A 72089-nucleotide genomic window follows, 5' to 3' on the forward strand; every position below is an offset into this window, starting at 1 on the left:
TATTCATCTTATTATTATATAAATATTAATAATCAAATTTATAGCATTTGTTGGGAAACATCCACCAAAGTGAGAAGGATTACTTTAAGTATAAAAAAAACATGCCATTCTAATAAGTAATTAAGGTTGGCATAACAGTTAATTAATTATGTTATAAGCAAATGACTTGGGTTCAAAACTTGTTACCTTTGGTTTGTGATTTTTAACAAGTCGTTTCACTTAAATAACATTTAATGACATATTAAATGTTGTAATCAAAGGTAACTTAAATGAGCATTTAATTAAATTATATTAGCATTTAGTGACGTCTCAAACTTTAAGACTTAATTAAAATTGATATTAATGAAAGAGAGGAGAGATAAATTAAACTTAAATAAAAAAAAGAGAGAAATTAAATTTGACTAATACATAATGCGTATTGACGCGTTTTGGGTTATATCGGTCGATACATACCCGAAATGGTCTGATACAAAGCCGATACGGACGAAAAAATACAAAACTATGTAATTATACATGTTCCATGTATCGAAACTCTTCCGAAACGATACGTATTGGCCTGTATCCCGATACATTGCGAAACTTAAAACCTTGATTGAGAGGCCTTGTATTCTTCAAGGAACACCTTGTTGTTGCTAAAGAGTTTGTATCTCTTGGCCACAACACATTGTTAACCACATGAGCATAACTCTTAAAAATGCTGTGAGGATAAATTTGATAACTGAGTCCAGTCTCGTCAACTTTGGGATCCAAGAGTCAAGGGGCTGCTTAAACCAAACCGTTGGAGCAAAATTATTTATGATGAGAAACAAAGCTTTTATTTTTCGGAAAAGTATAGATACATCCGATGCAGAATTCTGAATCCCAGCCCCCTTATTATTAGCCCTCTCCCCCCTATAAACCACATCGTGTCCGTGAATTTCACGGTCAGATGCATTCCACTGTACTATGGGGCTATAAAATTTTCATCTGGGCTGATCGGTCATTTTCCCTTTTTATTTTAATTTTATCTAAGAAATTTTTGAAATTTTTGTGTACCACGCATCTGGAATATTATGTCAAATTCAAAGGAGTGTATTACATTGCACGTGGGTCCCGCACCACATTCCATTCCAGTTTCCAGATGTGCGGTGTTCACATCTAACCGTAACCGTAGCAACGCAATCTCATTTTCTGTAACTTATTTTATGAAACCTTGGCATTGCAACAAAATTATTTGCCACGTGTCCATACCTCAGCTCCAACACTACGTGATTTGACCTCACCAAGGAAAATGGTAACCGATAATGCTACTATTATCTTTTATTTTGAGTGTTGAGTGTTGACAGTCGAGAGCAACTTCTGCGATTGAGAAATTGTCTTGGGCCGCATGGCGCAGACTCAGAGTAATAAGATCTTCAATTTACACCTCCCGGTTGAACTTCCAACAAACCCACTTCTAGTATCGTATATTTACTTCAATAACCCGCTTTGTTTTCCCGATATTTCTTCCAGTTTCATGGGTTCCCTTGGTATTTTACCTTTACAATATATATTTTCCCGCTTTTGAAACAAAAGGCCTTGATTATCCTCCTCCTCCTCCTCCTCCTCCTCTCTCTCTCTCTCTCTTTCTCTCTCTCCAAACTTCAGCAGTGTCTTGGTTTTTTACTCAGACGCACACACGAGTGAGAGAGCCAGAGCGTTTAGACAACCTCTATTAGACAACAAAATTTTCTGGCTTTCTGCCAGTATTTTGAATGGTGAATTCGTCTCTGAAATGATCGAATAGCTTCAGTGTGATTCTTTAACAGTTGGTGTCGTAATTGCAGGAGCAATGGAAATTAGTGCCATGATTTCGAGCCGAAATTTTGGTTCTTTTATTGGTTCAGGTAATCCATCAACACCGTTGTCATAGTTCTGTTTTTCAGTTTATTTGGAATTGTGTGATCTGGATTTGTTTCTGCAGTTTTGCTGTGGTTTTCTTTGTTTGCTTCGTTCTTGCATTATTGGTATTTATGCTGGTGGAGCAATTTAGATTGCTTTCTTCTTGAACTAATTCTCGTTTTACTGTTGCAAATGTTTTGAGAGGTGGGGTTGGGTCGAAAGAAAGAAGCGTGAATTGTGGGAAATGCCGTTTATATTAGTCTTGAGCTGAGATTTCGTTGCCCGGTTTTTATTAACCAGTAAGACAAAAATAAAGGGATGCATGAGGCATAAAATCAGTTTTAATTTTGGTAAGATGCATAAAATTCTCTGCTGATTGCTAGATTGACCCCTTTCAAGTAAACATCTCAATAAAGGAACTGCAGGCACCCAAGCAAGCTTCTCAGCAACTGTGTTTTCTCCTAAATAGATGCTTGTGCACTTTAGAAGGTTAATTTAATAGGATGCTCCATTGGATTGTGGTACTGACGGGATTTTTGGTTGGAAGTTGTCCGTGTGCTATATTAAAAGTTCCTCAGGTTTGCTAAAATATCCAATTGCATCTTCTATTTTGATTGCTCCAAAACTGGGTTGGTAGGATACCTCCTTGTATTTGGTAATGGCTGTCAGAAATGAAAAAAGAGAACTCAATGGACACAAAGAGTGCTGGCAGTACAAATATCTGCACTTTAGGGGCCATTACTTGATACAATGGTAAATCCAAAGGTTAAATCCATATGCACTGTAGACTCTATCCCTCCCAAGGTCCCAGATAGTCAGATCCAACATTTGGTAAAGGCCCTTTAGTAAAATTCGCTGCATTTTCCATAAAGCTGACTAAAATGGCTTTGTGGAGTTTATACTCCTGTCTTTTTCTTGGGCTGGACATTTCTAGGGAAAAATTATCCACAATTTCTTCAAGATTATAGCGTGAATACATTATTTAATATCCTTCCCTCCTTTTTCTTGTTATTTTACCAAAATGCCTTATTTACTGACATTCATATAGCATTCATTCATGCATTAGAAATCCTCTAAAATGTATCATAACCATGTAAACCACATGGTTCTGCTATCTGTAAGTTGATTCATTTCAGTTTAGTGTTTGTGGACTTAAGGATGCGGGAGGTGTTCTAACTTCTAAGTCTAATGTGTTTTATTATTTATTTTGTATTTGCCTGCTAGAATTCATTTCAAGTGCATAAACAGAAGTTTTCTGAAGATTTCTTAGTCAAAAAGTACATATTGAGGCATGCAACCGTTATTCTTATGGATGTGATAATTGCATACACCATCTAAGCATATGGATCTGAATTTGTCTGACTTATGGCGTCTATAATTCTGTTTGTGAATGTGTGGAACATATGGAGGCATATCCCAATACTTATCTGTTAAGTATTACTTTTTGCTACTTGTGGTTAAGAAAGAAGCAATAGAGGTTTTGTTTCAGTATTTCTTTTTTACTTGTGAGATGAGTCTCTTCTAATCTTTGCAGGAAAAGTATGGCAAACAGAGCAAGCTATTAAACATCAGAGAGGAGAGCAACTGGGAATTTATGGTTCAAGATATATGAAGGAAAATATTTTTAATAGAAGACTAACCATTTTAAGAGAATGCTGTTCTTATACATCTAAGCACTCTTATCACCTGGATTGTCATCTTATTGGTTCTTCCGAGAAGAGAACTATAAAGCAGAGAGTCAGAGTCCTTGGTGAAGTAGTCCATTCTCTTTCAAAACATATACAGTTTAATGAGAAGTTTCATATCATTAATCTCAAGAAAAGAAATCAAGGAAGATGTGAATGTTTTCTTTCCTCAGATTTCTCTCATAGAAGCTGGCCTCGGCCACTAAAGTTGGATAAGCTTGGTACATCTGATGGGCAATTACAGCAGTTTGAGTATCGCAAGGCAACCACTACACGTGCTGACTATAAACCAGAACATTTTGACATAACAGAACCAAATCTGGACCCACTGAATTCTTCCGAGATGTCAGATGAGGTTGTTTTAGTTGAAGGGAATATGCCAAAAATAACTTACTGGTGGGAGCGATTTCCAAAGCGTTGGGTGATTGTATTACTATGTTTTTCAGCATTTCTCCTTTGTAACATGGACCGTGTAAGCTATTTCCTGTTTTTCCATCTTCAATATCTAGATGCTAGTGATGCCCGGGCTCATTTTATTTACTCACAAAGTTCCTCTAGTACATAGCTTTGCTGTAGTGGATATCACTTATCAGAGCTTCTCTTGTCCCATTTAATGCTTATTGACCCATGCTATTCTAAGCAACTCAACATAACAATTTACTTTTTCTTAATCATATATCAACTCATCTTCTGCAGGTAAATATGAGCATTGCGATACTACCAATGTCACAGGAATTCAACTGGAACTCTGCCACTGTTGGTCTAATTCAGTCTTCTTTTTTCTGGGGTTACCTACTCACTCAGGTTTGTTGCAATAGTTTGTTTTTGACCTATATAATATGAATGGTTCAGCACAGAAATATGGTGAGGTGGGAAACATGGGACCCAATAAGCACTTGATATCTGTTGGTGGTCGTAAGATCATTTAAATCCTACAATAAAATTTGTCATCATAGTTACTATATGGTCTAGCATATAAATTTGTAAGTTAGATCTAGAGCCTTAAAATACCTAAATCTGATTGTATCTCTCATCATGTCAATCAACAACAAAATCGATAGTTACTAATTAGTGAAAGGGATCTAGGATAATAGTATGACGAAAGTTAGTTACTGCTTAAAGTTTCTGAATGCTTAATTTAGAATTAGATCTGCGTACCATGAATTACTCATGAATTATGATAGATTCCCAGGAAGCTGGGACCAACATTGGGTGATGACATTTTTTCCTCAGGAAATTAAGCATCTCTTTTAGTTATGTCTACCTGCATAACTAATTACTGGATACTGTACAGCAAGCTGAGTATTGGATCTGATGGGACCCAATTCCTAGCTAAATGCTAATGTATAGACCTGAGTTGCACCCAATAATTGATCAGGTCCAATCTTTTGGACCCATATCCCTAGCATTCAGGTTGGTCACAACACACATAAATATGGGATCTGAGGATTGGCTTGCTAGTGGCAATGCATGGTGATGACTGCATCAAGTGGTGACGTGCTTTAATGCACCACCTTAGACCCAAAACACTTATTGTAAATAGAAGAGTTCTCTCATTTTCTTTCATGTTAATACGTCAACCATTAGTGGATCTTTATGTATTTATTTCATAAAAGTGAGAGTTTTGCTTGAAATGGAAATGTATATGGTTCAGTTTAACATAGTGGCTCACAAGGAAGCAAAAGTGGCAGATTACTTGCAGATTCATGAAGGGAACATTGCCTGGGCCCCACAGTTGAGGAGGAACATAAATGATTGGGAAGTGATTACATGGATGGAAATGATGCAAAGATTGTGCGTGTTCAGGTGGATCAGAATTGAGCAGATAGGGTCAAGGGAGATATCTGGTCAATTTTCTGTTTGCTCATTCTATAACTTCCTGACCAGTTCAGAGGAACCTGATTTCCCAGCCAACAAAGTATGGTGCAAAACATCCCATTCAAAGTAGCTTTTTTGGTCTGGAGTGCTTGTCTGAATGGGATTCTCATAAGATATGATTTACTGAAGAGAGGTGTCAATGTTCCGGATGATGCCTGTGTGCTGTGTGAATCTTGCCTAGAGACAATTGACCATCTGCTATTACATTGCAAACTTTCACTCAGTTTGGGTCAGGGTACTTGGCCTTTTTGCTGTTAAAGGTTGCTGCCCGGGCTTGGTTCTGAATTTCCTGAGGGGTGGAAACTTCAGGTCTAAGCAAACATGGAAAATTTGCTTGGAGGATGGTTCCGGTGGCTGTGTTCTGGGTTATGTGGCAAGAGAGGAATGACAGATCATCAGATTTAGTAGCCCAAAAGATTGTGTGCAAGTTACATTCTTAGTTAGCAGCTCACAGGCTATTAGAGGAAGAATACTCAGCTTTTTTTTTTGCTTTTGATAATCTTTTTCTAAACAGTCAGGGGATATCTCTATAGAGCTGATGGTATAGTGGTTTTATGTATCCTATCATTATCTTTATATGCTTGAAAAGGTCAAACTTGATTTCTTATATTTCTAACTGCCTTTTACTTTCCATTATAGATTGTTGGAGGAATATGGGCAGATAAGATTGGTGGTAAGTTTGTACTGGGTTTTGGGGTGGTCTGGTGGTCAGTTGCAACTGTTCTGACACCTGTGGCTGCAAGAATTGGACTTCCTTTCTTACTTATAATGCGTGCACTTATGGGGATTGGTGAGGTTAGCTTCTTCCTGCATTCCTGTTTTTTGGCTCTGAGAAGCATACTTTGATTTGCATGAAAATCATTTGCCTATTTAATGGTTGGTTTTGGTCTTATAGGTTAACATTAAAAATTTCCCATTTATCAAGATGCATTCCTGGAAGGCATTACATTAAGCTTTTGATACTTGGTTCTGTTACAAAATGGTCTTTACATTAAGCTTTGGTCTTATAGTGGTCTTCTTGTTATATGATGTTGACTTCCAAATGGTCTTTAAATTTACATATTAAGATATTTATATAGTAATATAATCTATTAGAGCAGAATCTGATTTTGATAGGATACTTAAACAGGTTGATACATGGATAAACTGACTAATTTAAGCTCGGGTTATGTGCGACCTACTGTTACAAAATTATCCTTTAGATCTTTACCTTTAATTAACATTAGCTGACTATTGTCGTCCTTTCCTTTATACAACATTTGCAGTCAACAATCTTCTCTGTTTTGCATCTTTTCACTATCTAGAAGTTTGAATAGAAGACAAAGTACCCTATAATAGGTTGTTTCTGGTCAAATGCTTGTCTGAATAGTGAATTTGAAAGAAATAAGAGTACAAGTACAAATACGTAAAATGCAAATACAAGGTTTAGAAATACAACATACAAGGTTTTGCATTGTACATATTTGTATTTGTACTCTTACCAAACTGAGCATGAATGTCTTTGATACCATGTGAGAGTTGAAAAGAGAGGAAAACAGGAAAAATAAAAACACTTACTTGCACTCTGTCTTACATAAACTGTAACTGTTCATTTTAAAACAAGAATAGAAAAGAAAGGAAATTCAGCCTAGAATATTCTTTTTCATTTGTACTGTAGGCCCCCTTGTAATTACTATTTTATAAATGAATAACTCCTATGATATAGTGATTTATGAGGAAATGTACTTGCTTCCATGGTTTATAACTATATTATCTAATATATACTGGATAATAAAATTTTAAATAATTTTAGGTTTATCATTTGATTTTTGGGAATCTAGGAGTAGGCTCAATAAATGAGGGAAAGTAGGCTAACATGGTTTGGCATGTGCATTGAAGATTACCTAAAAGTTTCAAGAAAATATTTTTTCAGGTGTTTCTTAATAACTAATAAAATTTCTTTCCATCATGATTCTTAGTTGTTAGAGGGTTTATTTTTATGTATTTTTCTGCACCAATGGTTTGAGATATTTTTTTATTTATTTATTTTTTTACCTTGGTTAATGATTTAAGGAGTTTATCTTATGACTTATGGGATATCTAGCTGCTGCATTTTGCTAATTTTGGACCTGATTGCATCTAAATTTCCTGCTTGATATATTTGTCTTCAGGGTGTTGCCATGCCAGCAATGAATAATATACTATCGAAGTGGATTCCTGTATCTGAGAGAAGCAGAGCACTTGCACTAGTGTACAGTGGCATGTACCTTGGCTCTGTCACTGGCCTGGCTCTTTCTCCTGTTCTAATCCATAAGTTTGGATGGCCTTCTGTATTTTACTCTTTTGGCTCCCTTGGAAGCATCTGGTTTACATTATGGCTGAACAAGGCAGGCATTTTATCCTTTTAACCATGCTTTAGACTTTACTCAGAAAGTAAATTTACATATCTCCTCCTCCTTTGTCACCTATCGAATTTACATTTCTGGTTTGCATTATGGCTGAACAAGGCAGGCATTTTATCCTTTTAACCATGCTTTAGACTTTACTCAGAAATTGAATTTATATCTCCTCCTCCTTTGTCACTTATGGAAATAAGTGCATTCAGTTGTAGGCTACAACTGTATGGCACTCTGTAGGCTACAATCACAAAGCAAATTGCATTTGATGCTGTCTTCTATTTCCAATGGTCAAATGTCTTGAGCTCAAAGACCAGTTTTTTAATATGTATAAATCTATAGTAGATTTTTCTGTCCAAGGGTATGAGTTAACCATCATGCATTGCCATTAGTTTTCAACATTGCAGTTTATGTTTGTGCTCATATTATATGTTGTTTTAGGATGGATCTCCTCTCTCTATAACAACTAAATGCCTAATCAGGTGATTTTGTTTACTTTTTTCTAGTACAATACTACAATGTTTTAGAAGACATCTCATGGAAATCTTCTCAACCTTTTCTTTTCTACTTTTCTCTGGGCTTTTTCACTAGGCACACAGCTCACCGCAAGAAGATCTAGAGCTTCGTGTAGAGGAAAAAAAGCTTATCCTGGGGGGCAGTGAATTAAAGAAACCAGTTTCTGTCATTCCATGGAAATTGATTTTGTCAAAGGCACCCGTTTGGGCTCTGATAATCTCCCATTTCTGCCATAACTGGGGGACATTTATCCTTCTTACGTGGATGCCTACATACTATAATCAGGTAATTGAAATTGTTTGGAATTGCTTTATGTCAAAATGTACCACAGATCTATTTAGTAATTAAACATTAAAATGTTACATGAAATACAGAATGACATGATACAGCAAGTCAAAGCATGCAAATTTCATACATAGAAAAGAAGTGTATACTACATGGGAATCTTACACATGGTAGGTTTAGGGCCCATGTGTTGCCATCTTCTACTCATGGGGCAAATTTCATTGTCAAAATATTGCCACTTCCCCAGAATAAACCTTCTTTTGTTGACAATTGTTAACTGAAAATTCAAACTCCGGATATCAGTGTCATTTGGGGGAAAATACTAAAATATGGGTGGGGTATTGAAATGACATGGGCAAGAGATTGAGCATGTGGATGGTCCAGAGCATCTTCTATTCTATCTTAATGAGAGTTTAATAGATCACATATCCCTCTAATGGCAGAAATGGACCTACTTGACCCCATGAGAAAACATTTTCCCAGTATATATTTATGTGTTAGTACAACTTAGTGCAATGGTAGAATCCTGGGCTGACAAACATGAACAGGTTTGACTTGCAGAATGACCACTTTGTGCAAAAAATGCTAAAGGTTAGGTCTGTGTCTACTGTCTAGTCCACCCCTCCCAAGACCTTGGATAGCAGGGACCAAAATTTGGTAATGGCATTTTTATTTTTTTTTCCCATTATGTATATAAGGCTGTGTTTGGTTGCAGTGCAAATTCATTTGCACCGAGCAAAACAATGGTAGTGCAAATGATTAGGGTGCAAGTTTTGATTTATTTTTGTTTCAAATTTTACCTTACTTTGTTTGGTTGCAATAGAAATGAAGTAAAATAAGACCAAAAGTAGAATAAAGTAAAATCCAAAACAAAATTAAACCAAATTTGCATTTTTTCATTTGCACTCCCATACATTTGTACTAGTGCAAATAAAACTGCACTGAAACCAAACACAGCCTTAAAGAAAAAAAGGATTTTAATATTTGAAACAAATGTAATTTCATCCACTTGAAAGATCTTCCCATCTTTTTCCATCTTCTATTATCTACATGTTGATTACATGAAAGGAGCCAGGACTTGGAACCAGAAAATGCCATCTTCCTTGTTGGCTAATGCATATTAATCAGGTTGATGTCCTGTACATTACAAATTGCATGATAAATGATGATGAGATCTAACTTCATCTTCTGGTTAAAACTTAAAACAATACTAGCTTGGTTTAGCTACAGGACAATTATCTGGTCTTCCTATCTTTCCACTTACTAAAAAATTTTCTTTAAAATGACCTGAACCTAAAACCCCTTATTTTAAATCATACATTTCTTATCATCTTTGCAAATGAATCCATATGAAATTTGGAAAGTTTTGAAGTGTTTCTTGCTTGCACTGAATCTTGTTAGTCATACCTTGTTTCTTTTATTTTTTTGGTTGTTTGTCTTGGGATAGTGTCAATTTACTTTGCTATCGGAGAAATGGTCTGGTTGTTGGGAAAAAAATTGTCTACACAATTCAGCTAAGTTGATGAGTGAGTTTTCTTTTATTTTCTTTGATCTGTTCCTTTTTATATATTTAAATTTTTTACTAAATATTTCAAATAATAAGAAAATACTTGACTATCCTTGGTTTAGTGAGTTTAGTACATTATCAAAGGATCTGGTGTATTAAATCTTGTCCCAGACTAATCACATAATTTCGAGGGCAATTCTCTTATAACTAGTTGCATATTACTTAATAGTTTTGTGTTTTTGTTCTCTTTGTCTTTATTATCTAAAACTTTGATTTTTTTTTTTTTTTTTAGATTCTTCTTGAAAAGAGTCCATTTTTTATAAGAAGTGCTTGAACATCTGACAGTGAAAATTCAAAAAATTATCATCCACAGCATGTCTCATTATTCCATTAAAAATCTTATTATTTACTTGGCTAACTACCTTTGGATGCAAATTTCATTTTTTTTTTCTTTTTGGGATACAGATTTCAATCTAAGTTGCAGTTGGACTGTTGCAGTTAGGTTTAAGTGTTCTTTTCACTGTATTTCTAAATATGTTAAGGCTTAAACAAATACATGTTTTTTCTTTTAATGAACTGTGTATTATGTAATTGCAACTGTAAATCTCTATCTGAAAGTAATTGAACACGACCTCATGGTTGATATGGAGAGAACCAAAAGCAGTTTGTGTCAATTATATAAAAAAAAGCAGTTCATGTCAATTAACATGGCCATTGGGCTGAATATATCTTATTCTTGATTGTTTCTTTTTCCAGGTCTTGAAATTTAACCTTACTGAGTCTGGACTGTTCTGTGTCTTGCCATGGTTAACAATGGCAGTGTTTGCAAATATAGGAGGATGGATTGCAGACACCCTTGTGAGCAGAGGTCTTTCAATAACTTCAGTTCGTAAGGTAAGTGCTACTAGTGAACCCAGTATTTTGGAGCATGGAAAAGCATAAGGGAGTTATATATCATTTTCTGTGGTGGGAAATTGGATCTCCCATTGCTTGACTTTCTACATCTCAATTCATTATTGCAACATTGTGAAGGGAAAAGGAATTAGTGGCTACCTAGAATCAGTACAATTAAGTATATTCCCTTTACTTATTTATTTATGAGTTGTATGGGTTAATTGGCATAAAGAATATTTTTATGCTGTACAATTAAGTATATTCCCTTTACTTATTTAATCTGTACTATATCCCTTCCTAGAACTTAACTCTCCTCTAAAACCTTCTGATTCTGCAGATCATGCAAACAATTGGGTTTCTAGGCCCAGCCTTCTTTCTCACACAGCTGAGCCATGTCCGTTCTCCAGCTCTGGCTGTGCTATGCATGGCATGCAGTCAGGTTTGATCATTTTCAAAGTAATTTGATGCTTGCTTTTATTAAATCTTCCTGAAATTATTTGTAAATAATTTGCTATAACAAGGTACCATGATTTGCCCTTGATTAGAGATGTAAATCAGTCTTCTAATATCAAGATTAAACTTAGTGATTAGCAGAATAGAACAGATCTGAATAACTGTATAAGAGAGAGGAAGATGGTGAAGAGAAGAGGTAAGAGAAGAAGTCAAATTAATCACCCTTCTCCTCTAACCCTATTTTATTAATCTCTAAAAAATTGATGATGACAAGTATACCCTTATGTGGGCAGCCAGCTTGGCAGTTACATAAAGAAAATAAAATAAGAACAAATAACAGGCCCAGTAAGTGAGGCCCATCAACATAAAATAAAAGATAAAATAAAGGATATCACACGAAAGGCTGTTAGGGCCCATTCGGCCCAGTCTCTTTACACTCCCCCTCAAACTGAGCATAGATGTCAATCATGCCCAGCTTGCTTATATAGTGTGTCAATTTCCCCCTGGGATCCCTTGGTCAAGATATCAGCCAGTTGCTCTTTTGATGTGATAAATGGTAAACAAACTTCTCCTGAAGAGACTCTTTCCCTTATGAAATGCCTATCAACCTCAATGTGCTTAGTTCTGTCATGTTGAACAGGATTTTGTGCAATGTTGATAGCAGCTTGGTTGTCACAATAGAGCATCATTGGTTTCTCGTAGTCCACCCCCAATTCCTCTAGAAGGGATCATAGCCATAGTAATTCTGACACACCATGAGCCATTGCCATGTATTCTGCTTCGGCTGAGGATCTAGCAACTACTGATTGTTTCTTACTCCTCCAAGACACAATATTCCTAGCAACCAGAGCACAATAACCAGAGGTAGACCTTCTATCATCAATACATCCTACCCAATCTGCACCAGTAAAGGCTTCTAGCTTCATGTGACCATGCTTAGCAAATAGAATACCTTTCCCTGGAGTACCTTTCAAGTAGCACATAACCCTTTCTATAGCAGCTAGATGAGTATCTTTGGGAGAATGCATAAACTGACTGATAACACTGACTGCATAGGAAATATCTGGCCGAGTCATGCAAAGGTATAACTGCTTCCCAAGTAGTCTCTGAAACACTCCCTTATCAGACAAAAGTTCACCGTCTGTGGCAGAAAGCTTATGATTAGGATCAATGGGAGTGGAGATGGGTTTAACTCCAAGTTTACCAGTTTCAGCAAGAAGATCAAGGACATATTTGCGCTGAGATATGAATATACCATCCTTAGAGCGAGCAACTTCAATGCCCAGGAAATGCTAAAGATCTCCCAAATCTTTGATTTCAAATTCAGAGTTGAGAAGTGCTTTTAGTTTACTGGCCTCTTCAATGTCATTACCCGTGACCACAATATCATCAACATAAACAATCAAGGTCACCAGAGAGTCATTTCTCTTCAAGAACAGTGTATGATCAGATTGTGTTTGAATGTAGCCAAAAGAGACAAGAGCAGCCCGAAATCGCTCAAACCAAGCCCGAGGAGATTGTTTGAGACCATAAATAGATTTGTGTAGTTTACACACCTTACCTTTCATTTCTTTCCCATACACTCCTAGAGGTAGAGACATGTAGACCTCTTCATGCAGTTCTCCATTCAAGAAGGCATTTTTAACATTGAACTGGTGTAGGGGCCAGTCAAAAGTAGCTGCTAGAGAAAGTAAAACCCTGACTGAAGTCATCTTAGCTACAGGAGCAAATGTCTCAAGATAGTCAATGCCATACATTTGGGTGTAACCCTTAGCAACCACCGAGCCTTAAACCTCTCAACAGAGCCATCAGAGTGATATTTAATAGTAAACACCCATTTACAACCCACTGGTTCCTTTCCTTCTAGCAATTCCACAATATCCCAGGTATGATTCTTATGCAATGCATCAAGTTCGGTCATCATAGCTTCCCTCCATTCAGCTTGAGATAAAGCTTCCGGTACAGACCTGGGTATCACATGGGAAGAAATAGAGGCAAGAAAAGAGTAGTAGGAAGGGGAGAGAAGGCTGTAAGATAAGTGTTTGGAGATACAATGGGCTGTACACTTCCGCTTGCCCTTGCGAAGAGCAATAGGAAGGTCAAGGTCTGGAACAGTCTGAGATGGGTTAGTAGAGGGCTGACTTGTTTCCTCAGGAATGATGGGAGTGGCAAGATGCTCTTCTGAAGGAGTGGAAACATCCTGCACATGTCTGAATCTCTGCCTTTGGTACCACCTTTGGAGAGCAGGAGCAGAAGCAGGAGGGGGAGCAGGGACATCAGGGGTAGGTCCAGTGGAAGAGGTGGACACCCCATAATCGGACTCACAAGGGATGGGAAGAGGAACAACTGGAGACATAGCAAAGTACTCATCAGATTTCTCCCCCTCAGGAGGGATACTAAAGAAGGGAGTTAACTCTGCAAAGGTGACATCCCGAGATACAAAGCGGGTGCCACGAACTGGATCAAAACAGCAATAACCCTTCTGTGTGGAAGCATATCCCAGAAACACACACTTATGAGCCTTAGGTTCAAACTTGTGCCTTTGGTGACTATGAATATGCACATAGCAAGTACACCCAAACACACGGAGAGGAAGAGAAAAGAGATCCTCATCCGGGAAGAGAAGACTAAAAGGGGTTTTAAAGCCAAGGACCAGGAGGGCATACGGTTGATCAGAAAGGTAGCAGTAAGAACAACATCTCCCCAAAACTTCATAGGAACATGGGATGCAAATAAGAGGGATCTGGCAACCTCGACCACATGCCTGTTCTTTCTTTCCGCCACCCCGTTTTGTCGTGGAGTGTAGGAACAAGAACTTTGATGAATAACCCCAAAAGTTTCAAGATAGGTGGAGAGGGTTCTCTCAAAATACTCCTTAGCATTGTCAGAGCGGAATATTTTGATACGGGTATTAAATTGGGTGAGGATGAGTTCATGAAAATTTTTCACAATAGCTGGTACTTCATCCCTGAATTTCATGAGATAAATCCAAGTGTAACGTGAATAATCATCAATAAAAAGGATAAAGTACATGTAACCCCCCATGGTTGGCATGTGATATGGCCCCCACACATCAGAGTGAACAATATGGAAAGGAGAAAATGATCTTTTATTGCTAATTGAATAGGAATGTCTACAATGCTTTGCCAGCTCACATGATTCACAATGAAGACTTGATAAAGGCACTCCTTTAAACATATCTGGGAACAGATGACTCAAAGCAGAAAAGCAAGTGACCAAACCGCAAATGACATAATAAAATTTTGTTAACAGACTCTGACACGATTGTCTCTAAGGCAACTCCATGAGGTGGTCCCAAAGCTTGATCTGGTGTGTCTAGCAAGTATATTCCGTTCGCCTCATGGCCACTCCTAATCATCCTCCGAGACTGCAGGTCCTGAAAAACACAATGAGTGGGAAAGAAAGTTATGTTGCAATTCATTGACTTTGTTAAGCTACTAATAGATAAGAGGTTTGTGTTAAGCTTAGGGACATGAAGAACAAAAGATAAGAACAGGGTGTCAGAGGTCTTTATATCACCTTTACCAGAGATGGGGGCAAGGGACCCATCGGCAAGGGATATTTTCTCTTTCCCAGAGAGGAGGTGATATGAGCAAAACAGGTTAGATAGGCTGGTCATATGGTCTGATGCACCAGAATCCAAGGGATTTTATGATTACCTAAAGCTGAAGCATGATTCGCAGAAGCATGAGTACTTGAGTGAGCCAAAGCCGATGAAGATGATGTACTGTTGGAAGGGTGAGTTGAAGAAATTGTAGCTTCCAGGTGATTTAGGAGCCTCCCATACTTCTCAAAATCCAGCTTCATTGCAGCCAACTGCTCAATAGTTGATTTTTCTTCGCTTTCCTTACTTCCCCCTTTAGGCATTGTAGAAACATTAGCAGTCTTGGATTTTCCCACCTGACTGCCCTTCTTAGGGTTATTATTGTTCTTAAACCTATTAGGAAGAAGTTCAGGATGAAGCTTCCAGCAGGTGTCCTTTGTATGCCGTGGTTTCTTGCAATATTCACACATCTGCTCTTTTTTCTCAGTAGGGCCCTTCGGTTTCATTCCCGCATGTGCAAAATGTTCTGTAGATGGACTCTGCAACTGCACCTGCCGCCTACTCTCCTCACTACTTATCATAGCATATGCCTGTGAAAGAGTAACCTCATCCCTGGCCAAAATGTTCTGTCTAATAATATCAAACTCAGGGTTGAGTCCAGTGAGAAACTCAAACACCCTATTTCTCTCCACTAGCTTTCTATACATTTCAGCATCCTTTTTACTCTCCCACACCATTGTCTCCATAACATCAATTTCCTGCCATAAGGATTTTAGTATAGAGTAGTAGATTGCCACACTCTTCTCCCCCTGTCTTAGGTTCTTCACATCACTTTTCAATTTGTATGCTCTGGCTACATTCAGTTTCTGTGAATAGGTCTCAGTTACACTGTCCCATATCTCCTTAGCCGAAGACATCCAGAGATAGTGCTGGCTTATATGGGGTTGCATAGAGTTGACTAACCATCCTATAACAGTATAGTTCTCTTGCATCCATCTTTCAAATTCAGGGTCTGTCTCTTCGAGTTTCACCTTGCTGCCTGTGAGATACCCGAGTTTTCCTCTATTACAAATATAGATTTTTATAGATTGTGCCCAAGCAAGATAGTTCGTCCCATCTAGCTTAATTGTGGTCACACCAGTCAAAACGGAATCTACTGAAGTAGGTCCAGAAACTGGCACCTGCTTGAACTCACTTCCGTATGCCTCCATTAATCAAACGGAAATCAAAGAACAAAAAATTTTGACTATGTAAACTTACTTGAAGTCAAACCAGAACTTGGGTGCTTGAAAAACTAGGGTTTTGCTCCATCCAGCAGATGAGAGGAAGAGAGAAGACACTTCCGCACCCACCAGACTAACCCAAACTCTTCCAAACCTGAACCGCCCTCCTTTAGCAGTCACAAGACACCTTCCAAGCACAGAGCGCCACACCCAAGCTTCACCTTTCCTGGTAACCTCGAAAATCTCTAGTCGGCTAGGGTTTTGGGCAGCAACAAAATAGCATCACTTCTTGGCAAAATCTGGCCAGAACTAAACTCTCCAAACCCTTCTACCAACTAGGCAAGTGATTCTCTATACTATAGAGAACCTATCTCTCCATACACTCTCTTGATTTTAGAGTGTACAGGAACAAAGAAAAAAGAAGAAAGAGGAACTGAACCTGCTCTGATACCAAGATGTAAATCAGTCTTCTAATATCAAGATTAAACTTAGTGATTAGCAGAATAGAACAGATCTGAATAACTGTATAAGAGAGGAAGATGGCGAAGAGAAGAGGTAAGAGAAGAAGAAGTCGAATTAATCACCCTTCTCCTCTAACCCTATTTTATTAATCTCTAAAAAATTGATGATGACAAGTATACCCTTAAGTGGGCGGCCAACTTGGGAGTTACATAAAGAAAATAAAATAAGAACAAATAACAGGCCCAGTAAGTGAGGCCCATCAACATAAAATAAAAGATAAAATAAAGGATATCACACGAAAGGCTATTAGGGCCCATTTGGCCCAGTCTCTTTACAATTAGTATTCATCTGCTATGCATTGGCAACCATTTGCACTAACCAACTCTCCAGTTTGTTTGAATAATCATTTACACATATTCTGCCAACCAATTATGTAGGACCACTAACCAAATCTTTTAGAGAAAGCTCTTAAGAAACATATATTGCTAGAAAAGAACAATGATCTGGTAATTAGTAGGACACAACCAGTTTCTGTAAAAACCACAAATAACAACTTCCAACCAGGAAAAGAAAAAAAGGGATGAAAAGTTCAACTGAAAGAATCTGAGAATTGTGATCAAGGAAAAAGTCACAATGTGTATTAAATAAGTCTTAAAGATCACCCCAGTTTCAATTTAAGTCTTTTTTTGATAAGTAATAGAAGATTATTAAAGATCAAAAAAAGACTTGCAGACACAGTGAAGGCTTCCCACAAAGAAGCATGAGATGCAGCCTCAAAAACAAAACAAAATAAGATTGCAATTGAGCCTAATATAATTGATTCTTATGCACCCCTTGCTTAGCTAGAAAATCTGCAAACCCATTTTCTGATCAGCCACTGTTTCCGGTCCTTTCAGCCACCCAATTACCATTTTAGAGTCACCTTCAATTAGCAAATGTCCATAGTTCAACACTTTAGCAATCTCTGCTCCTCATACTGCTTGGACTTATATATTTACAGAATCCCTCACTCCAATAGGACCAGAGAATAATGCAACAATTTGACCCTCGGGATTTCTGAAAACTCCCCCAATACTGGAAGGCTGGCAAGGCCCTGGGTTGCCTAGACTACTACCCTCAAAATTTAGCTTGATAACACCTTCTTTAGGGGGTCTCCACTCCGCCACAAGCTTCTCTTTTGCAGCAGAACTTTTTGCGGCCAATTCCCAATTCTTCCATATATCATCAAAGAAGTGTGAGAAGAGGTCCAGGGATTTAGTCTAGTTTATATCCTTGTTAATTATACAATCCCAAACAATAGCCTCATCCCTCTCCTTATCATTGAAAATTCTAGCATTTCTTTCCTCCCAAACTATCCACACCAACGCAGTCCTAGCACATCTCTACAAGACTTCATCTCTTCTCTTTGGCTGCTTGAAGGTTGTAGGGTCATAGATTACTAATATGCAAATGGCACGACCATCTGCAACCAAAAAGCTTCTCCCAAACACCTACAATGAAAGAGCAAGAGATTGGTAGCAACTTTCTCCATTGGATCCGAATCTGATCCGAAATCCGATCGGATTTAAAGACCTCGGGTTTGAATTAGAATCCTAACGGACTTGGATTGGATTCGGATTTAATCCGACTTTGCTTTAATTTTTTTAAAATACAAAAATTAAAAAGTTAATTACTTTTCAACTTTTATATATAATAAATTAATGTAAATATGCATATTGAATTTATTATATATAAATTCATATATATTAATATATAAAAATATATATTTTTATAATTTTAAATATAATTATATAAAATTTATATATTAAAAATTTAATATCAATAAATATTATAATATAATCAAATTCGGATTTTAGTTGGATCGGATGGAGTCAAATCCGGATCCCGCTCCGATTATTAATCGGATGTAGATTACAAAATCTGAATCTGATCTAATGAGGGGTAAAATGACCCTCTAATTATGAGCTGCCATGTGGTGACCAAAACTGTCTTACGACACCTTGGCATCACATGTGGCACGACCTCGGATGAACGCACCTTGACAGATTTACGCCGCCCAAAGTAACTCTGACCTTGCTTAAGAGAAGATCGGCTGATTGGCTTAAAGGGCCTTTACGATGCATGCCCATTGTCTGCTTCGATCACCAGCCTACCTCTTTGACCTGGGCAACACACGACTTGAGTTGTCACACCGACCTCAGGATGGCTCCGACCTACGTGGCATGTCTCTCCTTATTCGTTCACACCACTCAGTGCCCCCGAAATGTGCATGGACACAATGCCCACATGGCAATGGTAAACTTGGTTCCTTCCACTTCTCGAGGAACCAATTAAGGGCCATCGCGACGGTGTGCGGGCATACTCCGTAAGCAATGGACGGATAAGGCCTATCATCCGAACGTGCTGAACATGCCTTAACTGAGCTTCGAAGTCTATATAAGGGTGGCCCTTCACCCTCAAACATTATGCTCACTCTTTTACGCACTTGCTCTGCTCTCACTCTCTGCCCACTAGCTCTCATTCATTTCGGAAACTCGGTACTAACTTGATTGTCGGAGTTCCCTTGCCCAGGTTATCCACCCGGGCTCTCTGATGTGTTCCATCTTGCAGATACGACCTGCTGATCTCACCTAGCGATCTCTGAGCTGTCACTGCCAGCAGGGATTCAGCGCGGATTCACCCTCAACACAATCCAATTACATAAACACATCATCCAAATCCTAGATAATTGGATCAGGCCTCGGATTTTCAGGTATCATTGACAGGCTTATCTCCAAAGAGATTGTGGTGTAGGCCATTCAATAATAGCCTTCACCTTTTCAGGATCCAATTGTAGCCCCTCAGCTGAAACAATATACCCCACCGCTACTACTTTGTCACATAAGAATGAGCATTTCTTAAGATTAATAAAGAGCCTTTCTTTGTGAAGAGTCTCCAAGACTTGATGTAAGTGATCTAAGTGCTCTTTCTTATTGTGACTGTAAATCAGAATGCCATTGAGATAAACTACAACAAATGAATTCAAAAAGGGTTGTAGTACCTTTGTCATGGCACACATAAATGTGGTAGGAGCATTGGACAGCTTGAATGACATCACCAAGACACCAACTATTCATAATGACCATTTGGTGTTTTGAATGCTGTCTTCTATTCATCTCCACTCATACAGATTTGGTGGTAGCTAGATTTTAAGTCCAACTTGTAGAAAATCCTTGACCCCAACATCTGATCCAACATATCATGTAATCTGGGAATGGGAAATTGGTATTTCACAGTGATTTTATTGATTATGTGGTTGTCCAAACACATCCTCCATGAACTGTCTTTCTTTGGTGTAAGCAATGTTGGGCCTGCAAATTGGATTTTTCTTTTGCGAACCAACCCCTTTGCAACCAGGTCTTCCACTTGTCTCTTCACTTCAGCCCTATGAGTAGGTGGCAAATGGTAGGCAGGAAGATTTGGCACGGTTGCATCCAGTACCAAATTTTTAGCATGTTGCACATTGCATAATGGAGACAGACCTCTTGGTAATTCCCCATTAACAAGTTCATCAAATTGTTATAGTAATGGTTGCACTTCCTTAGGGATTTTTACCAACTCTTCCAACTGGTTAGCCATTAAACTCCTACCAACCAGCATATACATCACACCTGACTTGTTGCATTCTTCCTCAAATTTATGAGATAAAAGGTAACCTGCAACCTTGTTGTCCTTAGAAGGAATTGTATCTTCCTCCTTCATAGGATGCAAAGTGATTTTCTTCCCATCCTTTCGGTAGGTGTAAGTATTGGCATCTGTAAGATGCATCATTTTGTGATCATATAACCAAGGTCTTCCAAAAAGTATTTGGCCAACATCCATAAGAGCCACATCACACCATGCTTCATCATCATATTTATCACCAAAAGTAAATCTTACAAGGCAACGTAAAGTAATGGGAAACTCCATACCTTTCTGAAACCAAGAAACCTTGTAAGGTTGTGGATGTTTCTCCATAGGTAGCTTTAGCTTTTCTACAACATCCTTGGAAATGATACTTTCACTGCTCCCTCCATCCAAAATCAGATTGCACACCTTTCCGCCACAAGTGACATGTGTACGGAATATGCTTCGACGACACCAATCCTCTTCTTCACTCTTAGGGGATGTTAGCACCCTTCTCACCACCAAATTCTCATTTTGGGAAGGAAATACATCCACTTCTTCCTCTTCATCTTCACGGTTATCATACATAGGCTCCACAAGTTCTTCATTGTTTCTTTCAACAAGATTAACTCTTTGTTGTGGACATGCATAAGAGATGTCTCCCCCTTTCCCACCTGTAAAACAACGTATTGAGGGCATGCTAACATCCTTGGAAGGTCCAGCACCTGTGCGACTAGTTGCTGGTTCGGCAACTTCTTTTCCTTTCTCAGTTCTATCCATCCTCCAAAACCCTTGAACCCTGTCCGAATGCCACCAGCAGCACCTCTATCATAATGAGAAGCATTAAGCTCAGTCCTTGTGTTCCTAGCAGCCCCATAAGACCTTTGGTTTGAATATACAGCTGTGCATACAGCCGAAACTCTCCTTGGTCCTAACCTTCTGACTCTAGCTTCAACCCAAAGGGCATGCTGTTTGGCATCCTCCAGATTTGTGAGCCACACCACCCCAATCTCATCTTGAATCGAGAGATTCAAGCTTGATAAATAACAGGCAGTAAGTTGATGATTAGTTTCTTGGAGGCTGACATGCACCAACACGTTAATTGAACTCATTAGAATAGTCCTCCACACTACTATCCCTTGTTCCAACTCATGGAAGTAGGTGGTACATGTCCCTTAAATAGTCAGTAGGCAGGACTTGTATTGTTCTTCTTGCCCCTGCACCAGCTTTAAGCTACCCAAATAATAAAAAGACACTCATTGAAAACAGAAATAAAAAATGACCCCCTTGGCTGCAATTTGCTACAGTAACCCGCGAATAGTGTTGCTATATTGCTATGGGCTGTATTGTTCTTCATGCCCCCTGCACTTTCCAGCGATTCCTAGTCTCACAAAATATAATTGTATCATCAGCAAACTGCCAGTGTTTTACAACAGTACCCTCTTTACCAACCCTCCAACCTCTAATTAAGTCAAACCTATCAGCTCTCGAAATAAGTCTACCGAATAGCTATCAAGGTAAAGAAATGGAGAAAGAGGATCCTCTAGTAGCTGACAAGAAATCTCTAACCACTCCATTAACTGATACTGAATGGTGACAAATGTTAGAATCGACAGTCCAGTGGTACTTAAGTCATTTCATAGTGTTTTATTTAAAGGTGTTTTGTCTATTATATCTAAAGTTAAGTACTCTGGTGTCCCATACATAAAGAGGGGCAGAAAGGTCTTTGTACTGAATGTTACAAACCTATATATAATTCTGGTTGGCTGAGAGAGTATGATCTTTCTCTCTCAAAGACCATTCGATCCATCCCTTCTTCTCTTCTCTTTCTCTTCTTCTTCTTCTTCTTATTTTATTCCAGGACAGAAATCAGATCTAATCGAACTGAGAACATGGTATCAGAGCTCTGATTTCCTGCCCAGTTTTTCTCTCTTTTAGTGCCTTCCAGCACACCTATAATGAGATTTCTTGGTGATTACTTGGAGGATCGAAGAGAGGCCACAAAGGAGTGGTCGTTTTCTCTCTAGGGAGGTATTCATGCCTCTAGTTTCCCCAGTAGGTGTTGTTTCAGTGGAGTTTTAGAGAAACCCTCTAATCGATGTATCAAAGAGGGACTGTCAGTGACCAGTTCATGTGCAACAGTTTGTGTGGGGTGTTTCAGTGATATGAAAGGGTACAATTGTGGATCTCAGAGCCTATTGTGGACTGCCTATTAGCAGGTATGCATAAGAAGTGAGTTTCTGTGTGTTTCTTGTTGCTAGAAGTGGGTGATAGGTGTGAGAATAGTGCTGAAATTTGTTACATCACATGTTTCCGCTGTAGTTGATTGGTAGTGGTGTAGTGTGGTACTGTGGAGTGAAGTTTTCCTTGTTTTTAATACCCATGGCAACCATTGGAGAGAATAGTGATAAAAAATCTAGCGTTATGATCCCCCTTGATTTTCTGAATTTACAAATGGCATCTATCAAGTTGAATGGTGAGAATTATGTGCCATGGGCCAAGTTGGTGGAGGTTTTTCTTAGGGCCAAGAAGAAGGTGAAACATATGAAAGAAGAAAAACCCTTCGCTGATTCCCAAGGATATAGTGATTGGGAACTAGAAGATGCACCGATTATGATGTGGTTGTGGAATAGTATAGAACCCAAAATTAGTGTGAATTTTATGTTTCTTTGATACAACTAAGGAGATATAGGACCATGACAAGAAGCTTTATTCTGGACAAGATAACATAACAAGAGTATATCAGCCCTATCAAGAATATTTTAATCTACATAGGGAATCAAACACTTAAGGAGTATTATGCTAGTATGAGGAACCTTCGGAATGAGTTCAATATATATCATCCTTTGATAGCGGATGTTAAAATTCAACAACAACAAAGGGAGCAATTTGATGTGACCAGGTTTTTAGTGGGCTTGAAGGTTGAGTATGAACCACTCAGAGCTCGGATTCTAGGAGGCTCTGTCCTTCCCTCTTTTGAAGAGGTGTTTGCTTGACTCTGTAGGATTACTATTGGGTCTTCAGAGAGTTCCACCATTTTAAATAGATCAGCCTTTGCAATGACGAGAGGGGGAGGCTGTGAAAATAGAGGAGGTTGTGGAGTTCAAGGAGGTCGTGGTGGACTTATGTTGAACCATGGTGGTAGACGTAGTGGAGGTCGTGATAATGGGCCTAGGAAGTGTACATAATGTGGCATGGAAGGACATACTGTTAACTTTTGCTATAATCTACATTGGCCAATCATGCAATGATAGGAAGTGGTGGTGAAGCAGTTGATGCTTAGTAGACCGACCAAGCACCCTCTACATCTACTAGTGCCTATGGGAAGAAGATGATGAGTATTCCACATGATGAGTATGAAAGGTTTCTTTAGCTACCTCCTAGCAGAATACTGCCACTCTTGCCCACTCAGGTATGGCTTGTTTGGCTTCCAAACCTTTGCCCTGGATTATCGATTCTAGAGCTTCCGATCATATGACTGGGATTGAAGGTTTGTTTTCATCCCTTTCTCCATCCTTTACATCACAAATAATTACATTAGCTAATGGTTCTACCTCTTCCATTTGTGGTGTTGGTAATGTTGATATTGCATCATTTCCTTTACCTTCAGTTCTATATGTGCCCTAATTTCCTTTTAACCTTATGCCTGTTAGCAAATTGACCAAACCTCTCAATTGTTCTATAACTTTCTTCCCTAGCTCGTGTTTTTTAGGATCTCAAGACATGGATGAAGATTGATGGAGGGCATGAAGTTGGTGGATTTTATTATCTTGATGGTGGTGGTTCAATAGTAGCTCTCCATTCTTCTCTTACACCTCTTAAGTGGCATTGCAGGCATAGTTTTCAAGGTGTCTAGGCGATTCTGGGTGACACTAGGGCGCCTAGTCGCTTAGTTGCCTAGGCGATAAAAATTTTATAATATAAAAAACTGACTTTGGCTAGTTTCCTAGTTTTATACCATTCAGCATGTATGTTAATTGAAAAACAGCAATTCTCATTATTATGAACATTAAATTTCCTCTAAAAATGTGGCAAATCATCACATCTAATAAATAAAAATCTTTTACTGTTTTGCATATATTAATTTCATTATTTTCAAAAATAATACTACTATAATAAGTATTTAATAGAGCAAATTCATATTAATTAGTAGCTAAAGAAGGTTATTAACTTTATATGATAAATATTCAAGATGGAAAGTAAAATAGAAAAAAAAACAAGGATGGAGTTTCTGCTTTATTTAATTCGAGAGAGAGAATAGAAAAAAATAACTTTATTATTCTATTCTTTCTTTCCTCTTTCTTTTCTTTCTTTCTTTCTTTCTTTCTTTTTCTCTTCTCAAAACCCTTTGATCTTTTAAATTTCAATACTAAAACATTAAAACAAAGTATAATTGATATATATATATATATACATATAATAAAATGTATTAACACGTATATTAATAAGATACAACAATATAAATGATATTATAAAAGGCGCCCACCTTGTCATTTTTGTCGCCTAGGCGGGCGCCTAGTTGCTAAAAGTCAAGGCGTTTGGGCGAAGCGCCCAACCAAGGGTGCCTAGTCACCTAGGCAGCGTTGCCTAGGCGACGCGTTGACAACTATGATTGCAGGCTTACTCATCCATTTCTCAAGACACTTAAGTTACTTATTTCGTTATTGCGTTGTCTTTCTTCATTGGAATGTAAGTCGTGTTAGTATTGAAAACACCATCAGGTTTACTTCAGTCCTCGCACAGTCTGAGTCCTTTTGCTTTAGTCATTCTAATATTTGGGGTCCAAACAAAGTTGTGTCGTACAATGGTTATAAGTCTTCTGAATTTTTATTGATGATTATTCAAGGATGATATGGCTTTATCTTATGAAAGAAAAGAGTGAATTGTTCTCCATTTTTCAAAAATTTCATGCTGAAGTTCGCACTCAATTTGATGTTCACATAAAGATTCTTTGTTCTGATAATGAGAAAGAATATTTCTATACGCCATTTCAAGAATACTCAGAACAACACGGGATCATTCATGAAACCTCTTGCACTTATACCCCGCAATAAAATGGGATGGACGAATGCAAGAACCACCACCTACTTGAGACTGCTCAGTCTCTTTTGCATCATATGAGTGTTCCTAAATGTTTTTGGAGTTATGTTGTTCTCACAACTTATTTTCTTATTAACCGGATGCTAATGTCTATCCTTGAAGGTCAATCTCCCTTAGTAGTTTTGTTTCCTATGCTGTCTCCCTTTCCTCTTATTCTCAGTGTTTTTGGGTGCGTATGCTTTGTTCATAATCGTCTTGGGATGGACAAGTTAATGCACATTCTACAAAGTGTATCTCTCTTGGCTACTCTCGGACACAGAAGGGCTACAAGTGTTATAATCTTAGTTCTCAACATTCCTTTGTGTGTCCTGATTTCACCTTCTTTGTCCTTGAGTTTGTTCCATTCTTCACAAGTAATGATGTTTCTTCTTCATTTCATGTACTCCTACTTCCAATTCTTCTTGATGACCCCATTCCTCTTATTCTTGTTGTTCCCAAGTCTTCACCTCCCCCATTGTAGGTTTCTATTGAGTGACCACCGATTAGGCAAGTGTATACATACGACAGGTACCAGCTCCTCCAAATTCTTCTTTGTCAACATATCTAACAGTTGTTCCTAACCTTGTGTTGCCTTCTCATTATGACCTTGATCTCCTTATTTCTTTACGCAAAGATAAACGTAGTTGTACTTTTCATCATATTTCTAACTATGTTTCTGTTTCTCATATTTTTGATTCCCATCGTCCGTTTGTTTCTCTTTTGTCTTCTGTTTCTATCCCTAAGAATGTCCAGGAAGTTATTACCTCCCTAGAGTGGCACCACACAATGTAAGAACTCTCTGCACTTGCTCATAATCACACGTGGGAGCTCACCACTCTTCCTCCTAGCAAGCATGCTGTAGGTTGTGAGTGGGTGTATACCATCAAATACTTACCAGTTGGAAGGATAGAATGCTAGAAGGCTAGGTTGGTTGCCAAGGGGTATTCACAATTGTATGGAGTGGATTATATAGAGACATTCTCTCTTGTTGCCAAAATTGGCTCAATTCATGTGTTGATATCCTTAGCAGCTATGTATGACTGGCCCTTGTTTCAACTCAACATAGAATGACTTCCTACATGGTGACTTTATTGAAGAAGTTTATATGGAGAAACCACCAGGGTTTGTTGCTCATGGGGAGGATGGTAAGGTTTATAGGCTTAAGAAGGCAATTTACGGACTAAAACAATCTTTGCATGCTTGGTTTGGTAGGTTCAGTGAAGTGGTTAAAGATTTCGATATGAAGCAATGTAAGGTTCACCATTCGGTGTTCAACTATGATTTTGAAGCTGGGATGATTTTGTTGGTGGTTCTTGTAGATGACATTGTCATAACATGCAGTGACAAGTTGGGGATTGACAAATTAAAGGCTTTTTTACATGATCACTTTCAAACAAAAGATCTTGGCAAATTGAAATACTTTTTGGGAATAGAAGTTGCAAGGTCGAAGCATGACATCAATTTGTGTTAGAGGAAGTATGTACTTGATTTGTTAGGGGAGACATGATTGTTGGGTGACAAACCAGCTGAAACACCCATGAAGCCCAACATTAAAGTAAGAATTGATGCAAGTAAAGAGTTTGATGATCCTAGAAGGTATAGGAGGTTAGTGGGTAAGTTAAATTATTTGACTATTACCCCTCGACTTGACATTTCCTTTGCAGTGACTGTAGTCAACCAGCTTATGCAGAAGCCTTGAGTTCCCCATTGGAATGCAATTCTGAGAATTGTACAGTTTTTGAAAGGAGCTCCAGGTTGTGGATTATTATACAAATCCGGAGGAAGTCTTGAAATAGAGGGTTATACAAATGTAGATTGGACAGACTCAATGTTTGATAGAAGGTCTACTACAAGGACTATAGTTTCCTTGGAGGAAATCTTGTAACATGGAAGAGCAAAAAACAAACAATTATAGAGAGAAGCAGTGTTGAAGTTGAATATAGAGCCATGGCACACACAACTTGTGAGCTAGTGTGGTTGAAGAATCTCCTCCAGGAGATGGGTGTACATTCAACAATCCTATGAAGTTGTATTGTGATGACCAAGCTGTAGTTCACATTGCACCTAATCCAGTCTTCCATGAGAGAACAAAACACATAGAAGTTTATTGTTACTTTATAAGAGAAAAAGTGCTCAATGGGGTGATAAATACATTACATGTGAACACAGGAAGTCAGTGGGCTGATTTGTTTACAAAATGTTTGAGTCGGGGAAAAGTGGATTATATATGTAACAAGCTGGGATTAGGGGCGAGCATTTGGTTTATTCGGTTAAAAACTGAACTGAATAAACTGAATTAAATAAAAATAAAACTGAACCGAATTATAGAAAAACCGAAATAACGAAAAGTGGAACTTTCGGTTCGGTTTCAGTTAAAACCGAATTTTAATAATATATATACTATATTATATATTATAACAGAATATATATTATATATTAATATATAATATATTATATATTAATATATAAATATATAATATATTATATATTATATGTTACATATTATATATTAAGATGTGATTCAGTCCACTAAAATCTGAAAATAATATTTGATTAGCAAGGAAAAAGGAAAAAGAGAAGAAGAATACAGCAGAAAAGGAAAGAAGAAGGGAGGAGTAGAGAGTTCGATGTCTTCTCTGCTTTCTCTCTAATCCTTTTATTAATCTCACTTAATTAGAATTAATTACAAGTCTGCCTTAAGTGGGCGGCCAGCTCATCAACACACTTAAAAGAAATAAAAAAGATTAACACGCCTGTAAAGGAAAAGGCCCATTATCAAATAAAACATGTAAGAAGCACTAGTAACAAGAAAATAATGCACTAGGGCCCAATCGGCCATATTATATACCAAAGTTCAGTTAACCAAATTTCTAATTCTAAGAACTGAAACTGAAACATTAATTCTGGTCGGCTGAGAAAGTATGATCTTTCTCTCTCAAAGACCATTCGATCCATCCCTTCTCTTCTCTTTCTCTCTTCTTCTTCTTCTTCTTCTTCCCTTCTTCTTTTCTTTTTCTTTTATTCCAGGACAGAAATCAGATCTGATCGAACTGATAACAACAAATTTTCAAATAACCTTCAACCTAGTCACACCACCTCTCTCCAAACCCGTAATTCCTCAGAATTTCCATTAGAAAAATACCAATCAACCATATCGTAAGCTTTCTCCAAATCCAATTTCCTCAGAATCTCCCATTGTCTTAAAATCCTCCACACACATACTCATTGGCTATTAGTATTTGATCAATGATTTGTCTTCCTTGAATAAAGGCCCCTTGTAGCTGGCTTGCTAAGTTGGGTAGGGCTAATCTTAATCTTAATGACAACACCTTGGCCACAATTTATAGATGCTAGTCAATAGGCTGATAGGTATGAAGTCTCTCAGTTGGATTGCATCTCTCTTTTTAGGTATCAATATCAAAGCTAGAAATGTGGAGTTGATCCCTGGACTAATAAAGTGTTCCTCAGTAAGCTCCTCAAAGACTGCCCACAGATCCTCAAAGACTGCCCAAAGATCTGATTTGATAATTTCCCAACAATCTTGATAAAAAGTCATAGTGAACTCATCTGGTTCTGGTGCTTTAGATCTCTCCATTAAAAACACAACCTCCTGATTTCTTCCAACTCAGAATCCAATCTTGGCCAATCTAAACCTTCCACACTGAACCCAATATCAATTTAATTCTTGATTAACTAAGTCACGCAAGAAGTCTTTTTACTTCCTTTTCTTGAATTTGGCATATTGCTTGTGTCTTGGTTGATCGCTTGAGGAATGGCATAAAGTTTATAATGATCTATTGATTTGACCATCTACTCTTATGCTAAAATTTTAATCACCCCAATGAAGAATGAATTGTACAATTTAATTAGAATAAGATTCATGAGAGATTATAAATCTAGTTCTAGTTTCCATTTAAGCAGAATACACTCAGAAACATATTTGTATTCTATGTGGATCCCATTGGCTGACATTTAATAACATAAAATATAATATGTAAAACAAATTTTGCTTAACATAGTATTTGTTTAAGAAAATGAAATATGAAAAAATAAAAAATTCCTTCGCTTTGATAAGTAATATGCACTATGGTGAAAATGCAGAAATACAAAATGACGGTTCAGCTCTTCCTCCTTTTTTTTGATAGTTAACAATAAATTCATTAAAGAACCAGCACACTAAAAAATAAGCAGCTGGAAAGATAGTACAAAGCTTTCTCCAATAAATTCATTACAGAAGTTTCTTTTTCTTTTTTTTTGACAAGGCAAAATTTCTTCTTCCTTTTGGCATCCATGATTGACAAGTTAATAATTTGATCTTTCCATTCTCTGCCATGTCTCCAATGTCTTAAGACAGAAGCTACGGAACATGTGTTTTATCCAATAAGATAGTGCGTAGTCATTAAGGTCTTTTGACCTTTACAAAGGAAAGTATAATGTATAACCTTCCTTTGAACACTTGGCATGTAAAGGTAGATTTAAATCTTGAAATTGGGGCTAGGAAGATGGGGATAGGTCATACGTCTGAGGAATGGTAGGGAAAAAGTGAAGAAAAGTAGGGTAGTGGTAAGGTTGGTAGGGGAAAAAAATGAAATAGGGGATTGTTGTAAAAAGAAGGGCAAAAGTGGAGAATTTTTTTTGAAGATAAATAAAGAAGAAGGTTTTATTGTTAAAAAGGAAAATACATCTTAAATAGGTGACAAAGAGTCATCCCATCCATGAAATACAAAAGACAAGGAGAAGATTCACAAAAAACGAACTTCAAAGTACATAAAGCATAACCAATAAACTCCTATTAAGCATTCAGAGTGCGCCAAAACTCAGCACTGAAGTCTTCCTTCTTTAGACCTTCAAAATCTGGAAGAAACAGAACCCAGCCAATAATCGAATAACTGATTGCCACCCCAACTTCTTCCAAACTTTTCCTCTTCTCCTAAAAAATTCTCATGTTTCTCTCCCCCACACCCCAACATACAGCAAAGGGGATAACAGCCCAATAATTTTTTTGCCTTAGGACCACCCTGAACCCTTGGCCAACAACCAAGATTTCCAGCTGTGTCTGATGGCGACCACATGTCCACCTTGAAGAGTTTGGAGAAGTAGGACCGGATGATTTCACAAAATTGCATTGAACCAACAGCTGCAGAATATTTTCCACTTCAGAAAAACACAGCACACAACTGTTTGGAAACTGATAACCTCTTTTCTTTAATATGTCCTGTGTTAAAATACAGCCTCTAGCAATCAGCCATGCAAACACTTCCAAGAGAATTAAGGTAATGGTAGGCTTTAAATCTAGAGTTTGGGACTAGGAAGATGGGGATAGGTCTAAGCCAGTCTAAGGAATGGTTTAGAATTGGTAGGAAATGTTATGGTTTCAAACATGGGGTCATAGAGAAACAAAGTGTGCTAAGAATCCTGCATTCATAGAATTTTTAAGAGTGGGAAAGAAAAGATTTCTTTTAGTATCTTCCAAAAATGTAAAGAAAGACCATTGCCTAATGTTTGTCCTAGCTGTCTGGGGTCCTGGGAGGGATAAACTGGATATAATCCTAACCTTTGACCTTACTTTTTTGCACAAACTGGCCATTCTCAGACTCAAACCTGCATTCTCATGCTTGCCAGCCTGAGATTTTACCATTATACCAAGCAATGCCCCCTATATCTTAAAAAGTAGCAGGCTGAAAGGAATAAGATATACAGGACTGCTGATTAGGGATGGTAACCGAACCATGGGCCTTTTTTTCCAAACCAAACTGGTCCTTCAGTTTTTGGAAAACCATGAACCGAAATCAAACTTAATCCTATCAGTTAACTGGTTGATCGGTTTGGTTCTTCAGTTTTTTGGTTTTTCATATTTATAATATATATTATAAATAAATATATAAATATATAATCTAAATGCTATAAATAATACATACATATATGGAAAAAACCAAACTGGTCCTTCAGTTTTTGGAAAACCATGAACCGAAATCAAACTTAATCCTATCGGTTAACTGGTTGATCGGTTTGGTTCTTCAGTTTTTTGGTTTTTCATATTTATAATATATATTATAAATAAATATATAAATATATAATCTAAATGCTATAAATAATACATACATATATATATATATCTATATATATGTATGTATGTATATATATATGGAAAATTCCTGATTAGTACCCTGTACTTTGGGCCTAGTGCCACTTTGGTCCCCGAACTTCAAAACACAACAATTCAGTACCCGAACTTTCAAAACGTGCCAATTTAGTACCTACTGTTAACCAGCCATTAAGTGGCATTTGGAAAGACACAAATGCCATTCGAGTGTCATCTAATGTTCTTTATTAACCATCCAAACGTTGACACAAAATGAACAGTCCCAAATCCTTTTCTCTTCTATTCAAGAAAGTTGGGTCACGTCTTAGTGGGCATTCCGCATTCTGGTGACCCCAACTTTCTTGAATAGAAGAGGAAAGGATTTGGGACTGTTCATTTTTTGTCAACATTTGGATGGTTGGTAAAGAAAATTAGTTAACACTCAAAGGGCATTTGTGTCTTTTTAAATGCCACTTAATGGATGGTTAACAACGGGTTAATGATAGGTACTAAATTGGCACATTTTGAAAGTTTGGGTACTGAATTGTTGCGTTTTAAAGTTTGGGGACCAAAGTGACACTAGGCCCAAAGCACAGGGTACTAATCGGGAATTTTCCCTATACACACACACACCTTCAATTTTCAGAAATACTGAACTGAAACTGAACTAATGGTTTGATTAACCCGGTTTTTTTGGTTTTTGATGAGCACCTCCACTGCTGATATAGAGGGGGGTTTTATGGGGGTTTCCAATTAGGGTGATTTCTAGAGAGAAGTTTCTAGTCTAGTATTTTATAGGAACTTAATAAAACTTGAAGAAAGGAAGGGTGATCCGATCAATATTTATATCAAACTAGTAGAAAAGAAGACAACTGTAGAAGAAGAAGAAAACATAAAAAGGAGAATAGTAAAAGGTTTTTAAGGCTTAGGGAAAGTACACCCATTATATACAATGACCAAGATGTCTTCAGGCAGATATATGAAAGCATATTCCCCGAGCAAGGAAAATGACTAAAATAGATCATAACAAACATATATGAAATGTTCATTATATGGATGATTGTCTAGATACTTAAATATCATAGGTTTTTTAAGCTTTTGTAATCTTAAGTAGCAAACTATCTTTTTTCTCCTGAACTGGAGCATTCTTTTCTTGCTATTCCCAAGTTGCTTGGTGAAATTTTTCTTTAAAATTATTTTTAGGGTCTTGCAATCATGAACTGGTGGTAATTCTAAAATTCTAACTGAATTATTTGGCAGAAGCATGGGAAAGAGAAATAATCAACCACCTTCTAGGATGAACTATGTTGTGTCATTATTGGTCTTATTGACTTATTCTATAGAAATTTATTTTCTTTATTCAATGATTTGTAATGAAATTTAACTTATATATTCTTCTGTACAGGGATCAGATGCATTTTCACAATCTGGTCTCTACTCTAATCACCAAGACATTGGACCACGTTATGCAGTAAGTCCTCTTTTATCTTTTCACCTATTTGGTAATCAGATTCTTTGTGTTTTATGGCATGAACTCTGCAAAAAGCATAGTCCATTGTGAGCAACTTTGTGCCCTTTGTACTTCCAAGAAAAATCTGCATGCAGAAAATGACTAGCAGCAAGAAACAATTTAACTTTCAAATCACCTATACATGTTGATAAATATTTTGGTCCCCCATCCTAAAAACAACCAAAAGAAGAAACCTTTTGCATAGGTATAACATGGTTTTGTTTTGGACCAGAATTGGTGCATGTTAAGTCAATCTTGACCCATTGCAAAACTATACAACTAGTGGAAGTCAACTCTTTCTATGGTCTTGAACTTGTGACAAGGGGAGGGATGCTGAAGAATTCATCTGTCAGTGAAAGAGGGATCCTGGCAGTAAGGCTTAAGAATTAGAATCATTTTTGGTTTGAAAATAATCTGGAATGTGCATGGATGGGAAAATTTCTAACCTTTTCAAATCTATTGCACTGTAGTAACTGTTGCCCACACCTATGCTAGGAAGAGACATTTTGCAGGTGTTTTTTTTTTGGTTGGAAAGATCACATGTTTGGTTTGATCTTATAGCCTGGATTAGATACTAAGTTCTAAAAACGAGAAACTTTTATGGATTTAATTAAATCAAAGGTATGGATTACATTTCCAGATGAATATAATGAGCATGATTCCTTTAATACCCCAAATAAAAAAGGATGAATTTAGGAGATGCTATCTTATCTTTCCTAGCTCTATAAGTATTAACAGAAACAGTAGTTCTGTTTTTGTATCAGTTTATTTCTTTTTCATTTGTTCATGGAGAATGGGAAGTTGATGCAGTAGCACAATGTTTACATGTAAATGAAAAAGGGAGTGTTACTGGGGCTATCAAACACTGCTGGAGTGCTTGCTGGCGTCTTTGGTACGGCAGCAACCGGCTACATTCTTCAACGAGGTATTTTCATCAATCCTGCACCTCCTACTTTATTAAAGTTAATAAAACAATTACATTTTTACCCAATTTTTATATGGTTGAATTTCATCTTTTAAATTTTATAACTGTGCAGGGTCATGGAATGACGTCTTTAAAGTAGCTGTTGCCTTGTATATCATTGGTACTTTGATCTGGAACTTCTTTGCTACAGGAGAGAAAATTCTTGACTAGAAAAAGATAAAAAAATCCCCAAAAAATGATCAAAAGAAAAAGTAAAATAGAATAAATAAAAAAGGATGTAGCCTATAAGCAAGAATAAGAAATTCATAAACAAGGAAAAAGAGTAAAACGCAACCTTCAAATTTAAGGTAAAGCAAGGGGGAGAAAGTGAAACACGAATACTACCATTTAGGAAACTGTCTTTCCTGGGGGTTTATTTGAAGCTAATACTTTACACCTATCTAATGAGGTTGTGATTTGTCTTAAAACCATATTCTTTATACAGTTTATTGAGTTTTCCTGGGTTCTTACATGTTTCTATTAGGTAACTTTGGTAATTAGGCCCATTGAATCATTTCCTATTAATTTAGAATACAATCTATTAAAAATGAATACTAAATATCAGCTTCAATTCTCTGTATTTAATTTTCTCTTTGGTGCGTCTTGCTGTAAATTTTATGACAATTTACTGTTCAAGAGAGGATGTAATTCATGTGAACACAAACAAGGAATATATGAACATCAATTCTATGCTTTTCCCCTTGCATCTTCTATGGATATCTCATATAACTCCAAAGATTGTGGTTTTTGAGGTTTTGCTGTATATGATCCCGTAAAATCCTTTGTCAAGCTCAAGCATTTGATATGGGCTAGGATTGGGTTTAAGGGCCACTGAGGCACTGACCGGTTCAGGGTAGGTTAAAGGGGGTAATTTTTGTTTTCGTGAAACTTGCACTTCTGAGTTCTGATTACGGGTTAACCGTATGTAGGGTCGGTTTGATTTCCAGGAAGGAACGGGATTCCGATTCCCATTCTCGTGACAAAAAAGCCCCCAAATCCTAATATTAGTAAAATAATAAAATATTAATACAATATAATTAAAGTAACAATAAAATAATAATAATAAAATATTATGAAAGTAATAGTAATAATGAAATAAGAGTATATTAATAATAAAATGCAAAGATATTATTTATTAAATAATAATAAATAAATTTTAAAATAATAAAAAATAATAGAATATTAATAAGCTACTAAGAAAATAATAACAATAAAACAATAAATTACTAATAAAATATAATAATAAAAATATTATTAAAGTAATAGTAATATAATGATATGTTAATAAAATATTCATAAATTAATGATAAATACTAAGATATTAATTATTAAATGCTAATAAAATAATAAAAGCAAAAATATTATTTATTAAATAATAATAATTAAGTAGAAATAAAATATCAATAATCCAATTAAAGTAATAATCAAATACTAACATATTAATTATTCAATAATAATAAATTAATTTTAAAATAATAGACATTAATAAACTGATAATAAAATAATAAATTATTAATAAAATATAGTAATAAAAATATTCTAATGTAATAATAAAATAATAATATGTTAATAAAATACTCATAAATTAATGATAAATACTAAGATATTAATTATTAAATACTTAGAAAATAATAATAACAAAGTATTAATAAAATAATAATTATATATTTATAAAATATTAAGGTAATAATAAAATAATAAATAGACTAATACAAAATTAAAAAATTTTAGTTGATTCCTATTCCAACTCCCAACAAACCAAACAACAATCGGAATTTGTTTCCGATTCTTGATTGAACCAAATAGGTGTTAGGAATTGGTGATTCCAATTCCGATTTTGGGGGATTTCGATTCCAATTCTGGTCCAGTTCATAAACCAAACTGACAGGTAGATTAGGCAAGCATTTCCTTGATTTGCCCCGGTTTTCTGAATTGATTCATTATGAATTGCCCATGGATGGCCATGGGTTCACTCCAAGCAGTCGAATTCCTCCAAGGAACCATGGGTTAACAAGGTTATTGCTCGTCTGTTGAATGCTTTTGGCGAATTAATTCTGATGAATTTTGTGATTCTAAGATTTCATTTTTAATGAAAATTGTTGGAATTACTTTTTTCCTAGACTTGTAGCTCATTCTAAGAATTGTTTAGTTAATTAAAATTTTAACTTAAAAAAGTCATCTTTGGCTCATAACCCATTCTTTAAATAGTGATTCATTGGAAGGTGCCAGCTAGCATGTTTGTTGTAGCAGAGACTTGGGATTGAGTCCCACTTTTGCCCGGGTTGGGGGGTTTAGGTAGGTGAGAAAATAAGTTGGTTCTACTTAGAACTGAATGGAACTGGCCTTAAACCAGCCCTACTCAATTTGATATCGGGTAAGGTTTGGTTCAAAATTCTTTTAACTGATCCCCACTTAGACTAGTTCTAAGGTTTGGGGGTTTTGTTGTACTTGAACATATCTTGGTTGGCATTGGTTGACCTTGGTAGTCCATCTCTAATTATTCAAAATCTATACTATTTCTATATTATTATAAAAAATACAAATGAGGGTATGAAACTTTTCTTGACTAAAATGCCCATACTTGTATTTAGTCCATCCCTAATTATGATGGTTGAAAATTTAATTTCAATTAATACTTTTCACCTCATTTAATCCCCCTCATTAAGTCTTTTATTTAAGATATTAACTCCCATTCTTTCTTATTAAATCTAATAATTTTAACAATATAAACCTGTATAATTTAAAACTTCATAAAAAACAAAACCATTCTTTATTCAAGTGGTAACTAAGCAATTCAACCATTCGTATGAGAGTGGATAACCTATGAAGTCATAGTTAAATAATAAAATTCTTAAATAGAAATAAATGTAGAAAATTACAAAAATATAGAAAAACTAGACACATTTATGATATTTTTATTTATCAAATTAAAAAAAAATAAGTGTAATAAACAATAATTGTTTTTGTTGATGATGAAAATGAAATATATTATCTAAAACTAACAAAAAATGAAATTAATTTTCTATTTAACGAAGATTACTAATTCAACTTTTACAATTGTGTCAACCTTTAATGTCATAATTAAATAATAAAAATTAATAAAATATAAAAAACATAAAATAAAAATATATAAATTTTACAAAAAAACATTTGGGCACATGTCATATATTTATCATTTTAAGCAAAAAATAAGTGTACATAACATAATTATTTTAAACAAATAAAAACATTTAGCACATCTATAGTTCTATATTTATAGTTATACCACTATTAAAATTATGAATAATATTGTAAAACTTTCTTTTAACTAAAATACCCATTCTTTTGAATTTAATCCCTATTTAGTTGTGAGGTTTAAAATATAATTTGAACTACTAATTTCACCTCATTCAATTCTCTCTCTTTAAATCTTACATTTTCTTTGATAAATGAACAAAAAAGATACATTAAGAAGATAAAATATTACAAAAAGAAGAATCAAGATAAGTAGGTAGGTTTGTTAATAATACCTAAAACTTTGCAACCCAATATGAGGTGTTTATGTAATCGGATTTGGACTTTGTAACTTGCATTCAATTAATAATGAAAAACAAAAATATAAAAAATACATGGATTTTATAAAAAATTTTGGATACATTATTACTATGTTATCATCATCTAGAATAATGATTTAAAAGGCGTGCCTTCGGCACACAGGCAAGGCACATTTTAGAGTATGCACCTCACCTATGTCCTAGGCTCACCCATTTCAAAAGGTGCATGCTTGGTGTGCCTAGGCATATGCTTGATGCACCTTGCACCTTTTTAAAATTTTGAACTTTTTGCTTTTTATTTTTGAGCCTAAAGGCTGGGCTAGGGGCTCTACCCTTGGACCTCTGACCACACCCCTCGAGGCGAGTTTGAACTAGTTCATGTTAGGGTCTTAAATTCTTATTTCTAACATAAAAATTAATGATTTTATAACTTTAATTGCCTTTTAAGAAGATATTTTAAAATTCACTCACCAAAGCTCCGAGAACCCCCTATTTGCTAATGGTGTTCATTCATTCATTCCAATAAAATATCTTCTTAAAAGATAACTAAAGTTATAAAATCATTATTTTTTATGTGAGAAATAAAAATTTAAGACCCTAACATGGACTCGTTTGGGCTTGTCTCAAGGGGTGTGGTACAAAGGCGACTCATAGAATCAATAATGCAATATGTTTTACATTACATTAGCTACTTGAAGTAATGCAATTGAAGAAAAAAAAAGATTGTGGATTTTACATGCTTGAAAATACTTTATATATTTGCTTTTATTTTTAAATTTTCATTTGAATATGCTTAAAAAAAAGATTGTGGGTTTTACATGTTTGAAAATATGTTTTACATGTTATGTTTATGTATTTCAATTTTAGATAATAGGCTTTTTAAAACATTTATTTTTAAAAAGTTTATATTTTTATTAACATTATGTTTAATATTTTTTGATTTTTTTTGCATTTTCTATTTTTTTGTCATTTTTTGAATTTTTTGACATTTTTTTTTATTTTTAGTTTTTTTTTGTATTTTTGCGCCTTGCTTCAAAAAGGTGCGCACCTCGCCTTGCACCTAAGGCACAAATTGGCCCTTGCGCTTATAAAACATTAATCTAGAATTGCTACGTGCAAAGCACATGACTAGTACTTTAAGAATGTGAATATTTGAACCCAAACACTCATGTTTGCAAATATTATGGTCTTATTTGACCACTAAGCCATTTAACTAGTATTTTTTTTTTCAATTTAATAATGTATATAATAAGTAATGCAAAAGGTAATATTTATAAAATTTAAATTAAAATGATAAATTTTTAACTATATTATTATTATTATTATTATTATTATTATTGAAAATCAAGTTTAAACATTTTATGATTGTGATTTCTAATCAATAATATATATTGATAGTAACATTATTAGTGATACAATTTATGATTATGTAATTACACCACATTTGTAGTTTTTAATGTTAAAAGTAACATAACATATTGTACTATATTAAAATCAAAATATATAGCTATCTAATTTGATTATTAATGTTAAGGAATGTCTATTTTTTTAATGAACATGTTCAAATTTTTTGAGTGTAAAGAAAGAATAGGTTCCATGGGTATACCTTAGAACTAACTCTAGAACCAACCTTGGTAGGGTTGGTTCTAGTTTTAATGGAACCTACTCTTACAAGGTAGGTTCCAAGTTCTACCTTGAAACCAAATTGATAGGACCCATGCTCACCCCTAGATCTATGACGAGTTTAAATTTTCAATATGATACATCCTGTATCAAGCATATTGTATTATATTTGTGGCCCTTTGATATGCCATTTTTGAGGGTTTTGAAAAACCAATGTTTTTAAATGTTAAATAAACTTAAAACTATCTCCTTGAGAAAAAGAGTTTTCATTCTATCAAACCACCTAATATACATGTTTGTACATATCCTATGTATCGATACTTTGAAAAAAAAAGGTGATCTGTTAGAGTGGAATTATAGTTAAACTAGTGGGGGCTCGTGTGATGCATGGGATTTGTTGTTTAAAATAATTAATCTTTTTTTAGTAATTTATTACAAAAATGATTTAGTAATTTGGATTATTTATATTAATAAATTTTAACAAAAGTAATCAATTATTGCTAATTACTTTATAAAATAATTATTTTTCCATATTATTTGTTAGTTTTTTATTTTATTTTATTAATGATTAAATGTTATAATTTTTCTAAATATTATTTAAATATTTCAAATACTTAAATATTAATAAATATATAAAATTGGGCTGTAGTCATAATTAAGTTCATCAAGCCTGAGCTTAAGGTTTAAGACTTCAGGTTAGGCTTGGGTTGATCCTCAACCTAACCTAACCCACCCAAGTAATACTCTTAAGAACAATGTGACATTCATAATTGGATCGAACCAAATCAAGCAAAACTTATACATGCATTACTTTTGGGTTTTTAATTGTTTTTAGATAACATTGAAGTTGAAGGAGCTATGAGAGATGGGCTACTCCCCATTGTGTAGGCCAATGGACCAAAAAAATAAAAGATCTCAGGCCAGATTTTGATAGTGTATTAATAGTTTTTAAGGTTACCTGGCTTAGCCCGACCCATAACTCAAGCGCAATAATATTTGTTTGGGCCTAAGATAGTGACAAGCTCGCCCTTATTAAAATTAAAATTTATATTTAATTTTAGTCTATTATAAACATATAGAAAAATTTCTATCTATATATTAATATAAAATTATTATCTAAATATTAGATAATAATATTTACTATATATGTATATAACTTCCAGGTCGAGGTTAGCAATTGTTTAGCATGAGCCTTGTCTGCTAGGGCTGCCATTGAACTCCGAAAGGTCAATTAGACTTTGAATATGATTATTTCATATTTGGATGTTAGAAGTTCCATTTGATTAATAATTGGATTGGATGTGGATTTAACCCCATTCAATTCGATTTAAATTCGAGTATAGCAACAAATTATTATATTATGTATATATGTAGTATAATTATGTATACATATAGATATTATGTATAACTATACAAAGTTTATAATTGATAAATTTAATATTTTATATTTATATACATTTATTATATATATATTTTAAAAATAACTATTTTTTAAAACCTTTTATTTTTTTGGTCATTTTAAACACAAGATGGTTGCAGATTAAATCCAAAGCCAATATAATAATCAAATGTGGATACTGATATAGAGATTTCATAATCGGATGTAGATGCGGATGCAACTGGATCCAATTTGAATTTGATCCATTTATAGCTCTGCTACCTACATTATGTGTGGGGTTGGTGTATATCCAATCTAAACCTAGCCCAAAAGAAAATAGTTGCTTGAGTCCAGAAATTTATAGGTCTAACTGAGTTGGGCCAAGTTAAAAATAATCATCCATAAGTGGGAGTCTTATGGCATTTCTAATTAGGCCATTGTTAGCACCCAATATTTGCTTGGTCCCTTCACCCCACCTCTTTAATTAGGCCATTGTTAGCACCCAATAATCCATAAGTGGGAGTCTTATGTGAAACCCCACAACTATTGAATTTCATAGCTAAACTCCCAAGATCCATTGATCATTACACCAATTTTTTTCTTAATAATCCTGATCTATGTACATTCAAACATTAACTCCACAAAATCAAATCTAACACATTCATTGCCTTAAGGATCCTAAGATACGATTAACCCCCAAATTCCATATAAAATCTATAATGATCAACCTAAAAAAATGCCAATGTTCCATTTTGACGGCCTTGAATGAATAGAGCTAAACAACCAAGATCAACAAATTATTTCTCAAATCTGAGCTATCCACCCGACTCCTTATTTTAATCCATGCCTATACGCCAAATTTCAACTCAAAACTCTTTTCTTTAACTATCCAATTAATAAAGATTCTAATTTGACGTTTACGATTAAACTACACAAAAAGTCATGTCTTGAGTCCAAAATCCTCAAAATAAGCCACTCATCAAATTCAACCTTAATTCCTCCATTTCCTCTAAAAATAAGTAAGATTCCATTTTGGACATTCTCATTGGTTGGTAAGTCATAAGCCAAAACCTTGTTCTAAACCAAATATTTTAATCCACACATCTGATCAAATATCCATTACTTTCATTAGATTTGAGATGTTCAAAACTGTCTACCTACCAAATTTCATTCCAAAATTCCCTCATTTGACCTACCATTGAATAAAAATTCTATTTTAGCAAATCTTGTTTATCAACGCTTATCAGCCATGGATCTTTATCATCCCAACCTTATTTTACCAATTACACCTCACCACTGTGTTTAGAAACCCAAAAAATCCCCAGTAGACCGCGCCACCTTGTTCATAGACCCAAAAAATCCTAATACATAAAATTTTAAGACCTAATTCACCTGTTTGACTATTAAACTATAAAAATTCCATTTCGATGCGTCAAATTAAATTGCCACTTCGTCTATCATAACCTAAGGCCTCTAAAATGTAATGGTTGATGTCGGACCCATGCTTGACCTGTTCAAACACATGGACCAATAAAATTAGGCCTAGTAGACTTAAAAGGCCTTAAACCCCTGCTTAAAGGTAAGAAAAGACAAAATAGTTGTTAGTGTGTCAAATTTATGTTTTATGCCATTGGCAACCCCAAATACGAGATTGTAATGAAAACTAAACCCCACACACAAAACACGTGAAAATCAACCCTAAATCAAGGAGAATCCTTTTACCAAGTAGGGAACAAACCATTTTCTTTGAAAAATCTTTTCATTTTTTCATGAAAATGCTTTCTTGAAGCCCAGACTCTCTGATTGGGTGAATTTCAGATTCGCTCCCCTTCTCTTATCTATAAATAGAGACCCAACTCAAGCTCTAAGTCTAAGGGCAATTTTGAGAAGAGAGGTTTACGTCCTATCCTTCAAGAAAGAAAAAAGCCCTTTTCAAATATCTACTTTCCACATCAAGGAGCAGTTGCAAGACATTTCATTCCTAGGCTCTAGGACCGCTGCTATAAAGTTTAGTCAAGGCTACATCAAATAGGTGAGTTTCTTAACCTTCATTATTAGATTTTCATTCTTGTTGTTGCCTTAGTTTCCTTCCAAGAATCATTTAGTTTGATTTCAGATTGATTGAGGCTAGAGCTCATCACTTGTGAAAGCTTTCCTTCTAGCTTTACAAAATCTCAAAATTAGAGGGTGAGAGGCAATGTATTTAGGGAAAATCAGTATCTAAGTCCCGATAGCATCCCCTTAAAATTGAGATTAAAAGGATGTTAGAAGAGATTCCATTTACAAGTTTTATAATTCCATTTTTATTAATTCAAATTTTTGCGAAGTTGAGAGCCTAAAAACTTCCATATCGGTCTGTCATTTACATCATGGAGAGAGGGGTGCCTAACACCTTCCCTCTTCCAATCCTAGCGAATTTAGAATCTTTTGGTAAGTTCTTTTTTCGTGGAGAATAGAGTCATTATCAAAGAATGTAAAATCGATTTTCAAATATGAAAATGAGGGCCCATTTCCTCTGAAAAATGGGTAGCAACTCCTTTTATTTGAGCCGACCATGAGCTTTCTGTAGCTCACCTTTGGTGACTCTACTAGGGAAGAAAGGGACCTTTACTAGGAGGTGTTTAGGCTCAATTTTGCACTTGTGTTTTTTGCGCTATAAAGGCTTAAAGGTTGCTTGTTCTACAATTTGAAATTGCATCTTAGGAAGACTTAGCATAGTTTGCGTGAGCTGAAATTGTGTATCAATGCTACTTAGGGTTGTAGACCACTCTTAGTGCAGGTTTAAATCACATTTCACTAATGCCTAAGATGGTTGTACCCCCTATTGTTGGTTGAAATTGCAACTTGGTGATACCCTTCGCAACTCACCCTACCCTCAACCGCACCTTGGTAGTGGCGCTTGGGTGTGACTCTGATAATAAAATAAAAATAAAATCTTAAGACTTACAAATAAACACCTTTTAGTAAACTCTCTTAAAACCTTAGACTCTTTACCTGAGCACCTTGTAGGTACTAACCCATATAGTTTAGGCATTGCTTATATCATCTTTGCATTACATGCACACACATTATGCACTGCTCTACACAAACTTTATTAACATTCATGCCTTCTAAGGTCTAATGCTTCCAACAGGAAAGATGATTGCACCTACCAGAGATCAACTCAAAATCCAATAAGAGATTGAAAAACTTTCAAAAGCAGTGAATCTGTTAACCTTCAAAAATGATTGGCTAACCTCTCACACAGGAGCAACACTACTAGATTTTAATTTGTCCTTTGTTTTAAAGCCCACAACATTTACTCAACCATCTAAGAAAGAAGTAAAGAAGTTCACCTCACTACCTTACCTGCCTTCCTAAATTCTGCCCATCTTGATAAAGAAAATATACCTTCATTTTCAATCCTGGAAATCTCCCGCGGATAAAAAAATTTCAATCAGAAGGCTTATTGTGCTTACCACCAAGGACTAGGAGAATTCACAGCTACACCCCATAGAGGGCACCCCATAAATGCCCTACAACATATCCCAACCATGTATTGGGAAGATCTTCCATTAACAACTTCGAGAGATGATCCCAATGCACGCTGAGATGTATATGTGGGCACAGACGTGATCTTGGATTGGGACATGAGACTAATGAATTCTGTAAATTGAAGTATGCTATCCAATGCCTCAGTAATGATGACTAGTACAACCCTATGCTCGACCTTGTGGACATAGTAATGCTTAAATCACCTTTGCATTGAACTTTGTTTGTTAATATTTGTGCCTTAAAAGTCATTGTTCTTAGTTGATTACTTAATAAAAATTTGTTTTTTTTGTTTGTGTCTTAGTACTTACTCCTAAGGAAGTAGTAAATTCAATTGGGTCCCATTCATCCTTTCAATATATCTAGTTTGATGATTGAAACTTAACTCAACTAAGGGCTTCTGATAAGTCCCATTGATATGTTCTTAAGAAAAATTGGCTATTAATTATAAATTCAAAGAAGAAAATATTTGAAGAAGGGGACAACCAAGGTAACACTGAAGATACATTCCAAGGGCAATTGAATAATGTAAGAAAAAGTCTACTTGCAACAACTCCTCCTAAGTTAGCATAGAATATATAAATGCATCTTTAAAATACCAATATCAATTGCTGATCAATCAAAGAAAGGACAAGAGGCCATTTCCAGTTGGTCATTTTCCCTTGGTCCTTTAGCATTCATTTAGACGACAATTAGCCCATTTGAGCCTTCAATCAAAACCTTTCTTTGACAAAACTTACAAATTTCCACAAATGCATAAATTAAAGGGCAAAAAAAAGAAGAACAATGAAAAAGTATGCAAAAGAGAGTGAAGAAAGAAAAAAAAACATAGAGAAACTAAGGGCAAGCTCATTAAAAGCCCTAACATTTTCAAGAATAATAATCCCCCTTGAGCGGCCGATTGGGAACAAGCTTGACATATATTTTGTTTCATGAATTATGCATACGATTAAGAGATGAAGGGAGGCCATCTATTGGTTGTTTCACCTTGTCCATTCCAACCTCTTTTATTTAATCCTCTAATCAATCTTTGAGCCTTTATGTTGACCATTTTTTTTGACTAATCCCTTTTCCGAAGAGACAAATGTCAAATGTCTTTACACCAAAAAAAGGAAAAAAACGGAGTAGCAAAGTGCGATTTTGAAAGCAATAAATAAAACTAGGGCAATTAAGCTAGTAAGGCTTTCTCTAGATGGCATCCGTTATCTGATTTCACTTTGACCCCACCCATTCACAGTTGATCATAAAGTTCTCCTGGATCAAGAAAGGTGTATGATTCATGGTGTCAAAAGACATGAAAAGCATTTCTTAATCCCTACAATTAAAGAGAAGCAAAAAAAAAAAGGAAAATCTAGGGAGAAAAAAGGATAAGAATGTGCTAAATGCCCTATATGTTAACAAAAGTATCCAAAACCCATTTCAAAAAGTGTTTGAGCCTCCTATCATTCAATTTTGAGCCTTGTTCTAAACCACGTTCCGTTCTATCTAATAAGACCTCCTTGATTTTTGAAAGATTAGTAAGATGGTCTTAACTTCCTTTGTTGATAATGATAGAATCAAGTATAGGCACTCCAGAGGTCGAAAGAAAAAAAGTTGTACCTAGGAGCACTAAAGAAGGGGCATAAAAGGTACAAAAGAAGATAAATTCCAAAGCACAAGAAGTTTGAATCAACAAGGAAAGACAATACTTTTTTCAAGATTTAATTTCAATAATAAAGGGTCAGCTACCTCTCACTTGAACATTTTCCTAAATGAATTTTCAGTTAACAACCTAACATTTCCAAGACACATAACCACTAGTGTTTCAATTGTCAAATCTCACACCCCATGAAGGGTAGGCACACCCCTTTTGAACACCATTGTTTTGTCGAGAGTCAACTTTGACCTTTCAACTAACCCTTGTTTAGTAAATTAAAAAAAAAAGACATAAAAACACATTTAAGGTCCAATCACATCTAAACCCAAAATCATCCAAAATCTTTTCATACAAATTACTTTTATACAAATTTGAAAATTTCCAAAATTCTTTCATACAAATTACTTTATGCAAGTCTAAAATTTGTTCATACAAATTGCTTTTATCCAAAACTCTTTCATCCAAATCTCCAAATCTAAAATTATCCAAAAATCCTTATCCAAAATTCTTTCAAATTACTTTTCATCCAAACTTTCCAAATCCAAAAATCTTTAACCATCCACATTTCATTCATCTATATCATCCAAAAATTCTTTCATAACTTTTGCATACAAGATCATCTTCTAAAATTCTTTTAATTATGCAAGTCATTTTCATTAAAAAATCTTTTGCTTTGTGTGAATTGCCTTAGGTCATAATCCAAAATCAACAAAAAATCTTTCGCTTCATTTAAGTCACCTTCAGGCATAATCCAAAATCCATAAAAAAATCTTTTGCTTTGTGTAATTCGCCTTTGGACATAATGTTAAAATCCATTAATGTCTTTTGGTGCAAATTGCCTTCGGGCATAATGATAAAATCCATTAAAATCTTTCATTTCATGCGAATCGCCTTCAGGCATAATGCTAAAACCCATCAAAATGTTTCACTTCATGTGAATCGCCTTTGAGCATGATGCTAAAATCTATCAAAATCTTTCACTTCGTGCAAATTGCCTTCGAACATAATGCTAAAATTCATCAAAATCTTTCGCTTCGTGCAAATTGCCTTTGGGCATAATGATAAAATTCATAAAAATCTTTTGTTTCATCTTATTCACTTTCAGGCATAATGCTAAGTTCCATAACAATTTTCATTACGTATGATTCTCCTTCAAGCATAATCTTAAATTCCATGAAAATCTATCACTTCGTGTGACTCACCCTCAGGCATAATGTTAAAACCCATCAAAATATTTTGTTCTGTTGAATTGCCTCAGGCATAATGTTAAAATCCATTAAAAGACTTTTGCTTCGTGCAAGTCACCTTCGGGCATAATCATAAATTCCATTAAAATCTTTCTCTTCATGTGACTCGCCTTTGGGAATAATGTTAAAATCCATAAAAAATCTTTTGCTTTATGCGAATTGCATTCGAGCATAATAATAAAATCCATAAAAATCTTTCACTTCATGTGAATCACCTTCGAGCATAATTCTAAAATCCACATAAGATCTTTTGCTTCATCTAACTCGCCTTTGGGCATACTCCTAAAATCTATAAAAAAAACTTTCATTTTGTGCGAACTGCCTTCAGTCATAATCCTAAAATTATTAAAAATCAAAAGTATTTTCTCCTTTGGATATAATCTAAAAAAAATCAATCGCTTCACTTAATGTTAAAATCCTAATATAGAAAAATGCAAAAAAAGAAATATTTTACTTTGTGAAATCAATTAAAAGCTTTTCTATTCATACATAAGCATTAAATTCAAAAATCTTTCACTCTACACATGTCGCCTCTAGGTTTTTCTTAGTGCATGGCAGCATGACACTTTGCACTATACGGTTTTCATCGTCTAGTATATCGATGTTTCCATGTGCAAGCTACTCCCATCTAAAGGACTCTTATTACCTATCACGATGACAACATGCACTATAACAATCACAAGACCTTTGTCAAGTTTTTAAAATGGTTTTCTAAAAGGTTTTAAAATCAAACACCCATAAAATTTCCTTCAACATCAACTTCCATTAAACATCAAAATCCATCAAAACTCAACAAGCTTTATACAAAAAAACTTTTAAACTCCATTAAATTATCAAATCCTTCAAATCGATACATCAATCACTAATGCAAGCATTAATTAATACTAGATATATCTGGGATGACACCACTTTAGTTTTTGTAGTATCGCTTGGTAGTTGCATTTGCCTTCAAAGACTTGAGTTTGTACTACACCTTCTAAGCAAAGGCATTTCATTATGTCAACCTCGACCTTGACCAAAATTCCAATAGCAAAAATTACTCCATTTTCTTGCCCTTCGCAAAAATCTCTATGTTTTTTTCTTTGTGGTTCGACAACTTAGTACCTTTAACAAATATCTGTCAACACCCAATTTTTTCTTGGTCATTCACCCTACTTTCTTAAACTCTCATTTTTTAAATGAAAAACTTGAAAACAAAACCAGACTAAGCTGACACTTGTCAAAACTCAAAAAAGTCCACTTTTACATGAAACTCCAAAGTTATGTGTTGAATTCGGTAACCAAACTCCCAACATCCACCTATCATTGCACCAATTTTTCTCTCTAACAGATCTATGTAACGTTCAAACCTTGACTCCACAAAAGCAAATCCAACACATTCATTGCCTCAAGGATCTTAAGATATGATTACCAACATTACCAAAATTTATTTACCAAAATTAATATAACAAAATGGATCACAAGTTTAATTTTCCATATAAAAAAATTAATCACCAAATTTAAAGTACAAAAATGACCAAAATTAGATAAATTACTTCACTTTCATAAATTAATAATTGACCAAAATTAAAAAAATAAATAAATTAATAATTTCACAAAATTACCAAAATTACCAATTCATAAATTAGAAATATAATAATTTTTTGTTAATCTTTCATTTGCCAAAATAAATGTAAATTAACATAAACTTATTAAAAAAATTAGTTTATCAAAAATCATTATGAAATTGACCAAAAATAATTAACATAAGTTAATTATCTATAAATGAATTAACCAAAGTTATTAAATTAATAAAATTATTGTTTGATAATTACAAAAATCAATTAGTAATTTTTTGTAAATTCAAAATTAAGCAAAATGAATTTACTTAAATTAATTTTTGGTATTTTTTCTAAATGTTATTGATTTACAAAAGTTACCAAAATTCATTTACCAACATAGATTACGTAATTTATCAAAATTAATTACGGAATCTACCAAAATAGTTTATCAAAATTAATTTCCAAATTACCAAGAATTATTTTTCTTTATCTTTGGAGAAGCTAACAACGTGTGAGATAGTTGAGAAGTGTAATCTATTTATCTTCTTTAAGAGACATGATGGAGAAGCTTTATTGAAAGGAAAGTAGAAGGGGTATGGGATTTTAGAAGAAAAAGGTGGGATGTGATTTTGCAATTAATATGAGACAGAAGATAGTCGGAGATATTTTGGGAGTAAAATAGTTTTAAGCTTCCTCAAATATTGGAATATGGCTGCTAGTGGTTGAATTATTTAGGAGTACAGTGGTTTTAACTTTCTACCACCTAGATTGAGCCGCTTTATATATATACTAGCGGGCTCGTGCGATGCATGGAATTTGACTTAAAACATATTGTTCTATTATGGAGCTACACAATCCTGGGGTAGGGATGACAATTTTCTCCATGCCCACCAAGTACTTGGCCTCCCCAATTAGGTGGGGATGGGATGGAGATTGCCTTAACAGAGATAGGGAGGGGATGGAATTAATAGAAATACTTGATTGGGGACGGGGAGTGAAGTTCACACCCTGCCCCAACCCCAATTATATATATTAAATATATGTGTATATATTAATTAAATATATAATATTAGTTATAATATTTTTATATTATATATCAAAATATATTTAAAATATTATTTGAATTTTATTTTTAATACCTTTCTAAAAACAAACTTTTAATTAACAAAATTAGGGATTCAGGTCCCCAATGGGGAAGCCCTCTCTGTTGAGGACCAGGGATGCAGTCTAAAATTTTTGACACTTATTAATTTAAAACTCGAGGTCGGGATGGGGAGTATGACCCCCGCCCATTGCTATTCCTACCCTTGGGGTCATCCTCTAAACCTATAACACCCCCAAACCCATAAATATAGTTCCAATAATTATGGTAATTACAAATGTAGTATCCAATAATTATGGAAATTATTAAAATTTTCTAATTATTTATTTGAAAAATTGGAAGTTTTATAACTTAAGTTTCATTAAATTAACAAAATTTATTGATAAAAAATTATAGTAAATATAAAAAATAAATTTATATTTATTGAATCAATTTTCCACCAAAAATTATTGAAAAAATTTAATTATTGTTTGATAATATCATTAAATATTAATAAATTTACCAAAATTACTGAAAATATCAATAACTACTTATGGATAAAAATTACTGATAATTTTTAATTACTAAATTTTTATTTATTAATATTTTAATTAATTATTAATTTTTTAGTAATTATTGATTTCAATAATTAATTTTCAAAAAATTCTGAAATTAAATTACCAAAATCAGTAATTTTCAGATAGTAATTCTTAGTAATTAAAATTTTAATTTACCAAAATTATGAAAAATTATAGTTTAGATGTAGATATTCACTAAATAATATTCAATAATATCAATAATTATTGAAAATATAAAAAGTATTTCAAAAATTAATTTAACTACCCAAATTAATTTACTACTTATTGCTAAAACTTACTTATAATTTTTAATTATTAAATTTGTATTTTATTATTATTTTAATTAATTATTAATTTTTTAGTAATTATTGATTTCAATAATTAATTTAAAAAATTCTGAAATTAATTACAAAATTCAGTAATTTTCAACAAGTAATTATTAGTAATTAAAATTTTCAATTTACCAAAATTATGAAAGATTATAGTTTAGGTGTTGAGATTTACTAAATAATATTCAATAATATCCGTAATTATTGAAAATATAAAAAAATATTTCACAAACTAATTTAACTACCCAAATTAATTTACCCACGTTTTTTGCTTTTAGATGGTTTATAATATAGATTAAGAGGTGTTTTAGGAGGAATTTTAGATGTGAGAGATTATTTAGGATAAATTTTAGAGGGGGTTGAGCCGATTGGTAGCATGAGAGAGAGAGAGAGAGAGAGAATTGGAGTGGAAATCTAGTGAAGAAGAGAGGGCTGGCACGTGGCAATATAGATTAAGAGGTTCTTTAGAAAGAATTTTAGGTGGAAGAGATAATTTAAGAGAAGTTTTAGGAGGGGGTTAGGTAAGTGATTGAGAACATGAGAGAGAGAGAGAGAGTTGGAGTGGAAATTCAGTGAAGAAGAGAGGGCTGGCACGTAGCAATATAGATTAAGAGGTTCTTTAGAAGGAATTTTAGGTAGGAGAGATAGTTTAAGAGAAATTTTAGGTGGGGGTTAGGTAAGTGATTGAGAACATGAGAGAGATTTGGAGTGGCGCTCTAGTGTAGAAGAGAGGGCTGCCACGTGGCTACATGGAAGGGCTAGGAAGGGGTAAGGGAGAAAGGAGAGAGATTTAAGAAGATAAGAGAGAAGGGGGAATGAAAGATGGAGAGGGCTGCTGATGTGGGACCTAATCGCTTTATAATATAGTATAGATAGAATAGATATGAACAAACATCAAAATTTGCAATTATTTAATGGAAACATGTACAAGCAGAGAGATGAGTTAGGAGGGTTGAAATTTAGCCCAATATCGGTTTACTTTGCTCCTTGGGCCTTAGATTTATCCATGCCTCCACCTCTGACTACCCTTACCAACAAAGGCCACTTTCAACTTTCAAGAAAGAAGGAAAGAATTCCTGTTGCTCAAGTCTCATGGTCATGGTAGGTCAACCAATAATAAAACCAGCATTTAAGAAATCATGAAGAATTCAATTTCTTGGTATGGGTTCACCAACCCACACGCAGATTACATCCCATGTTTGATTAAAACACTGGCGTATTCAAATTTCATTTGGGGGTTTCGGTTTCTCCTGCGACCATGACCACAGGAAAGAGTTGTGAATTGGGATCTCCCCAAACGGAATAATCACAAATCACTGTAATATCTCAACTGCAAAGCGCAGGACAAGGGGAAGAAATCGTGTTCTTTATCTCGTGACGTTTACAGTTTATGTCATTCAATTCCTGTACTCCATTAATTGATAAGTTTGTTTATTCATTCTGCAGCAAAGCTCAATAGCTACAAATACAAAAGAAATTATATTTTATAAAATTGCTTTCTACAGTAAACAGAGGAAAAGCTGGTGTCCCCCATTCGATCTGTACTTCTACAGAGACCCAATCCATCTTCTCATATCAACAAATCCTATAAAGAAATTAAACCATCTCAATCTGAATCTTCTTCTGTCTTCTCTCAGACTTGCATTTTTTCTCCTGTTTTCTCTTTCACAGATTCTGCTCTACGTTTTTCTACTTAACTACCCTCCTCTTTCAAGTTTTAAATTTAACACTTACACCATTCTTTTCTTTCAACCTCTTTCTTTCTGATAAATTAAATGAGAGACCACATACGCAGATATGCTTAAATTAACACTCCTCTGTCCTCAGTACTCACCTGCATAAAACACTGAAATTATTTCTTTTAGTTATCTGATAATAATATATATATATATATATATATACCTGTTTTTTCACTATTCACAGTCGACCACCCTCCTCCCTAAGCCACCTCAACAATCATTTCAACCCCCACTCGACGATCATCACAAGCTGCCGGAGTGACGCCGTTGCACTTAACGGCCAAACCTTCTACACCCCACAGCTTCCCCTCAGTCTCCCTGTGTATGGAAGAGGCGATCGCCGTCAGATCCCTGTGGTGCACGTTAACCTTCAGCCCGTACTTCATGAACAGAGTCAAGGACATCTTCTGCTCCACGCAGTGGCCCGGTGCTAAGCTCAGCCGGTGTCGTAGCAACACTGCAGCCGCGATCGACTTCATTTGCAGATAAGCTAAGTCCTTCCCAAGACAGATCCTGGGCCCGGCGTTAAAAGCTACGAACTTGAATGGATGTTGGGCTTCGAATTGCTTCTCGTCGGGTGATAACCACCTCTCCGGTCGGAACTCAAGGAAGTCCTCCCCCCACGTGAACTTCATCCTGCCCGCCGAATATATAGAATACGTGATTGCCGAACCCGCCGGAACGAAAGTTCCGTCCGGCAGCACGTCGTCGGCTGCCACATGTTTTGAGTCTTCCGGCACCGACGGGTAGAGTCGCAGGGTTTCCGACAATGCCGCCTTCAGGTAGATCAAACGGTCAACTTCCTCGAACGCCAGGGGCTCGTCCACCCACTTCGATGGGTTGTTGCCACGTGTTTCCATGAGAACGGTGCAGATCTCGCGTAAGATCTTCTCCTCCACTCTCGGGTTCTGCATCACCAACCAGAAGAACCAGCTCAGCGCCACGGATGACGTGTCACGGCCAGCCAGGATGAAATTCAGTGCGACGTGTTGCAGGAACGAATCCGAGTAGGATTCCTTCTTCTTCATGAACCTCGAGAGCAAGTCATCATGGTGGGTCCCACCTTGGTGTTGATTCAGAAGCTCGAGCTTACGTGTCTTGATGACATCGGCTAGATACTTCTCCACGTGTTCGACGCTCTCAGTCAAGGTGACTTCCAAGCCGAGCCGAAGCCACTTCTTCAGCTTCCATATGAACTCAGGAAAGATAAAGCGCTGCAGCGACGCCTCCGTGGCTCGGTCGAAGGCCGAAGCGAAGCCGTTCTCCGGGAGACCCGGAGATAGGGTTTGTGGGTCCTTACCGAACGCCAGCCCGCATATGTTATCGAAGGTGAGCCGGAGCAGGAGGTCCTGAAGATCGACCGGCTTGGATTCGAGCTGAGCCGCCTTCAGAATCGGGCAGAACCTCAGTTTGATGGCTCGGTTCACCCACCGAGCCATGGCTTGGCGCAGCGTTCGGGTGGTGAATTCGAGAGCAGCGGTTTTCCTCTGGAAAAGCCACGTGTCTCCATCAGAATTGAAGATGCCTTCACCGAGTAGATCATGGAACACAGCCTGCCAGGTGGGGCCCTTCGGATAGTTGTCGAATCGGGTCTTCAGTATGTGCTCCAGATTCTGCGGATCGCACGTGACGGTCACAAGCCCTTGCTTTCGCGCCAGAGAGGGGATGGCGCAGATGCAGGTCTGGTACGTGCCGCCACACGCTCGGAGATTCTCGGCGATCCAGTCGTGCATGCGATCGGCGTTGTCGATCAGTCCCGGAAGGCTACCCAACAGGGGCCAGACACGTGGACCTTTTAATGACCGGGAGATGAGTCTGAACCAGAGTAAATACGCCATAATGGCTGCCAAGAGCAACAGAGTCGTAGATGCATCCATGGGAGGAGGATTGGATGATTGATTGCCGCCGCCGGTAAAATGCAATTTCACGGTGGATTTTTTTTTATTGCCGGAAAGTTACTCGACTCCGGTAAACCCTGGAACTGGGTTCTGGAAGGTAGCTTGAAAATAGAAAGCACTCCAGTGTGTGTGATGAAAAAATGTTGGTTTTCCCCTGTCGACACCAACCTCACAGGTCATCGCAACCCTGCATTGGGAACGTACGTCTTCCTATATGAATGATAAAATCATAAAATCAACTACGGGAGATGTTCTTCCGTGTCACCGGCTTATTAAGCTGGGAGCTGCAGAAATAAGGAAGCTATATATGTAGAGGAAAATGGCGTCGAAAGAGGAGAAAAGAAGCCTGCAGAGACTGCGACTGTGAAAGGGAGAAATGAAGAACTCATGTACGAAAACTGGGAAACTAGATAATGTAAAGGAATAAAATGAAGAAAAGGAAGGAAACCCGGGTTAGTGAGACCTCAGACCTGGGTTTTTACGTCGGAAAACCAGAGAGCTAAAAGGAAGGAGAGGAAAGAAATGGAGGCGTATGACTGTGAAAGAGAGAAATGAAGTTACACGGATTTATAGGAGAAAAGAAATGGCAATTAATTAATGTGGCCAGATTCTTCTTCAATTGCACAGTCTCTCTCCCATTAGCCCACTAACACCTTGAAACACGCCATAGAGGTCGTTGGGAATTTAAGGTAAACCAGCCCAGCAGACCCCCCAGACGAGAAAACCAGTTGGACAAAATTAAACCGGACATCTCTCTCTCTCATATAGTCATTCATATACATATATATACTCATGCATGAAAATATATACAAGTACATACGTTATGCATATAGAAAATTCACCTAATTCTGCAGGAGAGGGGGTCCTCTTAAATTCACGCATTCAATGGAAGAAGAGAAGTATATAAATGGAATTAGTTAAGAGATGGGAGATTAAATTTAAAAGGAAATGCCACCGGCATGTATGGTGGTGCATGGTTATTTGATATTTCTTTTCTTTTCTTTTCTTATGCATGAGAGACAGTCTGGTATTGGGTGAACGACCCACCAAAGATATAAGCTAATTTAACTTTATCCAAATATATATCCAAAAAGCTAAAATAAACCTAAACTCTATCTGACGCTTCTGCATGGTGCATCTTTGGGTTATATTGGTGCAACTGTTTCCTAACACCCTTGCCTTTCATCATGCATGTCAAACCCTATAATCCAAAAAGTCGTATCAATTTCTTGATTCAGGTGATATTAAGACAAAATATTGACTGAGATGGCCCAGTTAAGTTCCTCAACAGGTTGGCCTTAGGGTTGGCAAATGGATGGATTGGGTTTGGATAAGGATTGAGTATCAATTCACCCATCTTGGTCCACCAATCCATCATGACCCATCATCAATGCTTGTTAAAAGGGTCATAACCCACTTTAACCCTGACCCACCCGAGCTGATTCATCCATATTGACCCACTTGATCCATTTATATGACCTTTTCCCACCCTTACCCATACTAACCCACCTACCATCGCATATAAATATATAAACGGGTCGAGTCGACCGGTATACCCTAAACAACAACTTTTGAGAGAGTCAACTCTCCTGAGACTATCAAGTGGTATAAACGGGTCGGATCGACCCATGTGCCCGAAAATGTTATTTTGGATGAAACACCTCTCAATGATGCCACATGGAAGAAACGGGTTGTGTCAGCTTATATACCCAAAAAATAACAACTTTTTGAGAGAAACAACTCTCCCGAGATTGCCATGTGGTATAAATGGGTTGGGTTGACCTGTATATCCGAAATAATAGAAAATACCAGAAAATTCAAAAAACATGCAGAAAATTGCAAAAATATACAAGAAATTTGTAGAAAATGCATGAAAACACAAAAAAATGCAGAAATTAATCAGAAAAATTGCAGAAAAAAGTAGAAAAATAATAGAAGATTGCAGAAAATGGAGAAAAAAAATACTAAAAAAGCAGAAAATACCAGAAATAGCAGAAAAATGCAAAAAAAAAGTAGAAAATTGCAAAAAAATACTAAAAAATTGCAGAAAATAGAAGAAAATGCAGAAAAATAGTAGAGAATTACAAAAAATAGCAGAAAATTGCATAAAAATACTAGAAGATGCAGAAAAATACCAAAATTGCAAAAAAATAGCAGAATATGCAATAAATTGAAGAAAATACCAGAAAATTGCAGAAATTACAGAAAATACAAGAAAATTGCAGAAAAGTACCAGAAAATTGCAAAAAAATAGCAAAACTACCATGAAGTTGTAGAAAATTTGAAAAATAATAGAAAATTACAGAGAATACCAGAAGGTAGAAGAAAATAACAGAAAATTGTAGAAAAGACAGAAAATTGCAGAAAATGCAGAGAAAAGCCAAAAAAATTTACAGAAATTGCAGAAAAATACCAAAAAATCACAGAAAATACCAAAAAAATGTAGAAATGCAATAAAAGAAGAAAATTGTAAAAAAAATGCACCAATCAAAATCCACAAAATGTATTGTAATGCAAATATAGGACTCTATTATGATCGAAGTCTACATATCCAATGATAGATTAATTCTACCATGGATGGAATGCAACAAATCATAAAACCTTTTCTTCTCTCTCTTTCTCTTTTATATAATCTTAAAATATCGGCCTTAATGATGTTTTGAGTAATATGCCGAACATCAGAATTCAAAACAGTATGAACATTTCTATTTCCTTCATGCTCTACATATGAGAGAGGATAGTCATGCCTTATTATTACCATTGCCATCGCTTCCTTTTATGCAACTTCATCAAATATGTGAGTCCTACTTCAAGGACTACAGGTCTCAATTATATTTTGATATGTTGTCTCAAATTGGATGTGCCATAACTAGAATCTATAATGTATGCTTTCTCGTAGAACTTACACTTCGCTTTTGGTTTTCCATCATCATCAATAAACTTTTCAAAAGCCCCCCCCCCCCCATACACTTGAAAAACCTCTTTTTCCACTAGTAGAGCTTGAGCTTAAGTAACATTAAGTTGAAGTTGACAATGAAATCAATGTGGCATAAGTGAAAACTTTCATGGATAGCGTTGATAGATAGAGATAAATTCTCTATCCAATAAGAGATAAACATGGGATGAGTTAGAAATAGAAATACTTTAGAAAGATTTAAGAGAGTTTTTAGGGAAAGGGGGAGGGGAGAGGTTGAGAGATTTTAGGACAATTTTTGGGTAATTGGGAAGTAAAAGGAAAACAAATCATTCAAAGGATTTTGAAACGGTAGACCAAAAGAGATTCTACAAGTAGCAAAAGTTGTAGAAAACAGATATAACATTAAACAAGAAGCAGAAACAAGAACCATAAACTTGAAATGTGAAACACAACAAAATAGAAAGTAGAAAACAACCCAAAGGCAAAAGCTAGAGTGGTACTACTTGCCGATGGGAAATTTGTATCCACTCACGAATTGATCTACTCTAAGTACACATTGGGAAAGGCCATACACAGACCTAGACAAATTTAACAGTAAGATAAAAAGGCTTTCTTGCACATAGGAGATGTTTTCACGTCTAGAAAGGATTAGCAAGTAGAAAACAAGGATGGAATGACAGAATATGATTTACATATCTGTCCCCAAGTACATGAGATAAAGCTAATTAATGATGATACGGATCTTACAAGTGGTCCTCTTTGTTTTTATTTTTATTTATTGATTTATCTTTTGCTTAGTGTTCATCACGTGCACTGATATTTTCTCTGCCTTATTTCTAGTAGAAATCCTTTCGATGACTGAAAAGGTTAAACTCAGGGGCTAGGACTCTAGCAAAATGAAAGACGTTTGGAAGTTTTGCAACACATGGTAGTTCACAATTCTACCATAGGCACTTGGAATGCAGAACTTTAGGCTATGTTTGGTTTGAAAGAAAAAGTAAGGAGAGGAAGGAAAAGGTAGGTTTGTATAGGTTTCCTACCTTTTCTTTCAAACCAAACACAGCTTTAGATATTATGAGATGTTACATGGAAATTAATTACAAGGCTATGTATAAGCCCTATCTCAACTAAATGTGGGGGCCATTGATGGGCTTGTGTGGAGATGCACCCTTCATGGGAAAAGTAACAACCTCATCTTCGTGCATTAAGTTGCTTACCACTGATTCCCCAAGTGGGTCCACATCTAGCTTCCTTCACAATGATATGAAAAAGAGACACCTCACCTATGTTAGATGAAGCTCTTACCCCCATTAGTCAAGTTGTTTGTGTGGAAATGTGTATATAATGTTTTGCCTTCAAAAGAAAGACTTGCCAGCTGGCACTCTCATTTCAATGATATTGCATGTCCAGTCTGTGGGGAAGATGTTGAAATTGTTATACATATTCTCTTTCTTTAAGTCATGTAATTCTATCAGATTTAATAACCGAGTCGGATGAATGAATATATGCCTATGGGATTTTTCAAAAAAAGAAAAAAAGGAAAGAAAATTTTGAAAAATCAATGTTTTGACACTTTATTGGTTGTATCCTTTCTTATAAACATTGTTTAGGAGTTTCAAGTGCCAAAATATTTTTCTGACTTCAGATTTATTGAGTATCACCAAGTTAAGACCATTAGTTTTGGAGTTATACCAGTAATGGTGGTTGATGCTGCGCAATCTAGCTGCTCCTAGCTGGAGCTGACTTGGCTCCCAGGTGATGAGGGACATGGAGAATCTGCACAGAAAGAATCAGAGAACTCAGGGGTGCTTACCCGACGAGGTTGCTCCGATGCTTAAGTCAGTATGTGCGCACTGAAAGTGATCAGAAAGTAGGAGAGCTAGTAAGCAGTAATTGCGCGTACCTCTGCCCCCAAAGGGTTGGGGTCTTTTTATATTGGAATCCTCGCGGGTTTTTTGGAGTGGTTTTGGAATTCTCGCCGTGATGTGGCCTGTCACCGAATTAATGGGAGATAATGTCGCCAGCCGATAAGGCATATCGTTGCCGTCCGAATCGGTCGGAGGAGATAAGGCCAGCTGTTACGAGGCGTGATCCCGTGAAACATGGAATCCGGTTACGAGATCTTCGGGGTTATCATGTGGAGGCCGGTCAATATTACCTGAACTGATGCCCCCCGGGTCCGATCTGTTATGAATGCCGAGGTGCCTGGTAACCAAGGTGATCTTAATGCAATCGTGCCTCGAAGTGAACTTGTCCCGAGGTGGATTCGCTTCCGAGGTGGGTCTGTCCCGAGGTGGTTCAGTTATCTGAGCTTGGTCCATCGAAGACTTGGGTTCACTTGGGATGAGTTGTCATTCTGTCAGCTAGGTCGTGTCCACGTGTCCCTCCATTATTAGGTCGGAACAAATCACCCCACATCAATTGCCCCCCACTCCCCGGGCCAGGGGTCCTGACCTGGTGCGGGGAGTTTATGACAAACCAAGTGGATTTGGTTCGAGGACCGGGCAGCTAGTCAGATAACCCACGGGTCGGACTCGTTCGGCCGCCCGACTCAACCAGGAAAACACAGGTCGCGTCTAGTTTACGCGCGGACGTCACACAAATTATGAACTCCGCGGATGTCAAAAAACACGCTAAACCGAATTTACCCTCGGGGGTCGTGCAACTGGTTTTCCTAGGAGCCGTACGATTGCTTTAATCTCAACCGTTAGTTCTCAAACATAGCGGCTATAAATAGGAGGGTCCGCGACTCGTTCCTCGCCACAAATTCTGCAATTGAGCTCTCCCGAGGTCGCGTCAAGGTCTCCCAGCTCGGTTTTCTTCCCGCTTCCCACTTCGTTCTTCAATCTTGGTGAGTCTCTTAGCTTTTTCTTGTTTCCAATTATGTCGAGCTCTAGCATAGATAGGCTTGTAGATAGTGTTAGCAAGAAGGGCGCCGTTGTTCTTGCTGGGGAAGCTAGTCCACAGTAGGGTGCCTCCCTTCATCGGTCTGTAGAGGGAACCTCTGACCCCGAAGTTGGGCCATCTCGGCTCGGGGAGACTGAAGCCCAGGAAGAGGGCCTGTCCTCCAGGTCAGGGGTCCTGACTTCTTCTCAAGGTCGGAAGGCTGACGACTTCGGGCCTTCTGAACTATCTTCGGATACGTTGTTGTACCTGGCATCTTGGTATCGTTTTCCTGACAACTTGATTTTTAGTTCTCAACTAGGTCAGTATCCTTGGGATCACGACCACAATGAGCTTGCTGTTTTTGAGGAGCAGCTCGTGGCAGGGCTGCGCTTCCCTCTTCACCCCTTTCTGATAGAAGTAGTCAAATTCTACAATATCACCATCGACCAACTTCATCTGAACTCTATTTGGAACATAGTTGGTACCATTTCTTTGTTCCACGTCTACAACCGACCTTTGTCCCTTGACGTCTTTAGCTCGATCTGCGCGATCAAGCGAAATTCAACCTGTCTGTGCGGGGACGTACAAAAGAGCTACTACATCTCCTCCAGGCCTGGATTTAAGATCCTATCCGACTGCCCGAACAAGGTTCCGGCCTGAAAAAGACGGTACCTCATCGTCCATAACCCGGAAGGGTGGTCTTTTCCAACCCACTGGAGGGTTGCTACCCAAGACCCTGGGGTGATCTTGGACGCGGAAACCAGGGCAGCGATTATCTCTTGGAGGGACCTCGGCCTCGAGATGAAGAGCTTCTTGGTAGAGGAGGCACTGATGCAAGCTGGTTTGCAGCTACGATGCCAGAGGTTGATGCAAGAAGCCTCCTGATGAGTTCCCGGAAGGGGAAAAAGCGAAAGGCGGCAAAGAGACTCCATCGGGAGGAGACTTCGACATCTGAAGCACCCGAGGTTCAGGTATCCGAAGCAGCCGAGGTCCAGGTTGCTAAACCGATCTCAACCGAACCCCTAAAGGAAGAGGCCCAACCCGTGGACTCCGGGGTGATTGCAATGGAGGGCTGCGAGGAGGAGGCCCATCCTCAGGAACTGGAGGATGGATCTATGCCAAAAGAGTCTGTTGCCGAGCCGGAGCTCGCTCCTGCTGACGAGGAGGAGAGTATCACGAACCATGTGTTCGCAGTGCGGAAGAGCCGGGACGCTGTCTTCCCGAAGGAGGTTGCGCGATGGGCTGATATGCTCCTGAAACGACTTTCGGGACTAGCTTCTAGTCACTGCATGGTGGTAAGCCTTTTGCCTTTGGCTTCTTTCTCCCTCTTTTCTTTCCGTATTTTTTTTTTGTACTAACCTCGATTCGCTTCTGATAGGTTAACTCCGCCCTTCATGCATTGGCTTGCCAGTCCGCGATCCAGTCAAAGTAGGCTGGGGACGCCAAAGTAGAGGCGTGAAAGCTTCACCGCGACCGAGGAGAACACCAAGTACAAGGAGCAGAATTCTGCGCCACAAAGGAGGAGGAGCTGATCGCGAAGATGACCGAGGAGAGGACGCGGTTTCAACGAGAGATCGAGAACCTTGAAGCAATGGTCCAAGAGCGAACTCAGATTTTCAAGACTTCCATCGAGGAGGTGCGGTCAGAAGAGAAAACTAAGGCTGTTGAACGCTTCAGGGAGTCCTCGGACTTCCACGCCCTTCAAGTCGAGTACAGCTCGAGCTCCTACCGCTCCGGATTCAAACTGTGCAGATATCTGATTCGACAAAAGTTCCCTTGTCTTGACCTCAGCGTTATCACGATGGTAGGTTTAGCTCCTGAAGTGGTTACGACAGCAGACGAGGAACCTGACTCGTCAGAGGAGGAGAGCGATGACGAGGTCAAAGTAGTGGGCCCTTCGAACGTGGCTGGCAATCCTCCTGCTTGAATTTTTTTTTCTATTTTCCCTTGAGTTATTAATGTACACCCCAAAGCTACTAAGCTCGGGTCACAAAGAAATCTTCTATACTTACAATTACTTTGTCAATGAAATGCATCATCTTTTTGTAAAAATATTCTAAGTGTAAGTGGCTTCCAACTTGAGTAGCAAATGTATAGGTTATCCGAGTTGTCGGGCTACCGAGCTGGACGATAAGTAGGGATAACCAACCATAAGAATTCTCTAAGTGTGGATTACCCCGAACTGCCTACCCAAACTAGCAGGAATAACTCGTGCTCGTGCTACGCATTTAAATGTCGGTTGTCCCTTAACGAGTCCAACCTGTTTTTTTGTGCCGGAGTGGGCTAGACATCGTAGGGCTCACACCCGAGCTGTCTTTGCCTTAGGCGTTTAGAGGTATTTTGCCTATGCCGAAGAGGCGACTAGGACTTATACACCCATACCGAGAAGGCGACTGGGTTTTGGGTGCCCATGCCGAAGAGGCGACTGGGACTTATATAATGACGAATCTGACTATTTGGTACCTTAGCCCTTAGGCCTTGGGGGCGATTTATTGTCCACCCTTCTTAACTCTGCCCATGCCGAAGAGGCGACTGGGTCTTATGTGGTGCCGGAGTCTTCTATCAGCTTGGCACTTTTAGTCCTTAGACTTCTGGGAGTGACTCGCAGTCCGCTCTCCAGTTAGGCGATTACAGATAGTACCGCCTCAAGTTGCTAACATTCCACGCCCGTGGCACCTGTTTCCCTTCTAGGGTTTTGAGCTCGTACGTACCTTCCCCGAGCACCCGCTTTACTCGGTAGGGTCCTTCCCAATTCGGTCCGAGCTTACCAACACCGGGCTCAGGCACCTTGATTTTACGAAGTACTAGGTCTCCGACGCAGAAGTTTCGATTCTTGATTCTGGCGTTATAGTACCGAGCCACTCTCTATTGGTAGGCCGCAGTCCGGATGTGTGCGAGGTTCCGTACCTCTTCAACTAGGTCGAGGTTGGTGCGTAGCTCGTCATCATTTGTGTCTTCAACTAGGTCGAGGCTGGTAGGCCGCAGTCCGGATATGATTCCAGTCGTAGTGTGGGCACCTCGATTTCGGCTGGGATGACTGCCTCCGTGCCGTAAGTGAGGTTGAAAGGGGTTTCACCCATGGCGGTCTTCATAGTGGTTTGATAGGCCCACAGTACACTGGGCAGCTCGTCTACCCATAGTCCTTTAGCTCGGGCTAGGCGTGCTTTCAATCCACGGAGGATGGCCCTGTTCGTAACTTCAGCTTGACCGTTCGCCTAGGGGTGTGACACAGAGATGAAATTTTGCTGTATCCCCATCTGGATGCACCAATTCTGAAACATGATGTCTTCAAATTTTTTGCCGTTATCGGAGATAAGCACTCGAGGTAGTCCGAAGTGACACACTATGCTTCTCCAGAAGAAGTTTTGGACGCTTCGGGCCATGATCGTCGCCAGCGGTTCGGCCTCCACCCACTTTGTGAAGTAGTCTATTGCTACCACCAAGAATCTCCTCTGTCCTGTCGCTGGTGGGAATGGTCCAAGGATGTCGATTCCCCACTGCGCGAAGGGCCACGGGCTAGTGAGATACTTCAGGTTAGCAGCAGGTTGGTGGTGGACGTTGGCGTACCTCTGACACTTGTCGCATTTTTTGACGAGTTCTAGTGCATCTGCCTTCATCGTTGGCTAGTAGTAACCCTGTTGTAACGCATTTTGGGCGAGAGACCTGCCCCCCAGGTGTCCGCCACACAGACCTTCATGAGTGTCGCGAAGAACGAGCTCGACTTCTGAGTTCGGTACAGTCGCCCGTCTATTATGACGTACTTGGCTGCCTGTCACTCTACCCTTCTAGCTGCATTACGATCTGCAGGGAGGGTCCCGTGAAGCAGGTAGCTCGCGAGTGGATCGATCCAGCTCGGCTTTTCTTGTGCAACAGGAGCAACCTCTTCTGCCGCCCCGAGAATGCTAGGCCGAGGCAGGTTCTCTATGTAAATGGTCCTCATGGTGTTGTCACTTGTGCTGGCTAACTGGGACAAAGCATCGGCCTCAGCGTTCTCGGATCTCGGGATCTGTCTCATGAAGTATGACTGGAAATCACGTAGAGCTTCTCTGACTTTACTCTAGTTTCACCCCGCTTGGCCTGTACAGAATGATTCCAACTCTGCTACCTTGCTGATTTGACGAGCCGTCCACATGGAGGATCCAGGGCTCCTCATCCCAGGTCGGGTTCGTTCCAACCAGGAGAGGTGCCACACTGGTTGAAGCTTCTTTTCCGTGCTCGGGCTCGATCAACTCAGGGACTACAACAGTGAAGGTACATTCCGTGACAAAGTCGGCTAAGGCTTGGGCCTTGATAGCAGTTCGGGGCTCGTACTGGATGTCGTACTCGCTGAGTTCAATGGCCCACTTCGTCAATCTACCGGAAACCTCGGGCTTGAGCAAGACTTGCCTCAGAGGTTTGTTGGTGAGGACGACGATGGTATGAACCTGGAAGTATGGCCGAAGCTTCCGAGCTGCAATGAGTAGCGCGTACGCCAACTTTTCGATTTCTGGATATCTCGTTTCTGCGTCCTGCAAAACTTTGCTAAAATAGTAGATGGGTTGTTGAACCCGATCTACTTCTTTTATCAGTACCGAGCTGACTACCTCGTCACTCGCGGAGAGGTACAACTTCAAAATATCTCCCTCCTCGGGTCGGGTCAAAACCGGGATGCTGGCGAGGTACCTTTTGATCTTGTCGAAAGCGAGCTGACACTCTTCGGTCCATTCGAAGTCTTTGCTTTTTTTGATTGCCTTGAAGAAAGGCAGGCAGCGATTTGCCGATTTAGACATGAAACGGCTCAGAGCGGCTATACGACCGTTTAACCTCTGAACCTCTTTCAATTTACGAGGTGGTCTCATATCTAAGATGACCTTGATTTTGTCGGGACTACAGGATCGGTGTTCAGTTTGTGAGTGATTATTCTAGGGTCTATGCCGGGCATCTCTGCCGCGGACCATGAAAATGCATTTAAATTTTGAAGTAAGAAACTTACCAGCTAAGAACGTAGAGGCTCCTCAATCGATGCGCCGATTTGGAGAGTCCTGTCTGGATCTTCTGCTGAAACAGGTATAAGAACTGTCTCTTCTATTGGTGAAGCTCGCTCCTCATGGTACTCCGTAGGTCGCTCCAATTCGAGGTCGTCTGCTACCATGGCTTTCCCTTTGAGGGCGACGATGTAGCATTTGCGAGACTCGAGCTGGTCGCTTCGCGCTACCCCTACTCCAAAGTCCGTGGGGAACTTCATGGCCAGGTAGTAGGTGGACACCACTGCACGTAGAGCGTGGGTGATTGGCCGACCTATTATGGTGTTGTACGGGGAGGGAGTTGTGACCACTAAGAAAGTGTGGTCAAATCTCGCTATGCTAGGCCAGGTGCCGACCTCCATAGGTACTGTAACTCTTCCCAGGGGCCTGACTTCCTCTCCACTGAAGCCTACCAAGGGAATGTTCACAGGCTTGATTTCGCTCTCCTGAAGCTGCAGCTTGTCGAATGCATCCTTGAAGAGTATGTTTGCCGAGCTGCCGGAGTCGACCAAGACGCACTTCACCTCAAAATCATTAATTCTTATCTTTATGAAGAGCGCGTCATCGTGGGGGTACTGGATTCCGCGCGCATCATCTTCAGTGAAGAAAATGGGTTCTTCTAACCTCGGCTTTTTTGGAGGATTCTGTTCTTCTCTTTCAATCTCACAAGCTGATGTCTTCACCGCGGTTGAAGTGCAGCCCACGACAATCGATCCGCCAGTGATCATGTGTATTACCCCTCGAACCGGCCTCTCTTCGGGCAGCTGTCTCTGCGGCTGCTCATTTTTCCTGTTGTTGGACTCGGGAGCATCTCCACCTTGCTCCCCCTGCCGACCTGTTTGGTTTTTATTATCACTCAGTACAAAGTTTTTCAGATATCCGTGACGAATGAGCTCTTCTATCTCATCACGGAGATTCTTACAATTTTTGGTGCTATGACAATGATCTCTGTGGAAGTGGTAGTACACATTTCTGTTTCTGGTGTTCGGATCCCCTCTCATCCGAGGTGGCAACTTCACATAAGAGGCGTCCTTGATCGCCATGAGGATTTCTGTTCGTTTTGCATTCAAGGGCATGTAATTCTTTCTTTCGACTGGAGGAGCTCGGAAAGACTGATCCGATTTTCCTCCTCCTCGGGCTGGCTCATCCTTCTTCCTCTTGTTGTCCCCGTTTGTTGAGGCCTCACCTTCTCTTTTCCTCTTCTCTGGTGGGTTCTCGCTCTTCTGGTTAATTTCTTCCTCTATTCCGATGAACTGGTCAGCAAGCTTGAGGAACTCAATAACGTCTTTAGGTATGTTGGCGACCATGTGCCACTTGAATTCTTTGTGGGTGATACCTCTTTTGACTGCTATGAGTCTTACGGCCGAGTCTAAATCAGGAATCTGTAAGCATGCATCGTTGAATCTCTTGATGTAGCTTCGGATGGATTCTCCCTCCCTCCCTCTTGCTTGTGATGAAGTGCGAGGTAAAAATTTGCACAAACTGTGCCCAACTATTGATTGTCCCGGGCGCTAGGTTTCTATACCATGTGCTAGTTACCCCTTTAAAGGTGGTGGATAAAGCCACGCACATACAAGGTTCATCCGCCCCGGCTAGGTGCATCTGTGATTGAAATGAGTCTACGTGGTCATTCGGGTCGAACGACCCGTCGTACTTGTCCAGGGGAGGTACTTTAAAGTCCTTGGGCATTGGAACTGCCAGGAGCTCGGGAGATAGTGGATGGTACAGAGAGGAGTGGGGCAGTCTTCGCTGTTCCCGAGCTTGCTTCTTCCTTTCCTTTGGACTAGTCGAGCTAGTTTTGGGCTACAGCTCGGCGAGCCTTATGACGCCACTTCTGTTGCTTCTTCACCGGTTCTGCGTTAGTGTTATTGGCTTCTGTGTTATCAGGCACTGTTCTTGCGGGGAGCTGCTCAGACTGTTGGCGACGGTTGCTGTGAACTGAAGGGCCTGGTCTGGAATCCGCGACTAGAACCCCGAACCGGTTCTCCGCGAGCGGGAGTTTGAACTAGGAGGGCCGAGGTGATACAACCCTAGCAGGCTGGGTATCTCCCGATCTGTTCACCTGTTGGGAAGCGGGAGGAGTAACTTGTCTCTCCCTCCTACTACAGGACGAGACCTGGCTCTCGAGGGGATTCCGGGCTTGGGAGGTCTCTCCCCGGCGAGGAGGTCGCTCGCCCTGGCGGTGAGGCTTGACTTGCTGTGCAGCCGGATGCCGAGGTGGAATTGGCTGCTGAGTTTGCTAATTCTGTGGCAGTGGGGGAAACTACTACTGATAAATGTGGTGTAGGACCTACTGTTGATACAGTTGAAATTGCTGGACCTGTTGCATTTGGGCCTGCATAGCCCGCATGCAGTGCATTAGGTCGTCTAATTGATTCTGTCCGACTGTCGGGGGGATGATAGATGGTTCGGCGAAGGTTGCACCCACCATCAAGGGGAGTGGGGCATTCACTAGTACAAGAACCTGAGGCACATTGAGAGTGGGGATCCCATCCGCAGAGAGAGGTACGGTAAACTGTTCGATACAGACAGTTGGGACCTGAAGTTGCCCCTCAGAGGTGTTCATATCGGTGCTTTGCCCAGCGTTGCTGGAAGATGCCATTGAAGACGAGTTTAGTGCGCTTGGTGAAAAAGGCTTTTGAAGCGATTCCCACAGACGACGCCAATTGATGCTGCGCAATCTGGCTGCTCTTAGCTTGAGGTGACTTGGCTCCCAATAGACGACGGACGTGGAGAATCTGCACAAAAAGAATCAGAGAACCCGGGGGTGCTTACCCGGCGAGGTCGCTCCAATGCTTAAGTCAGTATGTGCACACTAAAAGTGATCAGAAAGTAGGAGAGCTAGTAAGCAGTAATTGCGCGTACCTCTGCCCCCAAAGGGTTGGGGTCTTTTTATATTGGAGTCCTCGTGAGTTTTTTGGAGTGGTTCCGGAATTCTCGCCGTGATGTGGCCTGTCACCGAATTAATGGGAGATAACATCGCCACCCGATAAGGCATATCGTTGTCGTCCGAATCGGTCGGAGGAGATAAGGCCAGCTGTTACGAGGCGTGATCCCGTGAAACATGGAATTCGGTTACGAGATCTTCGGGGTTATCATGTGGAGGCCGGTCAATATTACCCGAACTGATGCCCCCTGGGTCCGACCTGTTACGAACGCCGAGGTGATCTTAATGCAGTCGTGCCCTGAAATGAACTTGTCCCGAGGTGGATTCTCTTCCGAGGTGGGTCTGTCTCGAGGCGGTTCAGTTATCCGAACTTGGTCCATCAAAGACTTGGGTTCACTTAGGATGTATTGTCATTCTGTCAGTTAGGTCATGTCCACATATCCCTCCATTATTAGGTCGGGCCAAATCACCCCACATCAGTGGTAATCCGCAAGAAAGAATTTTTGCAAAATGGTTTTCCTTGTCCTTGAGTTAATGAGAAGACAGATGCAGGAGACTATTCCACACTAATAATTCGAAACTATGCAAATGATGCAACTGTAGACAATCATGACAACAAAGAAACTATGCAAAGGTAAAACATATCAACATCGTTGGATATAAAAATATGAAACTCTGCAAGTCCCCTGCTCCCATAAATATGAAACAGCTCAAATTCACTATAGGCAAGATTATCAAAATAGTACGACTGACTGGAATAATAGAAAAACCCTTCTTGATCCCTAGAGTCAAGAACTTAGTTTCATTACAAATCTGCAAACTAAAGATTAATTGTTCAGATTCATGTGAGGGATCTCTAGGATTCAAGCAAGAAAACTACAAGTCGATCTCTAGGACGAACAGATGAGAGCTTGTTAATGCAGCGGCATTTGTGTGACGTTTACCATGAAATTTTGCAGCTTTTCGCATCCCAATGAAGTTCTGTTTTGCTCTGTACTCTCTCACTCTGAAACGTATAAGGAGTTCTAACATGACCCAGTCCAAAGTTTGATTCAGTAACGTATGTGGCAGAACCGGGGACCAATTTTGATCAAAGGGGTTGGTGAATCTTATAAATCATTTATCTTAATGAGGTACCTTTGTGACAAATTGGTTTGGCCCCAGAGCCCCATAAACCATTTCTGGCCATTTCTTGTTAATTTGGTACTAGAATAGCATTTGGTTGGATACTTTGGCCCATTTTTAGGAAAGGGTTGTCAAGGGAATTCAAAAATCCGACATCAGATTCAACACCCAATCTGGTTATTTGGAATTGGATATTGCATCTGTTTATTAATTAAATCGGTTTCGGATTTGACCCATCTCCATATATATTTACTGCCCATTTGGTTCTCGAGAATAAGGATCTATTTCAGCTGACTATAATCCTCATTCCGGTTTCTATTTGAATCAAATAGACTATGAGAATAGGTCATTCTAAGAAATTTCGATTCCAATTCTGACGGTTAACCAAATGGGCTCTTATTCATCTTTTATGACCTACATTAATAACAAGGCAAGCATCTTCTTTATATGGTATAGATAAATTAAAAAAAAAATGTTAATTTTTTTTATGTTTTTTCATTTTGATAAAAATAGAATAAAGTTGGATTAAATCTGAATCTGGTCCAAATCGGATTCCTTACAAACCTACCCATTTTCAATCAAAATTGAGAAATTATTACATTACATATATTGTACAATGTAATGGAATGTAATATTAAAAATATATTAAAACTATTTTCTTCATCTTTTTATTTCTTTGGCAATGAACTTCCATTATTTAAAAAAAATGAGACAAAAACTATTCTCTATTTTCTTTCCACCATTTCAGGCCATTCTATTTCCAGATAGCAATAGAATGCCTATTTTTTAAGAATTGGCAAGAAATAACAAAATGAAAATCTGAACCAAATGTAGCCAAAATGGCCTGATCACCCATCTTCTCCTGGCCCTATCCCACCAATGGGGCAATTTTGAGCCCAAAACTAGACCAAAGCAATGCACAGCAGGCACGTGTCAAAAGGAATCATAAAGTGGAAAGGGATAAAATAATAAAAAATAATAGCAGTTAAAATATTAAACCCTAATATTATTAAAACAAAAAAAAACACACACACACTACTATAAAGAGCCTACACTAATGGGTATAAAATGAGAGATGCCAATCAAAAGCGCTCAAACTGGTTAAATCAAGAAGGCTTGACAACATTATTATTGAACGGGACTGCTTACAGTTAATTAATGGGCTCTCTCCAAAAAAAAGATGATAGATTGGCCGAAGGACAAATTTTCCTTGTCAAAGATATCTGACATGATTGTAACGTAATGGGTTGGGTTGTGTGTGGATTTTTCCTTTGTTAGTCGTTTAGGTAATGAGTTGGTCATGATTTAGCTTAATTATCATGGTTTTGAGCTTTTAGTGGGGTGTTGGTGGATTAGACCACCTGACTGGTTAGTAGTATGTCGTGTTTGTTTTAACGTTGGGTAGTCTGTAGTGTCTTCTTCGATCTTTCTTTTTTTGTTGGACTTTGTTGTTGTTTTCTACTGAATGATTTTTTTTTTCAAGAAAAGTTTTAAGGTTCTTTTTAGACGAGTTCGACTTCAGTCAGGGCAAAGACCATTCTAGCAGTCTTTACTATCTTGTATTGAGAATATCTTCATACTTATATGCTTTATTTCATGGAGAAATATTCCCAATATAAAGTTGGAAAAGGCTATTAGAATGGTATGGGCACTGATTTGCCCTGGTGGAAGCCAATCTCTTCTTAGACACATATAGTTGATTTGGCTTTCTATCTAGCCTGAAGGAGAACTCCCTCAATTTTAAAAGGAGTGGGACTCTTTCCATAATTGGGATACAAAGTTGTCAAAGGCATTTGGCATGCATGGTGCAATGGATGTCACCATCTTTGGGTCACCAATCACCACCATTTCCCGTGTTTCTTATGGCATTGTTGTAGGTAGCTTTATTTGGTACCCAAATAGGAAGGATGTGAATGGGGTGGTCATAGTGGGAAACCATAGAACTGTCCAAAAAATGATAAAAATGATGATATGGTGTAAAGATTAAAACCTAACTTGGGTTGCCAAACTGAAAAAGCTTGACCACCCCACCCATCATCATAGATTAATAGTACCATCCAGCATCTTCCTTTAATAGTAATTTCCCTTGTGAAAATATCAGCAATATATATACCTCATTGAGGTCTTATATTTAGTGTTATTGATATACTTTTATGATTTATTGAAGTATTTATAGTGTTTTTTTGTGTATCTTAATTTTTCTCTAATATGCATGCGTATCCAAGACATATCCTGCTACATTTCTTAAAATTGCCTTTCTGATACACTTAAAGCTTTTGATACTTTAAACCTTGATTGTAACCACTGTCAACTCCATTGCATTGTTTTATATTCTTCTTATTACATCAACCGGAGACCCAATTGAACATTTTATCATTCCGAGTCAGCCCACAGAATCAAAGCCTGGTTTGTAGCATTTGCATATTAATTGAGACATGATAATTGGTCTCTATGATTTTCTTTTTCAGCCAGCCATTTACATACTGAGACACCACTCGCTACTTCTGATCTCTAGCCCAAGACATCAAAACACATAGCCTTTCCAAACAGACAGTGTAGAAAGAGATGTTCCACTGTTTCCATTTGTGCGTCACATAGAACACAATCCCTATCAACCCAATCCCCCCATCGATTTATTTTTGTGAACACCAACCCATTCAGGAACCTCCATAAGAAAAGGTGGCTCCTTGGATACAACTTAGCCTTCCAAAACTTCATCCATTTCCTACTTTCTATGGGTTGTAGAACATGCATATAGCCTCACCTTTTTAATAGCTTCCTGCAGTACAATATCGAATAAGTCATTAATCAAATCTGTATTCCATGTTTGATCATTGAGGCCGGCTTCAGTCGGGGCAAATTCATACTCACACCGTTATAACAGTTTTTTCCAATCTTGTATAGAGAATATCTCCCCATAAAATAAAGTATATTAGTATGGAGATATTCTCAATGCAAGGCAATAAAGGCTGCCTGAACAAAGTTTGCCCTGACTGAAGCTGAACTCGTGATCATTGGAAATCAATTCACTCACATAAATAACATTTAGTTGAGTCCCTCTTGTAATACAAAAGTTATTCAGATCTGGAATCCAAGGATCACCATAAACACAGATTGATTGTCCTGTGCTAATTTTCCAACAACACCCCTCCCTAAGAAATTGTCTAATTTTAC

General features: G+C 37.7%; 1 protein-coding gene and 1 pseudogene across 5 annotated transcripts; one reads left to right on the forward strand and one right to left on the reverse strand.

Annotated features, from left to right (window-relative positions):
- The first annotated feature begins 1328 nt into the window (after positions 1-1328).
- On the forward strand, positions 1329-34700 carry LOC104610621 (ascorbate transporter, chloroplastic-like). 4 transcript variants are annotated; one of them, XM_088890802.1, is made up of 12 exons: positions 1329-1865; positions 3395-4017; positions 4242-4349; positions 6063-6218; positions 7574-7763; positions 7884-7909; positions 8390-8599; positions 10863-11000; positions 11338-11439; positions 32915-32980; positions 33860-33944; positions 34057-34700. In XM_088890802.1, exons 1-12 carry the CDS (start codon positions 1811-1813, stop codon positions 34152-34154), a joined length of 1857 nt encoding a protein of 618 aa, XP_088746928.1. In that variant the 5' UTR covers positions 1329-1810; the 3' UTR covers positions 34155-34700. The 4 variants fall into 4 exon arrangements, 3 of the variants coding, with proteins under 3 accessions (XP_088746928.1, XP_010275629.1, XP_088746929.1); XM_088890803.1 differs by lacking the exon at positions 7884-7909 and having other exon boundaries at positions 1341-1865; positions 3395-3610; positions 3719-4017; positions 7574-7789; XM_010277327.3 differs by lacking the exon at positions 7884-7909 and having other exon boundaries at positions 7574-7789.
- A 17178-nt stretch (positions 34701-51878) lies between these two features.
- Positions 51879-54631, reverse strand: LOC104610622 (cytochrome P450 86A8 pseudogene; annotated as a pseudogene). Its single transcript, XR_016077914.1, has 2 exons — positions 52363-54631; positions 51879-52294 (listed from the first exon to the last, which is right to left on the reverse strand). The product of XR_016077914.1 is annotated as a cytochrome P450 86A8 pseudogene (transcript).
- Between the last annotated feature and the right edge of the window lie 17458 nt (positions 54632-72089).

The sequence above is a fragment of the Nelumbo nucifera genome, chromosome 6 (assembly GCF_055504915.1).
Source record: "Nelumbo nucifera cultivar China Antique chromosome 6, China Antique-T2T, whole genome shotgun sequence".
In the NCBI taxonomy this organism is placed as follows: domain Eukaryota; kingdom Viridiplantae; phylum Streptophyta; class Magnoliopsida; order Proteales; family Nelumbonaceae; genus Nelumbo; species Nelumbo nucifera.

What these genes read in the sequence shown, in the direction of transcription:
- LOC104610621 (XM_010277327.3), top strand. Translation starts at nt 1,811, where the DNA reads ATGGAAATTAGTGCCATGATTTCGAGCCGAAATTTTGGTTCTTTTATT. An exon ending in TTACATTATGGCTGAACAAG is followed by an intron (nt 7,790 to 8,389) that starts GCAGGCATTTTA and finishes CTTTTTCACTAG; the next exon opens with GCACACAGCTCACCGCAAGA. An exon ending in CGGCTACATTCTTCAACGAG is followed by an intron (nt 33,945 to 34,056) that starts GTATTTTCATCA and finishes ATAACTGTGCAG; the next exon opens with GGTCATGGAATGACGTCTTT.